This window comes from Camellia sinensis, chromosome 4 (assembly GCF_055761805.1).
Source record: "Camellia sinensis isolate YWXY chromosome 4, ASM5576180v1, whole genome shotgun sequence".
In the NCBI taxonomy this organism is placed as follows: Eukaryota; Viridiplantae; Streptophyta; class Magnoliopsida; order Ericales; family Theaceae; genus Camellia; species Camellia sinensis.
In genome coordinates, this window is record NC_138964.1 from 155,613,258 (window position 1) to 155,685,346 (window position 72,089).

The 72,089-nt window shown below is 41.8% G+C and overlaps 3 protein-coding genes across 3 annotated transcripts; all 3 read left to right on the top strand.

The window, feature by feature from the left end:
- Positions 1-17,477: 17,477 nt before the first annotated feature.
- LOC145824147 (uncharacterized) lies at positions 17,478-17,957 on the top strand. Its single transcript, XM_082923755.1, has one exon. It carries the CDS (start codon positions 17,478-17,480, stop codon positions 17,955-17,957), a length of 480 nt encoding a protein of 159 aa, XP_082779881.1.
- A 21,954-nt stretch (positions 17,958-39,911) lies between these two features.
- On the top strand, positions 39,912-40,496 carry LOC145824148 (uncharacterized). Its single transcript, XM_082923756.1, has one exon. The coding sequence runs from the start codon at positions 39,912-39,914 to the stop codon at positions 40,494-40,496; it is 585 nt and encodes a 194-aa protein (XP_082779882.1).
- A 7,159-nt stretch (positions 40,497-47,655) lies between these two features.
- Positions 47,656-53,929, top strand: LOC145824149 (uncharacterized). Its single transcript, XM_082923757.1, has 2 exons — positions 47,656-47,778; positions 53,618-53,929. The coding sequence occupies exons 1-2, from the start codon at positions 47,656-47,658 to the stop codon at positions 53,927-53,929; spliced, it is 435 nt and encodes a 144-aa protein (XP_082779883.1).
- Positions 53,930-72,089: the final 18,160 nt, after the last annotated feature.

A 72,089-nucleotide genomic window follows, 5' to 3' on the forward strand; every position in this document is an offset into this window, starting at 1 on the left:
TCACATAGTAATGTTAGATTGATAACTGAAATAAGAACACATAATGTTTATAAAAGATCATATCATGATTAGTAGAGGCCGATCTTTGATCGGGCGAGTGAGGGTGCTCATTTGAGGACCTTCCCCTGTCATACCTAAGTCCCGAGCCGAGGCAACTGTGGTGATGACAGACACGTGGCCTTTGGCACGAGTCAGGGTTTCCTAAATTTCTCCTAAAACAAAATATTTAGGTGGCGACTTTGTATCTGGCAAAACAGTCTAATTTTGGCATTATTTGATTTAAAATCAATTTTTCAAAAAGATTTGCCGGATTTGGACTCTTTAGTGTTTATCAGTTTCACATTGCACTTGTGAGACTAGATTCAGAACCGCGGGAGTCTGAACTGTGAGGCCTTCTTTTCAAACCTTTGTTGAAAGGTGAGGCGCGGAAAAATACGAGTCCACAGTCGCTAGAGCTGGGAAAGCCTTTGGTTTTGTATCTATCAGTCATAGACACCACAATGGGATGTATGCTTGCTCAAGAATCTGAGGATAGGGTGGGGAAAGCCATCTACTATTTGAGGAAGAAAATGCTAGATTATGAAACCCGCTACACTCCGCTGGAGAAAGCTTGCCTAGCCTTGGTATGGGCCACCAGGAAGTTGAGGCACTACTTGTTAGCTCACTCTGTAATTCTGGTTTCGAGATTAGATCCTATCAAATATCTCCTTGGGAAACCAGCACTCACAGGTAGGCTAGCCCATTGGTTGCTTCTTCTCTCCGAATTTGATCTTAAGTATGTTATCCGCAAATCGGTCAAGAAGAGAGTTGTAGCGGAATTCTTGGTCGATCACCCAGTAGAAGGGGATGAAGCGGTAGAATACCTATTCCCAGATGAAGCCATTCTGCAAGTAGAGGAGGAGACTTGGACAATGTACTTTACCGGAGCATCCAATCAATATGGTTATGGGATAGGTGTGTTGCTGATAGCACCTGACAATTTCCATATACCTTTAGCCTTCAAACTACGGTTCAAGGTGTCCAATAATGAAGCAGAATATGAAGCGTGTATCGTTGGTTTGGAAGCCGCCCTGGAACTAGGGGCAAAATGGTTGGATGTTATCGGGGACTCAAACTTAGTTATTTCTCAAGCAAATGGAGACTGGAAAGTCAAAGAAGAAAAGATGAAGATTTATCACCAGACCCTGGATGTTCTGATTCCTAGGTTTGAAAAGCTGCCTTTCATGCATCTATTGAGAGAGAACAATAGGTTTGCTGATGCTTTATTAACTCTATCTTCTATGATAGACATCCTGCTGGGAGTTCGAATGTGTCTGACCATCATTGAGAAGAGATACACGCCAGCCTATGAAACTATCACCGTAATAGATGAAGCGCAAGATCAAAACCCTTGGTACTATGATATTTGGAACTTCTTGGAAAATGAGGTTTATCCACCAGAGACAAATGCTAAGGACAAAAGGGCAATACGACAAATAGCTGCTCAATTTATCATCTTTTAAGGTAAATTGTACAAGAGAGGTCATCTGGGGATGCACAAGTTGTGTGTCAAAGAAGAGGAATCAAAGTGCCTGATGGAGGCCATCCATGGAGGAGAGTGTGGAGCGTACATGAATGGAGTAATGTTAGTCCGGAAGATTCTCAAGAAGAATTACTACTGGTCTACCATGGAGGAGGATTGTATTGGTTTTGTTCGACGATGCCACAAATGCCAAATTCATGCTAATCACATGAATATCCCGCCGTCGAAGCTGTACAACATGACTTCACAATGGCATTTCTGAGTCTGGGGAATCGACGTCATCGGTGCAGTCACACCAAAAGGGTCGAATGTGCATGAATATATTCTGGTGACAATTGATTATTTCACGAAGTGGGTAGAAGCTTAGTCCTATGTAGTTATGAAAAGCAGTGCATGTGGCTAAGTTCATAAAAAACAGCATCATTTGCGGATACGGAGTCCCAAATGAGATCATTTCAGATAATGGCTCATTTATTCAAAAAGGAAGTGATAGACTTGTTGGAGAAATACAACGTGGCTTTTCATAAGTCATCTACATACCAGCCACAAACCAACGGAGCTGTTGAGGTTGCCAACAAGAACATCAAGAATATTCTGCAGAAGATGATTGAGACCTACAGGGACTGGCCAAATAAGTTGCCATTCGAACTCTAGGGCTACAGAACTTCAATCCGGACGTCTATAGGGGCAACTCCTTGTTCTCTTGTCTATGAGATAGAAGCTGTTCTGCCAATTAAAATAGAAGTTCCGTCATTGCGAGTTATGGTTGAGTGTCAGATAGCAGAGGCGGACTGGCAGCAGAGCAGGTTTAAGGAGTTGATGTTGTTTGATGAGAGAAGGAGAAGGCTGAAAGCATTGTATCATGTTTAGGGATACCAACGCAGGATTGCTAGGGCTTTTAACAAGAAGGTTAAGTCTTGGAATCTCAAAGAGGGGGATTTGGTGCTGAAAGAAAACCAAACTTCCATCCATGACCCTAAGGGCTAGTTCAGGCCTAATTGGACTGGTCTTTACATCATCAAAACTATTTGGTCGGGTGGAGCTGTTATTTTCATGGACTTGGATGGCCTGGAATTTTCCCAACCAATCAACATGGACAAGTTGAAGAAATACTATCCCTGAGAGGCTCGCTAGGCCGAAAACTCGGAAGGGCGACATAGGCAAAAGTTAGAGCATTAAAAAATTAGAAATAAAGAAAAACTGAGCTCACAAGGTTCAAAACCCTAAAGGGCGGCCTTGGAAAAATTTAGAGCGCAAAAGGAGAGTGTTAATACTCGAGCCAACCCGAACCGAACTACGTAAGGCCTAATTCCCATTTTTAGGATACGTAGGGAACTTTATCTTGAAGTTCGGTCGTAAACATCTTGAAATCAATTGTCCTGTCCATGTGTTTGATCAGGTCATCTTTGTCTGTTTTTTACCTGAGGGTTCGGTTGTGATCCCTACTTTGAGAGAAGAGCTGGTTATAATGCAGAATAGTGGTGTTCAATCAAGGGGCAATTTGTGATCTTTTGATTCAGGTTTGTACATCTTGAGAATTGATTCCATGCGTGTCAAGTGGTGATCCTTTTCGAAAATGGTTTTGGAAAGTTTTGATAAAAGTTGATTTTATTCAAATTTTACCTTTTACAACTTAGACTATTTTTGGACCAAAAGGAAAATTCTCAGTGCTCTCAACTTTAATTTCATTGATTTCAACATAAAAGTTCTCTAACTCTCTGATACAAATCAAAGTTGATTTTATTACATTCGAAAAACTTGAAAAGAAAGGTCAAAGCAATAAACAAGGACATAAATGAGTCAGATGTTCCTGCGTTCCCTACTCATGTTTATGGAAGCTTCTGTAGCCAAAGAAGGCTCGGTTTGTACCTTATCCTCGAGCCAAGCCAAGCTAAGCCAAGCACTCACCAGAAAGGGCACAATTGAAACTAGGGGCAGGGGCCATAAGCTCTCTCATCCTCCAAGCAGTGAGGTACCTAGCCAAGTGTGAACATCGGATAGAGAATGAAACCGGGTACTCTGCCCCCTCCTTCGAGTAGATCTGATCATGCCCAAACTGACATCTGAACCGAAAAGGGAAGTAAAAAACACAGTGTGTCAGACCAATTAGCCAAATGCCAGGTTGTCGAGCCATGTTGTAACTCATCTCGGTCATATTAAGCTAGGGGCAATGCCAAGCAATTTCAGCAGCAGATCTGTTGCACATCCAGTGGCACCACCATCCCTCATTCGAGAAATCTACTAGTCAGTGGCAGAAGGAATAGCCTTGAGCTGAGTACTCAAGGAAAGAGTCCACTAGCCTTGAGTTGAGTACTTGGGAAGGGATGAAAGAAAAGAGAGATTAAATAATAGAGAGATGTATGTTGAGAGAAAAGTGAGAAAACGATTTTGAAAGAAAAATAGAGCATGAGTGCCGAGCGATGTGAGAAACACATATGAGAAAGGGTGGGAAACATTACTTGCAGAAGTAGTGGACTTCCCGTAAATTTGGTAGTTTCTCGTCGATGAAAGGCATCTAAGCCCATCAAAGTCTTGACCAGCACCAAGCCAATGCAACTCTTGCCTTTTTTCAAACCTTGGGCCACTTTGACCAACCGAATGTTAGACCCGCTGAAACTAGGGACAAGAAGGAAATGAACAAGCATACAAAAGCAGAGGGTGTATTGCCGAAAACCCCGCCAGAAAATGTCGCCTCGGTCATCGACATTAGAAAATCGATGAATTAGGCTCAGAATATCCAACTCTCCGTTGTGAACCAAAGATTGAGCCTTATGTAGAGTGAGCCCACACATCTGCCCCAAAGCTTGGATGTGGTCAACATAGGGCTGAGGCATGATTTCCTTATCGCGACAGGATTCTATTAGTGCATGAAATTCTTCAATTGTCGGGCACATTTCTTGTCCCCCGAAGCTAAATACATGTGTGACTGGGTTTCAACATCAAACTCTGGCATGGAGGAATGGAAAGCAAAGAGAAGTGCAACTCAAAGGAAAAATAATGTTTAGGCTGAAATCACAGAAATTTACTTTTTCTGAGCCATCCAAAGTGGCTATCCAGTCTCGAAGCCTATTGACAAATAACATCTCCATCTTGAGAGCAAAATATCAAAGACTTGTGAGTTTGCCAGAAAAACAGCATGGGAGCACTATTTATAGAGTTTGAGAAGAAACTATGCATGATAGCTGGACAACACTGACCGACATCACACTGATGGCCAACCGTGCATCAGTGAAGCCTGGCCGGGTCTTGGTGCTGGTCCAGTGCAGCTCAGTTGCAGCAAAAGCTAGCCTTTGTTCGGTTGGACCGCGACTATTATTTTGAGTCTTGTTTTGTTTTTACCAAGTTTGTTTTTAGTATTTTTGAGTTGTTTTCGTCTCATTTGTTTATTATCGAGTTGTATTTTAAATTTTGTCCGATTGTGGGTTTTTATCTGATTCAAGAATGAATTTAAGAATCGATAGTTGTCGTTTGAAGTCTTATGTAAAGTTACTGTGCAAGGGTACACCATTTATCACATGCAAATGCTGTTCATCATATTGTGCAAAGAGATCATTTAACAAAACTTGACTTTTCTTAACTAATGGGACTAACCCCGGTCATTTGTTTTACACAGCAAAAAACAAAAGAAAAGTCTTCGAAAAATAAAGAGGTCTATTTGAAGCTAGTTTTTAACTATATAGCAAAGCGAAAGCAAAAAAGAAAAACAAACAAAATAGCAAATCATCATCATCATCAGTAGCCCATCCTAGCTCCATCCTAGATCTCTTCTTCCTCGGCTGTGAAGGAGGTGCATCACTGTCATCGTTAGGGCTGCTTAACTGTAAATCAATCTCCTCTCCCTCATCCTTGGGGGTCGTGGACTAGTCAAAAGACTCCTCAAAAGGAGAGCGCTGCCTCGTTCGGCCCCTCCCTCGGTCAGCTCCTCCATAGCATCTCACTGAGCCCCATCTCCTTCTCCTTCTAGTTTGAGGAGGTCTTGCAGGTGCAACTGGTACCGACTCAAGCTAAAAAGAGGACATATATTAGTATGAATAAACAAAGTGTATAGTATGGCAACAAGTACAGTATGACAACAACAGTAGACTACAAACAGAATGTATCTCGATCCTATGGGTGACTAAGGCAGCCTGTCTCCTTCGCACCATGAAGAGTAGTCGGTCGATCGTCCGAAAGAGCTTGTCACCAAATGTTCGGGGTTTTTGCGAAAAGAACAAGATATGAGAAAGGCAGACAAAAGTAATAGCAAACAATGAATAGAAACGACAGAAAACAAGTTACAGTGCAAAATGGATTAGCGTAAGAGAATGTGTACCTGTTCGACGCCAAGGGCAAACACGAGTCAACGATCCCTCTCCTTGATGTGCTCAAGTGGGATCTGTTCGATCACTCCGTCTGGACGCATGTATACGATCTTAGTGGGGATCACAATAAATCCGGGAATGAGAGTAACGGCAGGGGCACCTCTAGCAGGCACATCACCAGCCCCAACAATAGCAGCAGTAACAACAGCAACCTCTGGCATAGCTCGAGCCACACCTGGGGTAAGAGATGCCATCACTCGGGTGTGTAAGAAGGTAGTAAAGTCGCCAGGCTCATGATGATGATCGCCGTCCTCACCTATCATCAAGAGGTTGAGCTCAGGACTGTCTTGTAGATCATCCACTACCCTCATGCCAAGAAGAGGAGGATGTGGAATGTCAGGGTCAACAACGCCCCATGTCTGGCGGATGAACCTCTCTCCCAAGTAGTCAACTCGGCCAAAGGGGCCCTCGAACAAGATCCTCATTGTGGAGGCATGCCAGACAGCAGCGTAGATTGTCCTCGACACCTGGAGAATGCCCGCCCAAGGGTGCCATTCAACCTGTGAAATCAGTGCAGTGTCAAAAAATAAGTGTAGTGTTAGATCAGTGCAGTATTAGATCAATGCAGTGTCAGATGAGAATGGTGGTGCGATGTCAGAAGTTAGTGCAGTATGAGAAGGGCAATATGGTATATATGCAACAGTATAAGAGTGACCATGTAGTGTGGGATATGCAATGTGTAGACCCGAAGCTGTAAACAAAAGGCAAACAGAAGACATGAGAAAATAGATTAGATAAATAAGAAATGCAACAGTGAACAGAATGTAAAGCATATTAGAAAAGTGAGTGCAGGGTATACCTCTCAAACCCTCCAGTAACCGCCAAGTGAATCCGCCTTGCGGCGGAAGATGGAGCTCATGTAGTATTACAAGGTGGCTAGGCCAGCACTACCCCAGTCGTACTCCACCACTCGAGGAAGGTGTACCAGTGCCCCTAGAATGTATAATCCCATGGTATTTTCCCTGTTCGCAAACAGGGTAGTATCGAGAAGATATATGAGAAAACTGTGGGTGTACTGGGCAACCTCATCTGCAGTAGCTGGTTGAGTGCTGAAAAAATGCTCTAAGAACCAGCTGTGGCGCACCATCCCGTGGCTGGTGGTGTCTAGGATCGCCCCGAGAAGCTAGAGCTGTGCGGCTCTCCACTGGGTCATATCCGAATCAAAGGGGACTGGGCTGCCGACCTTGACCTGCAAATCGGTCAACATCGAGAAGTCGTATGGGGTCAGTGTCATCTCCCCGGTCAAAGAGAAGTGGAATGAGTCGGTGGTATCCCACCATCTCTCTACTAGGGCCCCATAAAGCCAAGACTCGGCCCTCATCTATAAGAGCCCAGAGCAGAAGGGACCGAAGCTAACAGTATCTACTAAAGTGCGGACCTCTGTGGGAAGCCGCTCGTACCAACACCGGGGGCCAAATATCGAGCCATAGCCGCCTATCCTCTTGGCTATCACCTATTGATAGAAAGTTTTATTAGTGTATGTACAGCAGAGACGCGTGGTTTGTTCATCAGTTTCAATATTTCAACATGTGTGCAAAGCAAAATAAGGAGAAAAGTTGTGTACCATAGAGGTGTCAACAGATACATGCTCCATAGGCTCTCACAGTAGAGTGCCCTCATCTAGCCCTAGAATGAAACCCTCAAATCTCAAGATGTTGCTTGGGGGTGGCACATGTGTACGTGGTTGGTATGTAGCCACATCAAAGGGCCTCTCGACAAGGGGAAATAATGTAGTAGCCTCGTTCACCTCCATGTATGCACCAAGGGTGGCGCCAATCCATGCGGCGGGGTCGGGAATAGGTACTTCGCCACTAGCCATAGAGAGGAGTTGAAAAGTGAAAAAAAGTGAGTGGTTGGGTGTTTTTGGAATGAAAATACAAAACTAAAACCCTTGGCGAGAGAAAGTAAATGGGAGGATGGAAAATCAAGGGGGGAACAAGACAAGTGTGGGCAAATGTGAAAAAAAGAAGAAGAGAAAACTCAAAATTTCACCAAACCAAAATCCAATCGATTCAAAAGGTGGAGGATCAAGAGGGTTTCAAGAGAAAATTTTGAAAAAGTTGTTGGGTAACTCAAGAGGAATGGAAATCTAGAGAGAGAGAGGAAGGTTAGAGAGAGAGGATGAGGTGTTTTCGGATGGGGAAATGTGAGGAAATGGGGGTTGGGTCGTGTTTAAACAGCCACGGGTGTCAGTTTTATCGATCTGCCCCTGTCCCGCTGTCGAAGGCCGGCCGGTTGTGTCGAAGCCCAACCGTGTATCGACGAGGCCCGGCAGGCCTTTGGTGAATTCAGTTCTATTTTTTTTGTTATTTTTTTGTTTGTTTGTGTATGTTGTTTGTTATTTTATTTTATTTTATTTTATTTCATTATTATTTTATTTTTGGTATTGTTTGGGTTTTAATTTTTTTTGGGTTTTAATTTGGGTGTAATAATGAGTTGTATAATAATAATAAGAGTGAAGAAAAAGAAGAAAATAACAATGAAGTGATGAAAAAAAAAACAATGAAAGAGAAAAATAAATAAAAAAGTAGTGAGCAAAAGAAAAAACAAGAAAAAGATGACATGAAAGAGAAAACAAAAGAAGAAAAAGTTGAGGAAAAATGAAAACAAACAAAAGAGGGAACGTATTTATTTGATTTTTTTGATCTGATTTGTTTAAGCTTGTCTGTTTTAATTATTTTGCTTGAATTGTAGTTCGTTCCGTTATGTTATAACCAAACGATATTGTATGTACGGTTCATTCAAAGGAGTTCCAGATAATTCATTTGTGTCTCGGTAGGAGAACTTGCATAGCTTAGTAGCCATGATCATTAGTGCATCTATTGCGCACATTCACTTGTTTACTTTGTGCATCTATCGCACATATTCACTTGTTTACTTTGTGTATCTATCGCCCACATTCACCTATTTACTTTGTGCATCTATCGCATGCCTCTCTCTTTTACCTCGGGACGTGTGAAACACGACCCTGAGCGATTTTTGTTTCTTAAGACGTGTGAAACGTGACCCTGGGTGGGTTTTACCTCGAGACATGTGAAACACGACCCCGAGCGGTTTTTGTTTCTCAGGACGTGTGAAACACGACCCTGGGCGGGATTTATCTCGAGACGTGTGAAACATGACCCCAAGCAGTTTTTGTTTATTAGGACGCGTGAAACGCGACCCTGGCCGGGTTTTACCTCGGGATGTGTGAAACACGACCCCGAGCAGTTTTTGCTTCTCAGGATGGATGAAACGCGACCCTGGGAGTGTTTTATCTCGGGACGTGTGAAACACGACCCCGATTGTTCTTTCTTCTATCTCAGGGCGCGTGCAACGTGACCTTAGGTGTGTTTTATCTCGGGATGCGTGAAACGCAATCCTAAGTGATTTTGCTTCTGTCTTAGGACACGTGAAGTGCGACCTTAAGTTGTTTTTATTTTATCTCGAGACGTGTGGAACACGACCCCGAGCGGTTTTTGTCTTCTTGTTTCTCAAGATGTGTTAAACGTAGCCCTGAGCAGTGTTTTCTTTTCTCATCCTGTGTTTTAGCATAGGTAGAGTGTGTTTTTGATCTCTTCACTTTAAGCTTGAAGCTTCTCATTCATGTGTTGTTATTTCGTTATCTTGCATATTGTATTTATTATTGCTTATTGCATCATCTTGCATGATCATAAGTTTTCAAAATAGCCAGCTTTGTATAGGGAGTGAGTCCAGCTTTCCAAGTTGCATTGCATATCATTTGCATCTTGCCCCAGAACTACGCTCGTTTAATTCCTTGCAAAGGGATACGTAGGCAGCCTGCGGGCGTAACCATTTATTTCTGTCTTGATTGTTTGTCCGAGTCTTACGGCCTTGTCAAAATGGGTCGTCTCTGAGCTTTGACATTCACTTACGTCATTGTATGACTTCAAGCTCTGTCAAAGAGGGGCAATTGTAGACACCCTATTTTTGACCGTCCACAAGACTTAGGCGTTTGGTTCGATACACTTGATGATGAAAGTTGAATTGTGTGCTTTGAGTTCATAGCGATTCAGATTCAGTCAGGGCTCTCGAAATAACCTCAAATCTTCAACATTTACCATGTTTGAACCCGTGAGTTTCATTTTTGGACCTTTTTCCACCCTGAGCTGAGTTTGAACCAAAAAAAACAGGGGAGGGCATCATAGCCCATCCGTGCATTAGTGATGGCTGGCCATGGCTATGAATGGCCAGCCGGCCCATGGTGGCGAAAAAACACTATTCTGAGCGGGAGCCCACCAGCTGTCCATTGTTGAAGATATTTATCACCTTTTGAGCTCAAATTCTATAAAAACGAAGCTGTGTTATTGTTTTGAGGGTTGAACAAAATTTAGAAAGCTTATATACACCTTGAGAGCTCCTCCCTCATCATTCTTCCATTGCAAGCAACCTTTGAGCTAACCTGGCTTCCTTGTGTCATCTTAATACACGATACACAACCTTGTCTCACCACCTTAGAGCCTTGGTTGATCTTGGAGAAGCATAATTCAAGCTTGAGAGTGGGTTGAGACTAAGTTTGGATCACAAACAAAAAGCTTACCTCTTGAGAGGTATAAGCTTGTTATCTCGTCTCTTGTCTTTATTTCTTTCATTTTCTACATAATTCTTATTGTTTTGTGTTGTTTTGAGTCTATTTGAGGTGTTTAAGATTGGGTTTGAAGTGCTACCAAAAGGGTAGAGAGAGTTTGCTCTTTCTACACCTTTACTTATAGCTCAAACCCTTCATTTTCTACTCTTTTTCTTTGATATCTACACTAATTTTCAGAGTTTTAGAAAGGCCAAAAATCATGTTTTAAGGGTTCAAAAGTGGAGGGGTTAGCCACCCCTCCTTCGTTTGTGCTTCCTAGCCTTGTTTCATCTTTTTGTTATTAGGCTTTTTAGGCTCTTTTCATGCATTTTTAACCTCTTTTTTTCATGTGTTAAGGGCTGTTTTAGGGCTATCCAAGCCTTTTAAATTGGTTCATGCTTTGTTTAGTTTAGCTATTGTCTTATAAGTTGGCATACATAACTTGTTGCATGTTGTTCTAAGCATTTCTTTACTTATTTCCATGTTTAAAAGTCTAATTTTAACAATCAATCCACCATCAATCTCTTTCATTCTTGAGAATAATTTCATCTGATTAAGGTTGTTCAAGACATGTAAGAGAGACTCTTACTTAATGGCTTAATCTTTTCGGAGATTCATTGCCAACGGTGTAGTGTCTCTCTCTCATACTTTAGAAGAACCTCTCGTTTGACATTACTTCTTGTTTAGAGGACTTTGACATCATCATAGATAAATGGACTAAAGAATGGCAAGGCTTCATAAAATTGGCTTAAAACTTGGATCAACCCATATAAAGAAAATGGCTTAAAATTGCACAAACTTGGTTGAACGTTATGCTAAGTCCCTTGCGTGAAGAGTCGTTAAATGCTAATTTATGGCACTTTGATGATTCTTGAAGTGATGCAACCTCCTTCTTTGAGTTCATACCATGACAAGAGGAAGGGGTGGTCTTATTCTTTGCATTTCATTGATTTTTGTCCCAAATTGCATCCAAGACTATCAAGCAATCAATTTGCTCAATGATGGCTTTGGAATCAATTTCAACCTTCTCTCGAGATTTTTCCATGACTAAGAAGGAAAAAAGGGACAAACAGAGCTTGAGGACACTCTGTCTGCACTGGTTCACCTCAGAACACAAAAATAGAGTTTTGCACCAAATTAATGCACGGCCGGCCAGTAATGCACGGCCGACCCTCAATGTGTGGCCAACAGTGCAGTTTTGCAAGAAAACAAAGGCAGTGGCTGAAGGTGAAACAGAGTTGGTCGGACAGACAGAGTAGCTCTCAAGCGCTGTGCATGCAACCTTCATCCATCTTCACTCACACATTTTGTCGACTGTAATTAATTATTTCATTCGTGTTATAATTATCATAGTTGTAAATCAATCTTGTTGAAATTAATTAGTTGTAGCTAGTTAAATGTGTAAAGTGTTGTAATTAATCAGTTGGTTAATTACTTATTCAATTTCATTTTGTAATTAGTTAGTTAGCTAGAATAGTTAGTTAATTTATATTCATTTGTAATAATTAATTAAATAGTTTAGCTAATTTCATTTGTTTGTTTGTAATAATTAGCTTAATTAACTTAGCTTTAATTAGTTAGTTAATTACTTAGTTTATTTGAACTCTCCTTCGTGAGAGCGCAATGTAATATTGTGTATGTCTTCTAACCCTACGTCTTTCTCCCTTTTATTTAACTGCTTATGATGGTTAGATTAAGGACATCATGTTTTGATTAGCATAAATCATGTTTGCATCCATTTGTATTGCATGCACTGAAGCTCGGTTCATCATTCTAACTGCATTGTTAGTTAGTTTCAATACTTCTTTGAATACGTGCTTAGACAGCTGTAGACACCCCATTTTTGACCATCCTCAAGACTTGGACGTCACCGTTTGAACACTTGGTGATCATCCATGTTTGTGTTCGTCTTGAGTTCCCAGAGGTCTCAGCTACGCACCCTGCCTCAGGATCTCTCGACTCGACTGTTTTGTGTTTGGTTTTGCACCAAACACTTGTGTTTTGCCTTTGAGGGGCAGGGAATGGCTTGTTGGCCATTCCCACACATCACCGGCCATGGCTTGAGGCCACCGGCTGGGTTTTGTTGCCATCAGCCAAATATTTGGTCGGTCGACACTCTAGATGGTCGGTCGGCCATCTATTTTGGTCAAATTACATTTTTGGCTGGCCGACCACTATGCATCTGCTTTTGGCAGATATTTTGTGCCAGCTGTGATAGCTAGCACCCACTTTGCTCCCCTCCATACACGTGTATGGAGGGATCTCCCTTTTGACTAGCTTACTTGAGAAGTTTTGCAAGAGTGAGCTCTATAAGAGGGAGCCTCTTCTCCCTCCATTAAGGTGACACAAAAAAAATACAGAGGGAGCTTTGAGTTAGGGTTAGCTCATAGTTGTAGCTATTCTATCTCTATATCTCTCTCTTTTTTGCCTTAAGGTGTTTTAGTCTTACTATTGCACACAAACACATAGAGTTACACCTTCTCTTGGTTTCTGAGGGGCCAGAGAGCTGTCCTTGGTGTTCTTGAGTGGATTCAAGCTTGAAGAACCAACTGGAACATTGTTTGTGAAAAGGGTCATCAAGGGTAAGAACTTCACCCTTTATTCTCCATTTTTGCATAGCTTTTTAACCAATCTTGCAACTGTTTTTAGACTTTGTATATAACTAATAAAAGTCTTGATTTTGAGTGCTTAACATAGTTGTTTAAGGTTTCTTTGTCGTTTGAGGGTGTTTGACCCCTCTTAGGCCTTGTTTGGCCCTATTTTTGTGCTATTTTGGTGAGCTCCGGGACCACTTTGTTTGGGCCTCCTCACCACTGAAATATTGAGGGATTTCAGTGGTGAGGATGGTGCCTTAAGGTCCTAAGAAGGAGAGGGCCACCCCCCTCCTTGTTGTCCTTGAAAAGGGCCCTTTTTGCCTCATGTGTGAGCATCTTGTTTAAGTGTATGATGGCCATGCCTTAGCTGTTTTTGTGCTTATATTGCCATGTATTACCTCTGTTTTTGCTTGGTTTAGACACACCATGCTTGCCTTGTATACATGTCTTGTAATGCCATATTTTTGCCTTAACATGCTTTAGGTTTTAACCCTTGTTCTAGCATGATTTCGGCCTAGCTTTGTGAAGCTTTTATGCTTGTTTTAGTATGCTAAGGGACTATTTTTGGTCATTTGAGTCATCCATGCTTTGCTTTGTATAGCTACCATGCAAACTCTCTTGTATGCCTTGAGCAGTGACCCCTCTAGCATGTCATCCTTGCATCATTTCAGTGGTTTGGCACTACTTATAGCATCATTTCAGTCCTCATGGTATGCTTGTATGCTTGCATTTGATGTCCCTTTAATGCTTTACAAGGTTGTCATCTTATGCTCCATGTGCGGCCTCTTTTGTATGCTTGCATGCTTAGACCACTTAGATGCCATCTAGGTGTGTCCTTAGCTTTGTTTAGGTCTGCCTTGGACCTGTTTTAAGTCCTTTTAGCCTTGTGAGGCTTGTTTGACTTAGCCATGGTTTAAGCCCTCTTAGGCTTTCCTTGAATCTTGGACCATTGTTACATGTTTAGCTTGTCTCGTTTACTTGGTTTGGCACCTTTATAACATGATTTTCAGAGCTTTCTATGCATGCTATGTGTCCATGTTTATCTTCTTTTAAGTGTGCTTAAAAGTTGTCTCTTTGATGCTTAAGTGTTGGTCCATTTGCATGCATGCTTGTATGTGCATTTGGCCCCATCCTCATAGCTTTTGGCCACTGTTTTGGGCCTAGTATAGAGCTGCCTAAATTAGTCTAAGTCCACTCTTTACATGTTGTTACATGTCTTACACTCCGCATGCTCTGATTGCATCATATCTTGCATGTCCATTAGCCTTGCATGTTGTGGCATACCTAGCCTATCACATGCTTGTTTGCATGCTCGAACATCCACATTACACCTTGCATACTTGTCATTAGCCTGATTGTCACATGCCTTGTATGCTTGTTTGCATTGCCATGTTGCACACTTAGTTCGCATGTCTAGGTTGCATTACATTGGCATGCATGCCTTGCCTTTCGATCAAGTGATAGAGGTTGGGGCCTCATTTGTTTGTTTATATGCATTGCATTTCATTTGATATCAAAATGCACACTTGGTTACTTGGGCCATCACGCATCAAAATGCGTGATTGGTGGTCCGAGAAACAAGGACCATACGTCTTTGAGTCATGAACATGATAAGGAATGTGTTGGTGCACACATTTGCTTGAAATGCATTGCCATGCCTTGTTTTGCCCTCTGCTGCTGTCAAAACAGGTTCCGCAGAAAGATTTGGCCGGTCGACTGGATGGAGTGCCGATCGACCAAATATATTTGGCTGAGAGCTCAACCAATGGTCGATGACCATCCGGACATGGTCGGTGGTGTTTCCACTTGGTCGGTGGTGATCCACAGTGTCCATGGAGCACACCTTGGAACTTGTGCAATTTTCAGAGGAGTAGAGCAGGGAAAACAGAGGCAGCTTGTGCATGGCGACGGATTTCCGAGCAAACTCGAGCACGCATACATCGGACCCTCTTCCCGAGGCTGTTTATTGCTTTCTACTAGTTAGGTGATCTGTAATAATTAATTAGTTTGTAGGTTAGTTAATTTGTATATTCTTTTGGTCCCTCCGAGTGAGGGTGAATTTGTAATAAGTGTGGGTGCGTGTGTGCATGTCTTCTAATCCCCACTTATTTCTCCCTTTTACTTACCTGCTTTTGATGGTTAGTATTAAGGCATATTTACTTTAGCATACCTTATGCTATGCATGCGTGCATCATTCATCAATATTGCATGCACCGGACTCGGCGCATCATGCTAATTGCATAAGTATTTCAAATCTAACTTGAATACATGCCATCTGTCGCATTTCACATGCCATCCATAGATTAGCCGAGCCTATTCTAGTGACATTCTGTATGCGATGCATTAGCCATTTTAACATGAACTAGGATCATGCATGATTACTAACTAGTTCATTGTGTTGGCACGAAGTACGATGTAAGTATTTATGCTTTAGCATCTCGCATGAGTGTGAATGTTAACATGACAGCATGCTTACCATGCGGCTATATGCTTACGTGATATTACTGCCTGAATGCCTATGGGTGAAGGTTGGATTGCTTGAGTTGGAACAACTCATTGAAATCCGTGTTTTAGCCTACTTGTGAGTAGCAAATTTCAAACCATTTTCCAAACAAACGGATATGCAATGCTCTGTTCCAAATTAGGCGATCTAGTCTATACTTGTTTTGCTGCGCGCATCACATAGTAATTCTAGGCTAATTAACCAGAATAAGAATGCATAACGTTTTCAAAATTAGATATCATGGTTAGTAGAGGCCGATCTTCGAATCGGGCGAGAGGGGGTGTTCATAGCTGACCTTCCTCGATCGTACCCAAGTTCCCGAGCTGAGGCAACTTTGGTGATGACGGACATGTGGCCTTAGGCAAACAAGTCAGGGTTTCCTAAATTTCCCCATAAAAAATATTTAGGTGGCGACTCTGTATCTGGCAAAGCAGTCCATGTTTGGCACTTCTTTACAAAAATCTATTTTCCAAATCGTTCTGCCAGATTTGGACTCTTTGGTGATTTATCAATCTCACATTGCACATTGTGAGATCAGATTAAGAACTGACACAAATCGAGTCCGAACTGTAGCATGAGGCCCAAGGGCGCGTCTACAACAGCATGCTATTTTTAATTGTTTCATATGCCATATTAGTAGTTGAGCCTATTTAGTTGCATATTGCATGTGTTGCATTAGTCATAATTGCATGGTTAAAATCATGCATTTTTCTAACTCATTTCTCTTTTGGCTTGGAGTACTAGGTGAGCTTTTATTAGCTGTAGCATGTTGCATGTGTATGGTTGTTGCCATGTTTCGCATGCTTACCATGGGGCTAATTGCTTAAATGCTAAACTGCTTGTATGCCTGTGGATAAAGGCTTATTGCTTGAATTGAAATAATTTGAATAATGTTTATATGCAATCACTTTTTCAAGTGGTACATATTTCGAAACAATTTTCAAAACAAACATGACTTGAGATGTTCCAATTCTTGTGATTTAGTCTATAATTGTTTGTGCGTATCACATAGTAAATGCTAGCCTAATAAACCGAAACAAGAGCATATAACGTTGATAAAATTCATATCATGATTAGTAGAGACTGATCTTTGATCGGGCGAGCGGGGGTGCTCAAATGTATTCTTGACCTTCCCCTCTCATACCTAAGTTCCCGAGTTGAGACCATCTTGGTGATGACGGACACGTGGTCTTTGGCATGAGTCATGGGTTTCCTAAATTTCTCAAAAATATTTAGGTGGCGACTCTGTATCTAGTAAAGCAGTCCATTTTTGGCAATTTGATTCAAAATTGATTTTCTAAAAGATTTGCTGGATTTGGACTCTTTGGTGTTTATCAATTTCACATTGCACTTGTGAGATTAGATTCAGAACCGCAGGAGTACGAACTGTAGAGCTTATTTCAAACTTTCGAAAGGGGGTGCAAAAAAGTCGAGCTACAATAGGGCGATCACTCAGGGGTACTGGTGGCCCTACATGCAAAAGGATGCTGAAACCTACGTTAGAAAGTGCGAAAAGTGTCAAAAGTTTACATCTTTGATACATCAACCAGCAGCTAATTTGAATCCCGTATCCAGCCCTTGGCCATTTGCCCAGTGGGACATGGATCTTGTTGGACAACTATCCCAAGCGACTGGGTAATGGAAGTTTCCATTGGTAGCAACTGACTACTTTACCAAGTGGGTAGAGGCTAAACCCCTTGCGATGATTCGAGATATTAATGTAAAGAACTTCATATGGAAGAACATCATCACCAGGTTTGGGATCCCAAGGGCAATAATAGCAGATAATGGTACACAGTTTGACAGTATGCTAATCAAAAGCTTCTGTGCAAAGTACAAAATCAAGAACTACTACTCCACTCCAAGTTTCCCTCAGAGCAATGGTCAGGCAGAAGCATCCAATAAGACTATCTTGGATGGGATCAAGAAGATGCTGGAAGCAGCAAAAGGGACATGGGTGGAAGAGTTGCGCAATGTGCTCTGGGCATATTGGACTACCCTGAGAAGATCAATTAGGGAGTCTCCTATTACCATGACTTACGGCACTGAGGCAGTTATCTTACTGGAAGTTGGCATCACTGGAATCAGAACCAAGGGAGTGGAAGATTGGGCCAATGGAGCATTCTTTGCCCGAGATCTGGATCTATTAGAAGAAATAAAAGAGAGAGCAGCAATTTGGCTGGGGATATACCAGCAGCAGTACCGTGCTAGGGCTTACAACAAAAAGTTCAATCCAATAGAGTTCAAAGTTAGGGATCTCATCCTGAGGAAAGTTGTCGGCAACAAAAAGAATCCTAGGGAGGCCAAGCTTGGCTCAAACTGGGAAGGGCATTGTAGAACCATCTCTGTTGCCGACAGTGGGGCATATCGGGTTAAAGAAACTGATGGCAAAGAGTTGCCAAGACCCTAGAATACTTGCAATTTGAAGTTTTTTTGTCATTAGTTTTTTGTTTTTCGAAGTTCATGTCATAATTTCATTAGCCAAAGTAATAATAAAATGCTAGTTTCATTTTTATAAATTTGAAATTTGTGCGATAGGACTAACCAGTCCTATGGCGATGTTTCTAAATGAAACATGACGAATGACTTAGACTTATTATATGGCAGAGTTGAATTATACTTGCATATAATAGAGTTGAACTAAGTTGGCGATGTTTCTGAATGAAAAATGATGAATAACTTAGACTTATTATATGGCACGGTTGAATTATACTTGTACATAGAGTTGAACTAAGTTGGCGATGTTTTTGAATGAAACATGACGAATAACTTAGACTTATTATTTGGCAGAATTGAATTATACTTGCATATAGAGTTGAACTAAGTTGGCAATGTTTTTGAATGAAACATGACAAATAACTTAGACTTATTATTTGGCAGAGTTGAATTATACTTGCATATAATAGAATTGAACTAAACTGGTGATGTTTCTGAATGAAACATGATGAATAAACTTACTTATTATATGGCATAGTTGAATTATACTTGCATATAATAGAGGTGAACTAAGTTGAATTAACCGAGGCTTGCCATGTTGGCAGAGTTAAACTCAGAATAGAACTAAATTTGCTTTAGTTAGATTAACAGAGAAACCAAGGTTGAACACCTCGGCTAGTCTTTGTTTGAATCTGACTTCGGCAAAAGACCATAAACGCATAATGTGAACTTAAGTGGAACTTAGGTTCACATTAGGGAGCAGGGAGCAGGAATGATAAATAAACTTGAGAGCTTGGGACTTGTTGAAATTTTTAGAAAAGTTTACAAGCTCTGCGCAATTAGCCGAGGTAATAGTGAAAGATATATCTGAGGTACATCCTACCCGAGATGACCAACCAAGTTGTCAAGCTTGGAAGGGTTGGAAGGGTGAAGTCTTGCTAGAAGACAACAAGTACAAATGAAGGAAGAACACTTGTAAAAATATTTGAATAAAATATTCTTAAGTGTGGTTTGACCGAGATCATGGTAAAACAAGAAGTCCGAGGTTATTTGGACCAAGGTGACCAATTAAGGGTGCACCAGAGAAGACTTGGGTCCGAGATGGTGCTTGGCCGGGGTATTCTAACCCGAGGTGATCACACAAGAAACTCGTACTTAGAAATATTCCAAGTATGGAAGCATACAAGGCATAAAAGAAAAGCAGTTTAAGCATACATGAAAAGAAGTATTCAACACTTAGTGAAAATGAGAACTTACACTCAACAAAAGGTTCCTTGTTCAGATACAAAAGGAGGCACATCGGCCAAAATAAAGACTGATTGTTCAAACTACTAAAGAGTTACAAATGTTCAAAGCAAAAAGTACAAAGTAAAGACATCTTATGTCACAATCCGCTCCCCGTACCCAAGGGTTAAGCATCATGATGGTCAGTAACTGAAGTTACCTTCGACCAATTCTTGAACAAATTAATAAATGCGAGCGGAAATAATATTTAAGTGAGGGTACCAAAATAATCATTGGAGCTTGTATTTTTATTACAAAATGTATTGACCAAAAAGGCCGATATTTACATATAAAAATATCATAAAGGTACTGTGTGTGTCTATTTCACAGTCCTACATCTAAGACTTTTCAAAAGCTATTTTTGAATTGCATTGTTTCCTGAAAATTGGTAAACAGCTATAAGCACATGGCAGTGTGAGAAATATTATGCCAAGAGTATAACGGACACAAAATAACCATGGATAGTTATGTAACTAAAATATTTAAGATAACTTAGTCTGAACAAATAATCATTTAAGTAGCAAAACTGAGATTATGTAAATAAATAATCATAACTACGGTACCAAACAGAACAGAACAGAGGTCACATGAGTGACAGTCAGAACAGAGGTACGAATTCAATAGGTGGCTCGTACGGATTATAGAGGTGGCTCCCACAATAGTGTAGCACTTATCTCTGCACAGCACTTTGCTCTGCACAGAACAGATGTCAATAGATCCATGACAATAGAGGGCCACGAGGTGACCAAACAGAGGCCAATGGTTATTTAAATCCCCCAAGGCGTGGGACTCCCGTGGTGGTACTTACAAAATATAATTGTTTATAAGGTCATAGTCAAATATTCTTTAAAATATAAACAAACATATCCATGGGTTTCATTTTAAGTAAACAAAGGTCAGAAAATAACTCACGTAATTGAAATATTAATATAATTTATAAAACATAGTTGTATAAAATAAATTATGATAAGTCAAAATATACGTAAAATATATTATGGTAACTCAAAGTATAATATAAGTCACCTTAATATTGACCCTTACTATTTTCTTCTTATTTTTACTACCTTCTCACGGTTGTTCCTTCACTCTCATTCCTTTTCCCTTTCTCTCTATCCTCTTTTCCTTCCTTTCTCTCTTTTTTTCCTTTTTTTTTTCTTCACCCAGTTGATCACCTCCTCCCTATAATAGGGAGGTAAGAACGTGGCCCGCGTATCCCTCTCCAGATTTGATAATAAATTAGATGGATTCATACTTATCTTTAATAAATATTTAAGATAATTACACTTTGGCCCAGTTTTCTAATATAACTATATAAATAAATTAATCCCTAATTAAATTACACTCTATCGTATATCAATAGAAAATTAATTATTTATTTTACTACCACACCCATTATTATTATTATTATTATTATTATTATTATTATTATTATTATTATTATTATTATTATTATTATTATTTATTTATTTATTTATTTACACTTACTTTTATATTTATTTATTTACTATCTTTAACTTTAATTTGGCCCAACTAGTATTATAATTTCATATTTCTGTTAATTTGACCCCAAATAATAATCCCTAATTAATATCATATTTGATAATCCAATGCCAAATTAGATTCTGTATTTATTATTATTTATTTAATAATATATTATCACATACAACCATAATACTAGTATAAAATTTAAGGGACAACTTAAATTTTCGAGTTGTTACATCTTAAGTACTAGAAACATCGGGAATTGCCTCGGATTGCTCAACCTCGGCTGTTGGTTGTAGGTTGGCCTCGATTGGCTGTAGGGCTTCCTTCTCCGCTGCGACCTCGGCGTCTATCTCGAGCAAGGTTAGGTCTAGGCTCTTCTCAGTGGCATAGACTTTGGCCTCAGAAGTTGTCTTCTTCGGGAAGGCACTCTTGGTAACCTCGTCCTCATCATCTTGAGTCAAGTCTAGGACTTGCTCATTCAGAGTTGGGGACTTGGCCCTAGTAGCTGCAACTTCTTCAGACTTGTCAGCTTTGACATCCTCCTCTGTCTCAGCCTCATCATCAGATTGGCTTGGAGTGGGAAGGAATGGTAAAACAAGTCAGCTTTTTTCTTGAAGAGGCGAGTTGTTGGGAACAACCAACTCCTTCAATGCAGCCATTCTTCCAAGGGTATAACCCTTCTTGTATGCCTGGTTGACTTGCTTCTTATAGGAGTCCCGGACATCAATTGCCCCTTCAGCATACGCCTTTTCATCAGCAGCTTTGAGCTCGAACTCTTTTGTGGTGAGCACCGTTCAAAGCTCGGTCTGAGCCTCGGCCTTCTTCTCCTTTACTTCTTTTACTTCGGCCAGTGCAACCTCGGCAACATTTTTAGTTGCTTCGGCTTTCTCCTCGACCTTGCTTTGGGCAGCCAAGGCAACCTTGGTCTGGTCTAGCAAGCTTCGGATACGAGCCTCGGCCTAGTTTAGCGAAGAAAGGAGCTTGGATGCCTCCTTTATTTTGTCGGCTAACTTCTTCTTGAATGCCTCGGTCTTTACCACAAAGGAGTGACCTTGCTGGATGGCTTGCAAGAAGAAATTAGAAATTTTGGTTAAGTGTAAGCAAAAACTCAGAATTGAAATTGAGTGACAAGAAACAAAGTACATAAAGCTTACCAAAACACAGTGCTGCATCATTAGAGCATAGTTTTCATACTCTGTTAACTCGGCCATTCGATTGATGTCGACCAACAAAAGAACGGTGGTGGAGATGGCGGCACCGACTTCTACGTCATCTATAGCACTGTCCCCGGCCAGCAGAGGTCGGTCTCTGACCGTGAACGTCGGGGTCCAAGGTTCGTCGGCATGGAAAATGCCGGGTTCGGACCATGGGTTCTTGGATTGCGGTTCGTCAAATGGATCATGCCTTTTCTCAGTGGCAGATGATTGTTTCTTGATCTCGGCTAAGTTTGAGATTGGTACGGTATCTTCAAACTCAATTTTTGTAACAGTGGCCTTTGCCTTAGCCATTTTTACCCTTTTTACTCTAGGCTTTGGCTAGGACTGAGAAAGAGAAGAAGAGTGAACTGTTACCACGCCCGGGATATCGGCAAGAAGGTCGTTGGGAACAATTTTTGCATGACCCATTTCGTCGGCGGTAGTAGTGACGGTGACTTTTGTGCCAAAATGGATCGCTGACAGGGCAATGGGTGGGTATGCTAGATCGTGTGCCGAAGAGTCAGAGTCTCGACGCTTGCGAATGTGAGTTCTACTGGTGGGAGCGTTAGCAGGAGCTCGGCGTCAGTGTTGGTGCTGGGCTGGAGGGATTAACTGAGGGGCCGAGGTGGATGACTGATTTGTAAGATCAGATGAGGAGACTTAATCTGGCCTAGGAGATGAAGTAGTTGGAGGAGTCGAGGCGGAAGGTGAAGTTTTGCTGCGTTTAAGGACGTCAAGCAGAGGGCTCCTGTACGTAGGGATGAGCTGAGGAGGACTGGAGCCTTGTGCACTTCAATAGGCAAGCCAAGAAGACGCACCAGATCCTTGCTTGGCACGTAGTATTGGCGAAAATCCTTTTCGGGCTGAGGAAGGGCTGCAAAGACACAAAGAGAACATTAGAAATAGAAAGATGGTTAAGTAAGGTAACAGAGAAAGGGACTTTAGGAGGGGACTAGGTCCTTACCCTTGTCATCCCTAAAAACTTTGCGGCGTAGGGGGAAAAGGTGGAGTTTATCATGTGGGGCAAACTCCCAATTGCCTGAGACAATTAGGTAGTCGTCTGCTGTGCCTTTATTAGAATCTGGGATATCGGCTATCAACTTCTATTAAGTAGATCTCAGTTTGAGGTAGTAGGTGTAGCCTTTGGTGGTTTTTAAGCTACACATGGTGTAGCAATACTAGATATCAGAGAGGGTGATTCTGGCATTCTATCGACATGCCAGTTCGACAATGCCATTGATGATCCTAAAAGAGTTAACGGCCAACCATATGGGATTGAGTTTATAATAGTGGAGGACTTCCTTAAAGAGGATATCTATGGGAAACCTAACTCCTCCTTCAACAATAGAGACGATTGAGAATGGCATGTAATCCTAACCAGGCATAATTGAGTCGTCCTTCCCAGCCAACCTCAGGTGGACATCAGCCGGGATGGAGAACTCCTGCCTAAAGTATTCTAATTTGGTTGGGGTGTCTACCCTTCACCTAAACATACCCATGATGTCGGCTTATTAAAGTTGATACAAAATTTCAAAAAATATTGATTGATAGAGGTTTGAAAACCTCGGATAAACCCTAAACAGGCACTGGGAATAGGGTTTTTGAAGATCTAAGGGGAAATTTGTCTCAGTTTTTCCTAGGTGAATGAGTTCTAAACCAAAACCCTAGCCTAAAAATTATGTTGAAACAAGGCTCAAAAGTAACAGATCTGAAATAATCAAGAAAAATAGGAAAGAAAGCATGATTCAGAAATCAAGAATGGAGCAACAAACGACAAATACGATTTACACACATAGAGCAAACAGAGTTCATGAACATTGAATAAGTGTGTCCAGGGCAATGTGCAAGAACCACAAGCAATACAAGCACTCTAGACCTCAGGGACAGATTGTGACGCATAAAAAAGATTCAAGAAACAAGAAAATTGATTCATAATACAGTTGTGAATACAAGATTCATTGATAATGAATGCAGTGAAAAGAGTATAAGGCGAGTTTAGAGAAGCTGTACGTTAAGAGAACAATACAAGACTGAATAAACGAACGCCGGAGTCAGACGACTAAAGTATTCGGAACCAAATGGCTAAAAGCTCGCTGGAGGAGGTGATTCAAGCAGTCGCAGAGAGCTTGAAAAAACAACAATAAAGGTTGAGGAATTGTTAGAGAGAGAAAATCTTGAGCACAGAGGAAATGCAAGAATGCGGAGTGAGAAGACGAAGAGAGAGAGAGAGAGAGAGAGGGTTTTGTTAAAAATCTAAAAGGTGGCAAAACAAAATAAATTAGCCTTGGACAACGTGCCTGTCAGGCGGCGTGTGCAGAGGCAACACGACCTGATAGTGCGTGTTAGGTACGAACTAATAAGAAGGAGACGCGTGGAGGAAACGGTTGAAAAGACCATGCGTGACAGCTCATGCGTTGATAAAACTCATGGAGTTCTTGATTTAATGAAGCAAAAACCTCGACTAGAGGAACGATCTCGGTTAAGATACTCAAAGAACTTGGTTCTTGGTCCTTGATCCCTAATAAAAATGGACAGTTAAGTGTTGGGTACTTGAAGCCAACAAGTAATGATCTTGGTCGACGGGAAGGAATGAATTTTTAGCTGACATAGTATTTGAACAAACGATGTAGGTTCCATCACCTCAAGATGCTAAGGTAATAGAACCTATGGGGCAGTTGTGGGGACATATTTTGTGAATGACAGCACGTGGCTAAGGTGACACCGAAGTGCCAGCTGAGGTGCCACGTGGCCTGGTCCTAATGCCGGGGTGATCTCAGCTAGGCCAAGGTTATCTACAGAGATATTGGAATTCGAGATGAGCAGATAAGGGACAAGAGTCCTAGAATAGAGGAGAATTTTAGTCTGGATAAAAATAAAGCTCTTAGGGAGTTTATCCCTATCTAGCTGAGAGTCTAGGATGAGCATTGAGCCTAAATCTACTGAATTGAGGCTTCTACAGGGATCAGGTCAGTGCTAGCTACAAAAGTAGGGCACCTCCATGGGTCTTAGGTATGTGTGAAATACTGTGAGCACTAAGTTCTTTCTTGTGAGTTTAAACACAATTTGCTATCTTTGAGAGATATTGATTACTGACTTGATCGTCAGAGTGCTCCCGAGTGGAGGAACCGCCACTGGATTCTTATTTTTCTGTGACAGGTTGTTTGGGCTTAATATATTCTGCCGGTGCTCTCCTGTTGAGTTCACCGTTTGGTTGTGTGATCAAAAATCAACACCCACAAGTGGAGTATAATACTGTCAACTTCATTAAATAAATGAATCACTAATTGTACTCTCAAAAATCAAACCTTACTCAACTATATAAAAGGCCATCCCCTTTCCATGCCATCACCACCTAGTGGTGCTTTTTAGAGGTTGAGTCCTTTAATAACAAGAATTTTTTTTTATTTTTTGTTTTAAAAAGTAACCTAATAATTAAAGCACTTGTGTGACAAATAATTTTTATTTTTGATAGATTAAAATAATAAAATGAGCCCCACTTAAACCAAGCATTCGGATTCTCTAGGGTGAAGTTTGTTGTAGTGTGTTTTCTACAGTAAAATAGAATCATCATCCAGAGCTTAGATCTATTACTGTAGCAACTAACTCCGATCAAGGATGAAAACTATATAGAAAGAGTATTTAAGTTCAAAAATTAAATTTAGTGATGTGTTAGAAAAATAATTGATTAATAATTAAATATTTTTTAATTATTAATGTGGGAGCCGAATTATCTTGGATCAATGGACAAGTGGACCAGTCCGATGCAGAACATAACCTCTATTCGGCATTGACCCTATTCAATTGAAGAGCCGAATAAAATAGACGGCATTCCTATCAGTAGAACAAAGGCCGAGTATGAGTACATGTAAAGGATCAAGGATGGGCCAGGCCCTAAGGCCCAAAGAGAATACTATAAATACAAGATCCTCAGTTCGAGAAAGGTATGTGAGAACCATTATATTTAACTTAGAATACAAGTAATCTTGAGTGTTGAGACTGACTTGACCGTCAGAGTGCTAATTCCGGCACCCCCGACCGGAGTGTTTATTCCTTTTCAGGTGACTAGCAGAGGATCACGAGCGTCTCCCAGGATCAGAAGAGTATTTCCAAACCACTTCTCCACAATTGGCGCTGTCTGTGGGAATACTCAAACACATCCATGGCGGGCGTAACGGAAGACCCTCCGATAGTCACTGATAAAACCACGCAGAGAGACGACCTCACTCCAACAAACATGCTTGAACCGGAGACTATCCCCACAAGACGCGCTTTGAACTTCGCCTCCCCCTCGACTCCAGAGCATGAGGCAATGCAGGCGATCATGGAACAAGCAAAGCAAAACGAACAAAGATTGGAGAACATGATCGCTGAGAACGAACGTCTCCATTAGGATTTGGCCTGGAAGTGGCAAAGTCTAAACCAATGTTTTACAAACCGGACCGGTGAACGAACTGGAAAAGGCATCGGGTGGACGGGTCACCGGTTCAACTGTCGGGTTGAACCGGAATCGAACCGTGACGTAATAAATATATTAAAATTATATTTAAATAAAAATATAAGTAATAAAATTATAAATTAAAAATATTAAATTATCTTAAATATTTGTCCTAATATTTTTTTTACTGAAAAATATAATAATATATTTTAAAATATTATTAATTTTAATTTTGGAAGATGAAATCAAATATTTAATATTTCCTCCATATGATTTTAATTCAAATAATTTGATTGAAAAGAAAGCAAAAATTTTGGAGGGATATCAAAATTTCAATATTCCCTCCAATACATTTGATTGAATCCCACATGGATTTCTTGAGTTTTTTTGAAAGAGTTTTTTTCTTATAAATAGGTGAAGACTTTCACAATAATTTCATCAAGCTCTTAATGGGATTCCTCACAAGAGGAGACCCTTGAAAAAGAGTTTCAAATTAAAATTTTCTTATATTCTTACATTATATATATATATGTATATATATATATATATAAAATAAGAAAGAAAGGAAAAAAAAAGAAAGAAAGGAAAAAAAAAAATTTGAAACCGGTCCGGTTCGATCAACCCGTGACCGGGTCGACCGGTTCACCAGTTTAACCGGTGGGTTCACCGGTTTTCAATAAATAGGCCGGTTTTTACAACTGGTCGGTTTAAGGGGGCTGACCGGACTGGAACCCCATCCGGTCACCGGTTCAACCGGTTGAACCGGCCAGTCCGGTCCGGTTTTTAAAACCATGGTCCAAACAAGCTGTACACCAAGATTCGAAACGACCTGTGAGGGTAGGTGGTCGACGATCTCGAGTCCGACAACAAGACACTGATAGCGACTCCGACTCATTATCCCCGGAGCCCAAGAATAAGGAACGCTCTGAAACTTCCAGTTCTTCTGAAGAGAGTCCTCGTATAAGGCATAAGCGAAGAAGAAACAGTTCGGATGAAGATCAACACGATCCTTTTGTACGACGGATTGCAAAGGCAGTGCTACCCAAGAAATTCAAAGCATCGTCATTTACCTTGTACGACGGTAAATCAGACCCCACCGATCACATCCGCCATTACAAGCAAGCCATGACACTGCATACAGATGACGAGGCTTTGATGTGCAAAATATTTCCCAGTAATTTGGGACCACTAGCTGTCAGGTGATATTACAAACTGGAGCCGGCTTTGATTAAAAGCTCCCACCAACTCCAAAAACCCTTCAGGGCAAGGTTTATCACTAATGAGGTCCAGCCAAAGCAAGCTGATTCCCTCTAGGCAATGCAGATTTAACCGGGGGAAACCCTTCGTGCCTACTCGGCACGGTATTGGGAATGTTTCAATCTGGTAGACGACGCTTGCAATGACTCCATGGCTATCACCGCCTTCAAGATGGTGTTGCATCCCGACAGTGCCCTCCGCAGCTCTTTGACTAGATGGCCCCCCAAAACAGTTTGGTCGTTGATGAAGAAAGTCGAAGAATACTGTAAAGTGGAAGATGATGCCTTGCGGGTTAAAGCCAGAAATGTGACCAACAAGACGGCTCCTGCTGAAATTGCTCAGCCGTTAAACTCTGTAGCACCTCAGAGCCCTGAACCACGGCATCAGGCAAAACAAGATAAGAGACGGGATTCTTGCCGATCAAGTGACCAATGCTCCCACCGAGCGAATGAATAGCTGCAAGTCGACAGTAGGCGCACAAGGTGCACCGACAATAAATATACTGAGTTGTCAGAACCGATCAGCACGGTCATGTCCAAAATCCAACATCTTCCGTTCTTCAAGTGGCCATCAAAGATGGTGGGACCTCCCGACACTCGAAGACGGGATAGGCGGTGCGAGTATCACAAGGATCATGGCCATGAAATTGAGAGTTGTTATGCATTGAAGGATCACTTGGAGGACTTGGTACAGGATGGTCGGCTACAACTGTACGTCTGAAAGGGCAACTAAACCAAAGCAATAACCTTGAGACAGGATTCCCCTCCACTCGGCGTGATCCACATGATATACAGCCTGCCGATTTCATCCGCGGTGCATACGATTCAGTCGAATCTCAACCCTCAAAATCAACTTACTTCGGCTAAACGACCCCATGAAGCTACAAGCATTTCTTTTGATGATTCAGATCTGGCTGGAGTAACACTTCCTCACATTGATCCCTTGGTAATTGAGCTACGCGTAAACCGATTCACCGTTGAGCGCGTACTCATTGATCCCGGGAGCACATCAGAGGTTATGTATTACAAGACATTCACCAAACTCAGCTTCTCAAAATCAGATCTCTCTCCGGCTCCTTATCCATTATTCGGCTTCAACGCCAATTTAGAATACCCAATGGGGAAAATCACATTACCAGTCCGAGCCGGCTCCCGAACAGTGGATGTGGAATTCTTAGTCGTTAGGCTGCCATCGCCGTACAATCTCATCATGGGGCGATCCTGGTTGCATGTTATGCAGGTTGTACCAAGCACCTATCATCAGCTGCTACGCTTCTCGACAGAATGCGGCATTGAACAAATCCGTGGCTCTCAGAAATCGACACAAGCATGTTATCTCCTTGCTCCAAAGACGCCAAAGGAATTGCAAGTGAACTCTATCAAGGTAACAGATCGCGAGAGCCTCAACGACCTTGGGCGGCTCCCAAATGAAATGGCAACGGAAGACCTAGATCGAGTTGAAATCAACAGCAACCCAGATAGGTTCTTCATGGTCGACACCTCCCTCAATCAAGCCGACCAACAGGAGCTAATTTCCTTCCTGCTCGGCAACCTTGATATATTTACGTGGACTCCATATGAGATGCAGGGTGTAGATCCGTCTGTTTCACAACACCGTTTAAATGTTGACCCTAAATACAAGCCGATCATCCAGAAAAACCGGAGATCAGCCGCAGAGCACACTGCCGCAGTTGTTGAAGAGGTTGACCGATTGCTTGACACCGGGGCAATCAGGGAAGTGACCTACCCTACATGGCTCTCTAATACTATGGTTGTGAAGAAGAAGAATGGGACCTGGCGAGTCTGCGTGGATTTCACGGACCTAAACAAAGCCTGCCCCAAAGACTGTTTTCCTCTCCCAAGGATAGACCAACTAGTAGATGCTACAGCACGTCATCAACGCATGAGCTTCCTCGATGCCTGCAGAGGCTACCATCAAATTGCCTTGCATCCAGAGGACCAAGACAAGACTGCATTCCTCACTCCAAGAGGATCCTATTGCTACAAGGTTATGCCTTTTGGGCTAAAGAATGCAGGGGCAACTTACCAGAGACTAGTTACCACCATATTCAAAGAGCAACTTGGCCACACTATGGAAGTATACATTGACGACATGGTGGTCAAATCCAAGAAAGAGCAGAATCATATAGCCGATCTGGAGGAGACATTCGGCATTCTACGCAAATACAAAATGAAGCTGAATGCTTCCAAATGTGCGTTTGGGATCGGCTCTGGCAAGTTCTTGGGTTACATTGTCAACCACCGAGGAATTGAGGCCAACCCAAGGCAAATCACAGCAATCTTGGAACTCGACTCCCCTCGTTCGGTAAAAGAGGTCCAAAAATTGATGGGGATGGCCGCCGCACTCAACAGGTTCATCAATCGGTCTACAGATCGCTGCCAACAATTCTTTCATACATTACGACAGGGAAAGGCTTTTGAATGGTCCTCCGAATACGAAGCCGCTTTCAACGGCCTCAAGACCTACGTCCACTCAGTACCACTCTTGACAACACCTGCTGTTGGCGACCCGCTCATTTTGTATCTGGCAGTTTCCGATAGGGCTGTTAGCGCCGTACTAATAAAGGAAGAGCTGGGGGAGCAGTGGCCAGTGTATTATGTGAGCAAGGCCATGGTTGACGCCGAAACACGCTACCTTCTGCTGGAAAAACTCATCCTAGCCTCAGTCATAGCAGCAAGAAAACTGATACATTACTTCTAGGGACATAGCATTGGGGTGCTAACAAATTATCCCCTCCGATCAGTACTACGAAGTGCAGAAGCATTAGGACATGTTTCAAAGTGGGCTCTTGAACTCGACCAGTACGACATTCAGTTTCTACCTAGAACCTCCATCAAAGGGCAAGTGCTTGCCGATTTTGTTGCCAAATTCACCGGGGGTCTTGCCGATTTCAAGTCTGATGAGACTGGAGCTGAACTGGAGAATTTATGTTGGGGACATTTGGCAGTTGTACTGCGATGGATCATCTAATCAGCAGGGCAGCAGAGCTAGAGTTGTAATCATGACTCCCGACGGCGCAATAATTGAGCATGCCGTCAAGCTCGGTTTCGAAGCGTCAAATAACGAAGTCGAATGCGAAGCCTTTCTAGCCAGTTTACGGAATGCACATCTTCTGGGTGCTCGGTGTTTGCTGGTATTTTGCGATTCAAAACTGGTGATCAATCAGCTAAAAAGGGAGTACGTGGCAAGAAATGACCGTATGGCGGCTTACATGAAAATGGCCAACTCTTTGCTGGCAAAATTTGACCATCATGAATTGAACTAGATAACACGTGATCAGAACACACATGCAGATGCCCTTGCTTGCCTAGCCTCTGCCATTAATTCAGAGATTAAACAGACCATCGAAGTAGGTTTCATCCCGGAACCGAGCATTGGCCCTTCGTAAGAAAGTCCAGGTCAATGTTATAGAATCTAGACCGAGTTGGATGGATCCCATCGCCGCATTCCTGTCCTCCAAATAGCTCCCAGAGGACAAGAAAGAAGCGCACAAGTTGTGAAATAAAGCCCTGCGATACTACTTGGATCCGCAAGGAAAGCTATATAAAAAATCCCTTTCTGATCCATACCTAGAATGTGTACACCCGGACAAAGTTGAAGAGCTTCTGACTGAAATACATGAAGGCAGTTGTGGTGCCCATTCTGGCGGGCGCTCTTTGGCCCATCGAGCTATAACATAGGGGTGTTACTGGCCGACAATGAGAGCTGATGTCGAATGCTACGTGAAGAAATGTGAACAGTGCCAGAAGTTCTCCCCGTTAACCCATTTGCCTGCTGAAGAGTTAAGCTCCATTACCAGTCCCTGGCCGTTCGCCTAGTGGGGACTTGATATCGTAGGACCATTGCCGAGGGCCCCAAGGAACAAGCGATACTTGATCGTCGCGATAGATTACTTCACAAAATGGGTCGAAGCGGAGGCATTAATGTACATTCAAGATGCTGATGTTAAGCGCTTTGTATGGAGAAATATCACAACGCGATTCGGCATTCCAAGAGCTCTTATTTCAGACAACGGCACGCAGTTTGACTGTGGCGTCTACCGAGAACTATGCAGCAAGTATGGTATCCGGCCCTATTTTTCTACGCCGGCTTACCCACAAAGCAATGGTCAAGCTGAAGCCTCTAATAAATCCATCTTGGACGGTATCAAGAAGAGGCTAGAGAGAGCTAAAGGCAAATGGCTCGAAGAATTGCCGAGTGTTTTATGGGCTCATTGAACTACGCCGAGGCGATCTACTGGGGAAACGCCGTTTGCTCTATGCTTTGGAACCCAGGCGATCATACCCTTGGAGATCGGCCACCCAACCCTGAAATCTCAAGTTTTTGACATGGGCCGAAACGACATGATGCTGGCCTTGGATTTGATTCTGATTGAAGAACGAAGAGACCGTGCTCTTGTATCTATGGCGCGGTACCAGCAGCAGCTTGCCAAGTCATATAATCAACGTGTTCAGCTGCGCCCCTACATACCAGGGGAGTTGGTCTTGAAGAAGGTACTTCCAGCTGCCAAGAAACTGGTTGATGGAAAATTGGGTCCTAACTGGGACGACCCTTATCAGATTGATTCGATCGCAGGAGTAGGGGCATATCGGCTCAAAGACATGTCAGGAAGGAGTCTGCCTCGGCCTTGGAATTTCACACATTTACGCAAATTTTATCATTGACCTGACTTGTGGGGCATGATACTTGTTCTGAACGGTTCGCCATGTACGTCTCATTTTCTGTAATACAAAGATCGCTACTCTTACTTCAAAATCCAGTTCAAAGGTGTTCTGATAAAGCCTCCTGATTCGGAGCGCCCTTCGTGGATATCACGATTGGCCAAATAAGTCTCCGGATTCAGAGCCCCATCGGCGCATGACGTCTTTGGGCCGATTAAGCCTCTGGATTCGGAGCGCCTTTCGTGGATATCACGATTGGCCAAATAAGTCTCCGGATTCGGAGCCCCATCGGCGTATGACGTCTTTGGGCCGATTTAGCCTCCGGATTCGGAGCGCCCTTCATAGATATCATGATTGGCCAAATAAGCCTCCAGATTCGGAGCGCCCTTCGTAGATATCATGATTGGCCAAATAAGTCTTCGGATTCGGAGCCCCATCGGCGCATGACGTCTTTGGGCCGATTAAGCCTCCAGATTCGGAGCGCCCTTCGTGGATATCACGATTGGCCAAATAAACCTCCGAATTCGGAGTGCTCTTCGTGGATATCACGACTGGCCAAATAAGTCTCCAGATTCGGAGCCCTGTTGGCGCATGATGTCTTTGGGCCGATTAAGCCTCCGGATTCGAAACGCCCTTCGTGGATATCATGATTGGCCAAATAAGTCTCCGGAATCGGAGCCCCATCGGCGCATGACATCTTTGGGCCGATTTAGCCTCCGAATTCAGAACGCCCTTCGTGGATATCACGATTGGCCAAATAAGTCTTCGGATTCGGAGCCCCATCGGCGCATGACTTCTTTGGGCCGATTAAGCCTCCGGATTCGGAGCGCCCTTCGTGGATATCACGATTGGCCAAATAAGTCTCCGGATTTGGAGCCCCATTGGCGCATGACGTCTTTGGGCCGATTAAGCCTCCGGATTCAGAGCGCCGTTCGTGGATATTCGGGTCGGGCGTAACATAATTATGCCAATTAAATACTTAATGTAGAATGCTCTCATTTCAAGCTGCAAAACCCGTTTATACTTCAAAGCATATAAACATTCGAAATGATGTTTCTACAATGTAACACAACATGCAAACACGTGTGTGCTGAATGAAAATTATAACGAAATATTTCAAATAGAACATTTTATTCAAATCAGGCGATGATTACATAGTTTTGAACGCGATCTGCGTTTAAACATTACAATGAGTATTTTTATACGGCGTCGCCCTCATCCTCACTCTGCTCGACTTCAAAGGCGGAAAACGGAAAATGATTTCGTTGGTAGAATGACGATGCCGAATCATTGCCTGACGCTCGGAGAGCTTTCGCGGCTTGAGATGCCTTGATCCAACCATGCTTAAATCCACGATTTTCACATCGGCAAACCTCTTCGGCGAGTTTCTCCTTGGTCTTCTGAATTCCGACCTTTCGGTCGTCATGGAAACCTTTTCCATAGGCCGCGGCCCTCGCAGTCTCAATCGTGAACATGCTAGCCGTGTTACGATCGGCGATCGCATCACTAATCAACCTTTGAGTAACCCTCTCTTCGACAATCGGGTTAGGGTGGCTGGTTGATTGGGGCTCGGCAGACTTGATTTTCCTTAGCTCGTGCTCGGCCTTCTCAGCGCAACCTTCTAACTTCTGAATGCGTTCATCTCTTTGTTCTATGTCGCGGCGAGCGACATGGAGACGCATGTTGATCTCATAAGCCGTGTACAGTCCCCTCACCGCCCCGTGAACGCCTTCACGAAACACTTCGAAGTCCTGCCGACCTACCATCGACTGTTGAACTTTGGGTGGAAAAATCTATCAAGCAAACTCGACTGCCACATTTGGATCTCAAACGATTGAATCCGCCTCTGTCATTGGTCTATTACCCACGAAGACCGCAAAACTCAATGGACGAGGAGTCGTGTCGGATTCCCTGCCAGGACGGGGTTGAGGAGACTTATGCTGTAGCTGCTTGTCCCTCCTGGGCAACCTACTTCGACGACGAGGAGATTGGTGTCTCTCCCGATCCCTCGAAGTCCTACTTCCCGTGCGTGCAGGTTCACCGCTTCGACTCATGGCTCCTCCCAGCTCAGCTAGCGTCTTCGCTTCACCTCTGCTGTTGAAGAAAAGTCTATTTGACATTCACACTTGTTTAATCTTCCTCAAAGAGCTGGACTGAGTTGCTGACTGAGCACAGAAATACGACCCTCGTTCATGAAGTACGCGCCCATTTATTCCCTACGAGGGCAGCACCTCCGAGGCAATCTCATTAATATTGAAACGTCAACAACCCAGCCCCGACTGAGTCATATGCCCCAATCGCCCCATCAACCACTGATATTCGGCGTTCTACGATCATGAACTAGCTGGGGCAAGGGCAGATTCATCAATCAGATTTATCAATCTAGTCGGCTTGAGTGCCCCAGCCGCTCCACGAATAAATTCATAAGTAACGTGTTATTCGGCATTCTACGATCTTGAACCAGCTGGGCAAGGGCAGATTCATCAATCTAGTCGGCTTGAGTGCCCCATCCGTTCCATGAATCTATTCATTAGTACAAGATTCATAAGTAACGTGTTATTCGGTGTTCTACGATCATGAACCAGCTGGGGCAAGGGCAGATTCATCAATCTAGTCGGCTTGAATACCCCAGCCACTCGAATCGAATCATCATAAGTAACGTGTTTTTCGGCGTTCTACGATCTTGAACTAGTTAGGGCAAGGGAAGATTCATCAATCTAGTCGGCTTGAGTGCCCCAGCCGTTCCACGAATCGATTCATCAGTACAAGATTCATAAATAACGTGTTATTTGGAGTTCTACGATCATGAACCAGTTAGGGAAAGGGCAGATTCATCAATCTAGTCGGCTTGAGTGCCCAGCCGTTCCACGAATCTATTCATCAGTACAATATTCATGAATTCATTTTGTTTATGATTAAATCAAATCCCTAAATTTACTAGGCTTCTAAGTCTGCCGTCTCACGTAATCTTGACATTTTATTCTAACTGCTGATTCTTCTAATTATGTACGCATACAACAAACAATACGAGAAATAACTTGAGGGCATATAAAATTTTCATTCATAAATTGAGCACTAGTAGCGGACATTTTACATATGAAAATCCAAAAAAAAAATGAAAGTGAACTAACAAAAAACATACATTGAAATTGAGAAAAACCTAACAAAACTAGAATGTCACCCAAATCAAGTCTCAGGATCAGACTCAAGCGGCTCAACGTCCACTTGCTCGTATGGAATTGGTATGGCCAATGTAACTCCAGCGGCAGCGAAGCCTTTGACCCAGCTGTGTTTGAATCTCCAATTCTCAAATTTGGGGACTTCTTCTACGTAGTCATTAAAGGCGGCGCTCTTCCCAGCCTCGAACGCCACGGAAGCCTCAGAGTCGGCTTTTTCCTTGGCCTACTTCAACTCTTCTAACTCGGCATCCTGTTTTGCAAGTGCCTCATTGGCTAACTTGATCGATTCCTCGCTCGCGTTTGCCCTCTCCTCGGTGTTAGATTTGAGTTGATCAGTAGTCCTGGCCCTCTCATTCTTAGCCTCGGCCTGCACATTTTCCATTGCGGCTCTCATTGCCTCAAACTCTGCCCTGCTCCTTTGACCATCGACTTCCGATTGCAAACGGCCAATCCTTTCAACGGCTTCATGCTGGCGGTGGCCTAATTCAGTGATCCTTCTAACCATCTGCAAAACAAAGGATCGTCACATTCCAAAAAACATCGAATGCAAACCAAACCAACAAGGGAGTTAGTCACGTATCACAAGGGCCTACTGGGCAGCTAATGCTACTGTTACCAAATCCGACTTGGCACGAAAGGTCACCTTGTCAGCCGGCAAGGAGACCGAGTTAGCCAAGCTCAGTGCCACAGCTGGATCTTTCAAAACCGACGCTTCAGAGGAGATCGGCTTGTCTTTTATCTTTGACTCAATAACAAAAGGAGCAACCACAGCCGACTCCTCTAAGTGTGGTTGTTTATTAATGGGTCCCTCTTCAGAGCCGTCCTTGCCCTCGGCACTTCGTTTTTCACCCCGATTCTCTAAAATCGGCCGCTCTTCTGTAATTGGGCGCTCGACATCCTTTTCTGTCTCAACCACGACAATGTGAGCCGTTTCTTATACAGTAATAGGTTGAACAGATTCAGTCGGAACAAGTCCGAAATGGATGGCCTCGGCCTTTTGTCGGGCGGCCATGCGTTCGGCGTTTCTCTTTTGCGCCATTTGCATTAGATTTTTCCCAGCCATATCCTCAGAATAATCGTTGGGAAGGTCTCCCAAGTTTGTAAAAATATCTTCGAAGGCGTCCCCTCGGCCTGATGTAAACGGAGGGCCAGAAGAGTTCGATCCGGTTTCCTCAAAGGCCGAATTAATAGCTTCGTCAACTTCCGCGGCCAACCGGTCCGGGACCTCGGTGATCGGTTCGGCCACTTGTTCTTCCACGTGTTCAGAATCAGATGATTCCAAACCGATCTGTCTTAAGTTTTTGAAGCTGGGGAAGATGAGGGCTGTAAAATGATTGTCGCCTTGCGCGATCAGAATGTCGTCTGCCACCGAGAACGTTGTGTAAGTTGGCTCGTACCGAAGTAGATTATGGGTTGCCCTCTCTTGTTTTTGAAGGTTTCGACGGCCGACGAACTGTAGTGCAGTTTTAATTTTTGCGAACACAACGTTGTCGTCTGAAACCAACACTCTCTTCAAATCGCTGCCTGTATAACAAAACGATTAGATGAATATAGTGCCGAATAAATATATATGTAAATAACATAAAGTGATCTAATCGGCCACCTAGTTCGCCTTTTCGCCTTGGTACAGGGTCTAGGCGATCTTTACCTTCGCCGAATTCCCAATTGCCGCGGACAACGACCATCACGCCATCGACACGCTTGCTAGAGCTGGCAAGCATGGTCACTAAGTGATGATCAGTATCCTTGGCTCTAAGAAAGTAGCGTCCTAGCCGGCCGGTAGATTTGGCTAGGACATAACAGTGCCGAATGGCGGGAATACCTAAATTAATTCTAAGACGCCGATTTATCTCTACAATTCCCATTATGATGCGAAAGAAGTTCACATTGGGTTGAGAAGGGATGAGACCCCAGTACCGAAGAACGACCCTCAAAAGTGGGTGGAGAGAAAAGCAGACGCCGCCCTCAGCAATTGATAGGAGAGGAAAGACGATTGAGCTCTCATCTTCCCTCTCCATATCAGTGGTGCTGTCTGCCAAAAGTGACAGATGGACGTTGTCGGGGATAGAGAAATGGCATTAAAAGCCGAAGATTCGATCTGCAGAAAGGAGCTCCTTCAGATGTTTTGCCATTTCGACCAACCCAAGGATTATGGAAAACTAAAAGCAAACAAAGGATGAGGACAAAAGTGAAGGAGAAGAAAACTTACAGGAGACGAAGGAAAGAGCGAGAAACAAGGGGTTGCAGAAGCCACAAAATGTAGGAGTTACACTAGAAGGCGAGCTAGATGTCTTTGAGTACTTAGAACATACATTCGAAGAGATAATTTCAAATCGCATTAAATGGAGGCAGTGTACGAAGGGGCAGGAAAGCGTTACAATGACCAAAAAGCATGTACGCGTTCTGACACGCATCGGGAAGGGGATTAACTGCCGAGTTTTTGACTTCCCAGACTAAAAGCCAAACATGCCGACTGAAGTTGCTAGTGGGGTGTTTGGGGGACAATTGTGGGAGCTGAATTATCTTGGATCAACGGAAGAGTGGACCAGTCCGATGAAGAACATAACCTCTATTCGGCATTGACCCTATTCAATTTAAGAGCCGAATAAAATAGACGGCATTCCTATCAGTAGAACAAAGGCCGAGTATAAGTACATGTAAAGGGTCAGGGATGGGCCAGGCCCTAAGGCCCAAAGAGAATACTATAAATACAAGATCCTCAGTTCGAGAAACGTATGTGAGAACCATTACATTTAACTTAGAATACAAGTAATCTTGAGTGTTGAGATTGACTTGACCGTCGGAGTGCTAATTCTGGCACCCTCGACCGGAGTGTTTATTCCTTTTCAGGTGACTAGCAGAGGATCGCGAGCGTCCCCCAGGATCAGAAGAGTATTTCCAAACCACTTCTCCACAATTAATCAATTATTTTTTTTTACTGGATCTAAAAAATAAATTTATGTCATTTTTCATATGAAAATGCTCCAGCCCAAATCAATTAAAGCACTTTACTTGGTCGGTTGGTCGATCATGATAGACTTCTAACCCAACCCATGCTATGCGATGCCATGCCATGAAAATGCATCGTAATCTGAGCCCCTCTACTTCTTATCCGTTGTGTGGCACCCACAGTGAAACTACCTATGGGGACATATTTTGTGAATGACAGCACGTGACTAAGGTGACGCCGAAATGTCAGCCGAGGTGCCACGTGGTCTGGTCATGCTGCCGAGATAATCTCGGCCAGGTCGAGGTTATCTGTGGAGATACTAGAATCCGAGATAAGCGGATAAGGGACAAGAGTCCTAGAACAGGGGAGGGTTTCAGTTAGGATAAGGATAAGCCTCAAGAAGAGTTTATCTCTATCTGGATGAAGGTCCAGGATGAGCATTGAGCTTGAGTTCATTAAAGTGAGGCTTCTAATGGGGTCAGATCATTGCTGGTTATAAAAGTAAGGCACCCTCGTAGGTTTGAGATAAGTTCTTTCTTGTGAGATTAAGCACAATTTGCTATCTTTGAAAGATATTGATTATTGACTTGATTGTCTGAGTGCCCCCGGATGGACGAACCACCGCCGGATTCTCGTCTTCTTGATATAGGTTGTTGGGCTTAATCTATTTTGTTGGTGCTTTTTAGCTGAGTTCCCCGTTTGGTTGTGTGGTCAAAAATCAATATCCACAATTTGGTGCCGTTTGTGGGAACTTAAGAAGAATAAATGGCTAATAACGGGTAGGAAGAAAAGATTGGGGACGATGTTCTAGGTGGGAGTGGTAAACATGCTGATCCTAACATCGAGGAAGAAAACCATAATGATGGAGCGCGGGATTAGATTCCCGGGGAGAAGGACGTCGGCAAAGAAGGAGACGCCCCAAAGAAAGCAAGCCTTGATGAGTATTACAACGCAAGTGACGTCCAGGTATAGAAGAACTGATGCCTGAGGAGGGACGGCGAGATGAAGGGGATAGCAAACAAGTTGTTAGACCTATAATCAGTTGTCAACTTCATGATGCAGAACAACGTAATGCAACCACCGTACCCGTTACTGATGCCCAGAAAGGAGGGCAAAAACTGATCCCAGTAGTCCATCAGCATGACAAGGAGAAGGAACGTTCACATCAGCCTTCACGAGATGTCGGGCGAGTAGAGTCAGTGAGAGATGAGTCTCAGAGAACGCCTCATACCAAGGGAACTTATGTCAAAGAACATTGGCACGTCCAGGGGAAGGGACTTTGCTTTGATACAGTGAATGAAGAAAAATCTAAGAGGACGCACCACGACGCCGAAAGCAGCACCCCAAAAAGGATGAAATCTGTTGATAGTCGAGCTCCTAGAGGAACGAATGAGGATTTGAGGGACTACCTCCAGAGGAAGTGACAAAATGCCGAGGTTACATCCCCTGTCAAGCCAAGAATGCCATTCTCAGTAGAGTTGGATAAGGTTAAGGCCCTAAAGAGGTTCCATATGCCGAGGTTTCAGATTTATGATGGTAAGTTCGATCTAAACTTTTATGTCTGCTTATATTTGAACTCAATGGCTTTGTATATTGGGAACACGCAGTTTCTGTGCAAGGCATTCCCCTCATCCGTTGGGGAAATCATATCGGATTGGTTCCACAAGTTGCTGAAAGGAATTGTGAAGAGCGGAAAAGGCCTGGCCGAGATTTTTGTGGCCATGTTTGTTACGAACAAGTTGCAGCCATTAAGGGTGGACTTCCTGATGGCTTTGAAAATTGGCAAGGGAGAAAGCCTCAAGGCATATGCCAAAAGGTATTATGAGGTGTTCAACCGAATATCGGGATACAACCAGGAGCTGGCGGTCGTGTCTTTTAAGAACGGCTTGGAGGATGAATGCCCTCTCCAGAAGTCACTGGCAAAAACTCTACCAAAAAGTATAGAGGAGCTTATGGCTCGGATTGAAAAATATGCCAGAGCAGAAGATGATAAGCTAAGAAGAAAGGCTCCAAAACAAGAGAAGAGAAATGGTTCGTCGAAGTGAGGCCGAGATAACACTGGTTTTAACAGACAAGAGACAGGGTTGAAGGCTGCACAGGTAGTCACCACTGCGTTCCGGATCTCGATTTACAAAGTTCTAGAAGGAATCAAAAACTAGCCGTATTATAGAGCACCAGAGAGGGTCCCTGGGGAGTTTATGGGAATGAGCCTTGGGAAGCACTGTGCCTACCATAATGAGGATGGACACTTGACTCAGAGGTGCAGGGCTTTGAGCCGCACTTGGAGGATCTGGTCAGACAAGGTCATCTGTGAGACCTAGTAGATATGAGGCCAAAACAAGGGAAGAGTAGGCAAGACTGCCCTAGGCGCCGGTAGCTCCACCTCCGCCACCACCACCACAACAAGCAGATGGACCTCGGGTGATCAATGTTATTCAGTCAAAGGTTAATGAGAATAAGGTGCATGGGGAGACTCAGAGAGTGAGGCACCTACAGTAGGTGTATCAGGTCCAACAGAAGAAGCCTAGGACCAATGAGTACCAGGGACCAATGGTCTCTTTTACCGAGGTAGACTTGGATATAATGCAGCATCCACATAATAATGCCTTGGTGATAACGCTGAAGATTGGAGACTGCCAGGTAAGGCACATATTGGTCGATCAAGGCAGTTCTTGTGACATCATGTATGTTAGATGTTACAAGGAGCTTGGCCTTCACCCAAATGATCTGGAACAATCTAACAGCCCGATGATTGGATTCAACGGAACGCCAACTTGGCCTCTAGGAACCACGAATTTGGAAGTGCATGTAGGCATGAAGAAGGTAAGCACAGAGTTTACAGTAATTGACACCTCCTCCCTTTGCAATGTTATTTTGGGAAGACCGTGGTTGCACGCAATGAGGGTTATTTCTTCAACATTACACTAGTTGTTGCAGTTCCCAATGGAGCATGGAATTGAGGAAGCTAGAGGGGATCAGGTGCAGGAAAAAAATTGCTCCATAGTAGCAATGAAATTCGTCTGGAACTTGTGAGAGGCAGAAATAGTAAAAATTGAAGGCCAGGACATGGAGGTCTTGGATGACATTGGCAAAGAGCCAGCCGACAAGAGTGAGGAAGCCTTGAAAAAGATTCTGGTAAAAGAAGATGTTGTAGAGCACTTCTTCCTTCTTGGCTCAGGCTTAGCTGAGGAGAATGAGAAGGAGTTGGAGGCTTTCTTGCGAGCAAACGTAGAAGTGTTTGCCTGAACGCCATACGAGATGCCTGGCATTGACCCCGAGGTCACTTGCTATAGGCTCAATATAGACAGGTCGGCTAAACCTGTCACTCAGTGGGCAATGAGGCCGACATTGATTTATGTAGAGGCAGTAGAGGAGGAAGTGGATAAGCTGTTGGATGCCAAGGCTATTCAGGAGGTAAACTACCCAACTTGGTTGTCCAACACAGTAGTTGTGAAAAAGAAGAATGGGAAGTGGAGGGTTTGTGTGGACTTCACCAGCTTGAATAAGGCTTGTCCTAAAGACAGCTTCCCTCTACCTAAAATTGATCAGCTGGTAGATGCTACTTCAGGGCATGGGAAGATGAGCTTCCTGGATGCTTACAGGGGATACCACCAGATAACAATGTATCCCCCTGACGAGGAGAAGACAGCATTTATCACCCCAAAAGGGTTGTACTGCTACAGAGTGATGCCTTTCGGGTTGAAAAATGCAGGTGCAACCTACCAGAGGTTGGTAACCAAGATATTCAGACATCTAATTGACAAAATAGTATAAGTGTACTTTGATGACATAGTCGTGAAGACCAAAGAACTTAGGAATCATCTGGCCGACTTGAAGACACTTTTTGATATCCTGAGAACATATCGGCTTTGACTCAATGCTTCAAAATGCACATTTGGAGTCGGGTCTGGTAAGTTCCTGGGATACTTGGTTACCAGAAGGGGCATTGAAGCAAGCCCAGACCAAATCAAGTCCATTCTTGACTTAAAAAGCCCGACGTCAGCCAAGCAGGTCCAGCTTTGACCGGCAAGGCGGCAGCCCTAAACAAGTTTATCAGCTAAAGTTCTGATAAGTGTAAACCATTTTTTTAGTTTGTTAAATAAGGCCACAGATTTTTTGTGGACAGAAGAGTATGAAGTCGCCTTGGCCGACTTGAAAAAGCACCTGGGAACAGCTCCAGTTCTGTCAAATCCAATACTTGGAGAAGAATTGTTCCTATACTTGGCAGTTTCAGAACACGCAGTAAGTGCGGTAATAATTCAAGAGGAGGAAGGAGAACAAAAGGCGGTATACTATGTAAGTAAGACCCTACCAGGAGCAGAAACCAGATACCTGTTCTTGGAGAAACTAACACTAGCCCTGGTGATGGCTTCGAAAAAACTGAATCACTATTTCCAAGCCCACAAAATTATGGTGCTGGTTGAGTATCCGTTGAAGTCCTTGTTGCAGTAAGAAGATCTGACAAGCAGGGTAGCCAGATGGGCAGTAGTGCTGGGCCAATATGACTTGGAATTTAGGCCCAGAACGGAAATCAAAGGCTAGGTTCTGGCTGACTTTGTGGCCGAGTTCACCATTGGTGCCATCCCGCGTTAGACTCCGGTGAGCAGTGGCTTGGGATATCCAGAGGAACAGGAAGAAACCTAACTGGGGCCTAAGAACCCCGCTCTAGCAAAATAGGAGAAATAAGAGAAACCAAAGCCCTGCGACATCTATATCAGCGACTCCTTCCGCCTGTTTGTTGATGGAAGTTCGAACCATCAAGGAGCGGGAGCAGGAGTAGTGTTAGTATTGCCAGATGGGCGAATGTTAGAGCAGTGTATTTGCTTGGGGTTCAAGGCCTCAAACAATGAAGCAGAGTACGAGGCACTGATTCCAGGGTAAATTTAACAACAACAATAGAAGCCGATGAGGTGGTAATCTTCTGTGACTTCCAACTTATTGTGAATCAGGCAATAGGCGAATATGCAACCCGAGATGAAAGAATGATAGCCTATGTCAAAGAAGTTGTTAGACTGCTAGCATTGTTCCAGGATTGCCGGCTACACCAGGCTAGCCGAGATGATAGCAGTCATGCCGATGCCTTGGCTAACCTGGCTAGTGTAATGAAATCAGGGGAGGCAAGGACAATAATGGTCGATTATTTGTCAAGCCCAAGTGTAGAACCACTGATCACAGAGTACGAAACAATGTGTGTGGAGATGGGTCCAAGCTGGATGGATGCAATAGTGATGTTCCTTACGGATAGCAAGCAGCCAGATAACCGAAAAGAGGCGCACATGACAAGATTGAGGTCGGCCAAGTTTAGCCTAACAGCAGAAGGCCATCTCTACAGAAGGTCCTTTACTAGGCCCCTTTTGAGATGTGTGCATCCCTCCCAGATTGAGGACTTCTTGTATGAAATTCATGAAGGTGCATGTGGAAGCCATGTTGGGGGCAGTCACTAGCCCATAGAGTCATATCCTAGGGGTACTAGTGGTTATACATGCAGAAAGATGCTGAAGCTTATGTGAGAAAATGTGAGAAATGTCAAAGGTTTGCACCTTTGATACATCAGCGAGCAGCAGATCTGAACCCAGTGTCCAGTCTTTGGCAACTGGACAGAGAAAGTTCTTGTTAGTAGCCACAAACTACTTCACAAAGTGGGTAGAGGCAGAACCCTTGGCCAAGATCAGAGATGTGGATGCAAAGAATTTCATTTAGAAGAACATGATCACTAAGTTTGGGATTCTGAGAGCCATTGTGGCAGACATGGTACCCAATTTGAAGGTCTTTTGATTAAGAGTTTTGTGCTAAATACAAAATTAAGAACTACTACTCTACTCCTAGTTTTCCCTAGAGTAATGGTCAAGCAGAAGTATCCAACAAGACCATTTTAGATGGGATCAAGAGGAGACTGGAAATAGCCAAGGGCAAGTGGGTGGAAAAATTGCCTAATGTTTTGTGGGCATATCGGACTACGTCGAGAAGATCAACTGGGGAGTCTCCGTTTGCCATGGCTTATGACACTGAAGCAGTCATCTGACTAGAAATCGACATCCCTAGAATCAGAACCCAGGGAGTAGAGGATAGATCTAACGAGGCATTCTTGGCCCGAGATCTAGACCTGTTGAAAGAAAAAAAGGAGAGAGCAGCGATTCGGCTGGAGGCATACCAGCAGCAGCTTGCTAGGGTTTACAATAAGAAGGTCAACCCAAGAGAGTTCAAGATTGAGGACCTTGTCTTAAGGAAAGTTGTTGGCAACAAGAAGGATTCTAGGGAGGGCAAACATTATTAGTTTTTGTCTTCTTGAGATTTATGTCATGATTTTATTAGTTGAAGTTTTAATAAAATGCTAGTTTGATTTTGCTTTTATAAATTTGTGAGATATGACTGAAATAGTCTTATGGCGATGTTTCCGAATGAAACATGACGAATAACTTAGACTTATCATATGATAGAGTTATATTATACTTGCCATATGATAGAGTTGAACTAAGTTTGTGATGTTTTCGATTGAAACATGATGGGTAACTTGGACTTGCTACTTGGGCAAAGATGAACTAAGTTTGATCTAGTAAGATTGATAGAGAGACTGAGGTCACAAGACTCGGCTAAATTTTGTTTGAATTAGACCTCGGCAAGAACTAGAGTTGCTTACTTAATGTGAATATAAGTGGTAGTTAAATTCACATTAGGAGGGCAGGAAGCAGGAATAAGTTTGACAGTTGTTTAAAATTTTGAAAAAATTTACAAGTTAGAGTCAGCCAAGATATCGAGATGAGGGGACATTCGAGTTGTTCGTTACCTAAGATCACCAACTAGGTCGTCAAACCTGGAAATATGGGAAGGGTGTGAAGTCTTAATAAAAGACAATAAGTACAAGTGGAGGAAGAACACTTGTAAATATGTTTGAATCAAATATTTTTATAGTGTTGGCCGAGAAAAACAGCCAAGGTTTGTATCTGAGGTAATACTTGTCCAAGGTATTCTAACTCGAAGTGATTACATAGAATATACTTGGAAGAAGTAGAAAACTATTCTAAGTATGGAAGCATGCAAGGCATAGAAGAAAAACAGTAAAGCTTAAAACGAGCATACATTCAACACTTAGGAAAGAAGGAAGAAGGCATGCATTCATTCAAAAGAAAACTTGTTCATTTACAAGGGCACATCGGCCAAAAGAAAACTGAAATTGTTCAGATGACAAACTGTTACAATTATTCAAAAGTAAAAGGAAACAGTTTAAAGCAAGACAAATTCCAAAAGTAAACTATCATGCTTCGGCTGTAAAAGGTGTTTCAGCCTCGGTAGACAGCTGGGAGGACTTCTCAGCAATCTTCTCGGCCTTAATCTCGAGTAGAGTCTGGTCAAGACTCTTCTCAGTAGACTGGATCTCGGCCTTTTGGAGAGCGTTCTTTGAAGAAGAATGTTTGGAGACCTCATCATCTTCCTCATCCTGAGTCAAGTCTAGGATTTGCTCATTCAGAATAGGGAACTTGGCCACAATGGCAGCATCCAACCCTTTGTCAGTATCCTCAGCTTCAGCTTCCTCCTCTTCGACTTCGTTGTCAAACTCTTTGGGAGAGAGAAGGAATGGCACGCTGAGTTGATCAATATCTCAAAGAGGAGAGTCCGTAGAGATGGACAGTTTATTTAGGGCTGCAGTGCAGCTGAGGTAATAACCCCGGCGGCAGGCTTGGTTGACATGGGCTTTATAAGCATCACGGACGTTGGCTTGACCTTCGGCGTAGGCCTTTTCATCAACCGCCTTGATCTCAGCCTATGTGCTATCCAAGGCCTTCTTTAGTTTTTCCTCGGCTTGAACAGGTTCGGCCTCGGCGGTTTTAGCCTCGGCTTTGGTAGCTTCGGCAGCAGCTCCAACTTTCTTGATCTTGTTCTCGACCTCGGTTTGCGCAGCTCTTGTAGCCTTGGCCTTGTCCATCAGGTGACGATTGCTGGCCTCGGCTTGATTGAGAAAGGAGAGGAGATTGGTTGTTTCTTAAGTCTTTTTCACCAATTTCTTCATCGTCATCTCGGTCTTAACCGCATATGAATGCGCATGTTGGATGACCTGCAAGAAATGAAATAGATTAGTAAAAATTTGGCTAACTATTGGAAAAACTTTAACAGATAAAGTAAAGAGACTTACCAAGATGGAGTGTTGCATCATAAGACCGAAGTTCTCATATTCGTGAAGATCAGCCATATAATTCATGTCGACGGGAAGGAGCACGGCAGTCGACAGAGCGGCACCAACCTCCACGCTCTCGATTGCACTATTACTGGCTGTCAATGGACGATCTCTTACCATGACCTCAGTCGCCCAGATCTGATCGCGGGGGAAGCTGTTGCTACCCTCTGGGAGTTCAGACCTCGGCTTCTTCGGTGGAGGGACATCGGAAGTTGCGGCCTCAGCAGGCCTCTTCTCAGCAATAGAAACGCTTTTCTTGGCCTCAACTAATTTTGAGATTGGTAGGGTGTCATCAGTATCAATTTTGTTGACAGAGGCTTTTGAGGTAGCCCTCTTCACCCTTTTTGGTTTTGCCTTGGATTGGGTTTGAGATGGGGAAGAAGAATGAACAGTTACCATCCATGGTAAGTTAGCCAAAAGGTCTTCCACAACAGCTTTGCTGCGGCCCATGTCGTCGGCAGTGGAGGCAATAGTAACTCAGGTGCCAAAGTGAATGGTAAGTAAAACAGTTAGAGGATTAGCTGGATCGTACTCTGATGGCTCAGAATCTTGGCGTTTGCAACTATGAGTTCTGCCTGTAGGCGGGTTTGGTGGGGCTTGACGTCGGCGTCTGCGATGGTGCTGAGATGACGGGATAAGCTGGAGGGAAAATATGGATAGCTGTTTTACTGGGTCTGAAGAAGTAGCCTTGTCTGACCTTGGTGAGGAGCAACTGGTGGAGTTGATGTAGATGGGGGAGTCATGCTTCAGCCGGGAATGTCGAACAAACCAAACTTATAGGTAGGGATATAATTAAGCAGCAAAGGGGCCTTGTGCTTATTGATATCCAAACCTAGAAGCCTTTTCAGATCAGGACTGGGGAAGAAGGTTTGGCAAAAATCCTTCGCTGGCTGAGGTAGAGCTGCGAAGAACAAAAAGCACAAAACATTTAGTACAGATGAAAGAATTGGCAAGTATAAGTAGAAATAGGGTTATAAGATGACTCAGTTCTTACCATCACCATCTTTAAACACTGCTCGGCGCAGAGGAAATAGATGAAGATCATCATCGGGTGCAAACTCTCAGTTACCCGAGACAACCAAGTAATCATCTCCAGCACCTTTGTTGGAGTCTGGAAGGTCGGCTATGAGTTTGAAGGCAGTGGATCTGGGCTTGAGGTAATATATGTAGCCTTTTTCTGACTTAAGGCCACACATTGTGTAACAGAATTGGATGTCGGCCAGTGTAATCCTAGCCTTTTCTCGCCGTGCTAGGGCGATTATACCATTGATAACCCTATATGAATTGATGGCTAGCTGCATACGGTTGAGCTTGTAGTAATGAAGGATTTCCCTACAGAGGGTGTCTAGGGGAAACGAAGTCCACACTCAATGAATGCAACAACGTGGAATGGAATGGAGTCTCCATTAGGTATGATAGAGTCCTCTTCCCAGCTAACCTCAAGTGGACATCGGCTGGGATAGAGAACTCTTGCCTAAAGTGTCCAAGTTTTTATGGGGTGTCTACCCTCCACTTGAACATACCCATGATGTCGGCTTAGTGAAGTTGGAGCAAGATTTCGGGAGAGGGTGACTGGTATGAGATTAAAGACCTCGGCTAAATCCTAAACAAGCACTAGAGCTGGGGTTTTTGAAGATCTAAGGAGAGTTTGTTTCAGTTTTACCCAAGTGTTTGGTTTTTAGGCAAATCCCAAACCTAAAAACTAAGCACGAAAACAAAGTTGCAAGGGCGAGATCTGGAGATAAGCAAGAAAAACAAAAAGAAGAACATGATTCAGAATCAGGAAAACAACAGGGATTCAAGAACATGGAGTGGGTGTGTGCAATAATCAGGAGCAATGACAAATTGATAGAGATGGAAGCACAGATGTGGCATGAACAATGCCAAATATTCAAGAACACAAGTATGACCAGTGCAAGGGTGAGCACTCAAGAAGTAGGGAAACAAGAAACCGGATTTTCATGCGCAAAACAGTCGAACTCGTGAAACATTGTGTGCAAATGTACAATAACAACACTATTAAACAATCCAGAAATATAATTTAGAGCATGAAAAGAACAATATAAAGAACAGAGTACAACTGTGAATATAAATGCAAGTTCCGCAGCAACAGCTCAAGATGGAACACAAAGCTAAGAATAATGGAAGGCAAAAGGCAAAAAGAAGAAATTAAGGACTTACCGAATATGGCTGACAAAACGGACGTCGAAATAAGGCTTGCTGAAGACAGACGGTGGAAGTAGACGACGGAAAAGCTCGCCGAAGGAGGTGATTGCAGCAGTTATAGAGAACTCGAGAACATGACAATGGAGGTTTGGGAATGTTTAGAGAGAGAAAGTCTGAAGCAGAGAGAAGACGCGAGAATGAGAAGTGAAGAGACAAAGAGAGAGAGAAGGAGTTTTGTCAAAAACACGAAAAGGCGGCAAAAATGTTTTGATGGTGCCTTAGACGACGTGCCTGTCAAGTGGTGTGGACTAAATCGACGTGACTTCATGGCGCGTGTCAGGAACAACCTAATGAAAATGGAACATATGTATGGAACGGTTGGAAAATCCATGCATGACAGCTCATGCGCAATTAGAACTCTTAGAATTCTTGAAATAATGATACCGTAACCTCAGTTAGAGGAGGGATCTCGATTGAGATATTTAAAGAACTTGACTCTTCGTTCTTGATCCTTGATAAAGATAGACAGTTGAGTCCTGGGTACTTGAAACCGACGAGTAATGACCTTAATCGAAGGAAAAAATGAATTTTAGCCGGCATAATATATGAACAAGCAATGTAGGTTCCATCACCTCAAGTTGCTGAGGTAAGAGAACCTAGGGGCAGTTATGGGAACATATTTTGTGAATGACAGCACGTGGCTAAGATGACGCTGAAATGTCAGCCGAGGTGCCACGTGGCTTGGTCATGCTGCCAAGATGATCTTGGCTAGGCCGAGGTTATCTACGGAGATACCGGAATCCGAGATAAGCGGATAAGGGATAAGAGTCTTAGAACAAAGGAGGGTCTTAGTTAGGATAAGAATAAAGCTCAAGAAAAGTTGATCTCTATCTGGATGAAGGTCCATGATGAGCATTGAGCTTGAGTCCATTAAAGTGAGGCTTCTAATGGGGTCTACTCACTGTTGGCTATAAAAGTAAGGCACCCTCGTAGGTCTGAAGTAAGTTCTTTCTTGTAAGATTAAGCATAATTTGCTCTCTTTGAGAGATATTGATTATTGACTTGATCGTCGGAGTGTCCCCAAGTGGACGAACCACCGCTGAATTCTCGTCTTTTTGTTACAAGTTGTTGGGCTTAATCTATTCTGCCGGTGCTCTCCAACTGAGTTCCCTGTTTGGTTGTGTGGTCAAAAATCAACACCCACACTACCCTACATGCTGTAAGAGACTCTGATCCACCACACCAAATATGGCTTATGGATCAAGATTAATAATTTATGAAATTAATGTAAATTTCATTATTCAACTGAATTAGTAAAATAAATAATTTTCTCTTTTCTCATTTATTTTGCAATGAGTATGAAAATATGTATTTTAATTATATGTTTATTTTTTATTATTAGTTGTAAGATTAAAAAAGTCAATTTTGTTAGATCGAGTTCCTGTTTGGAAAGAGGGTTGGGCTAAAATAGTCCACTAACGCTGTGTTTGGTTAAGAAATTTGAAAAAAGAAAAGGAAAAAAATATATATAAAACTATGTGAAATGTAAATATATTTTATTCACATTTCATCTACCTTTTTTCTTTCAATTTCTAAATCCCTTCTCAGATCCCCCAACTAAATACAAAAGACAAAATAGGTTAAAATAACTAATAAGATAAAATGTCACATCTAATTAATAATCATTTCACTTTTTCTCTCACAAATTATATAAAAAAATCAACTATCTTCTCAAACATAATTATTTTAGTCAAGTAAAAATAGTCAAAAAGTCAACTAAAATAGTCAACTTGTGGTATAGTTACACATTTTGTGATAGGGTGCATATGGTATACACCCCTAAAAGGATACACGCCATAGCATATTCTTGGATTTTGATCATCTCCCTTCTATGTATGTAATGGAAGATTTCCATTACATATCTAATACTAATACTATAAAATAGGAATGTAAATTTGTAATTATTTTAAATTAAAAAAAAGATCATAGCATTTACCATTGAATGATGTAATGAAATTTCTCCATTACAAATATGCAATGGAGAATATCACAATCCCATTTGCCTATATATATATATATATATTGCATTAATTTCAAGGTCCTGGTGTTAATTTGAAGTTATAAAATCTCATGCAAACTTATTTACACAATTTATTCATAGTCTTGGTCATTTTTTTGAAAAATCAAATCTCCTTCTAGTGTCGTCATGCTTGTTATGCAAACTCAATTCACACCATTTAGTCTTGGTCTTGCTTTTGAAAATGTATTCCCTATCTAGGAAGTATATGGGTGGGCAACAATGAAATATTGAAGGCATTTAGTTTTTTTTTTTTTTTTTTTTTGCCAAAAAAGTATGCTGGTCAAATGCCCCTATTATCTAAAGTGATGTGGCTTGATCATATATTTCTGTATTTGGGTATGATATCACATTGCCTGTTTAATATGGCTATTAAGGTTAATAAGTATCATTAGTTCCTTTGTCTACTATTGGTTTGCTTTCTCTTTTTTTCTTTGCTTTTCTGTTTATATATATATATATATTTTTTAATTGGAGGTGCAGTATAATTATCAAGAATCTATGGTTTTAAAGGCTAACGCTACAACCAATTAGAGTTTCAAATATAAAAATTTAAAGATAAAATTATTTTTGAAGGACAAAATATCTTAGTTGTTAGAAGTGTTATTGTTGTAATTTTAGTGATGAAATTAGATATTTAATGATGAACTTTTATCTTTTGGAACTAAAATTTTCATCTTAAGAAGTAATTATTTTTATTTCGTAAAGTACATTTATTAGTGATACTTTTAAAATTTTGTTGTTAAAAATTATTTTTTTAAACTTTTCATAGCAACTTTTTAGTAACGACTCCTGTGACGATAGTAATTAGTATCATTATATTTTTTATAAAAAAACTTTTCACTTTTGAGGACAAAAATGTTTAGTCCTAAAACATTTATATGTTGTAGTGTGAGAAATTTAAAAGATAAGTAATTATTATGTCTTCCACGAATAATACCTTATTCATGTGTCATAGTTTGAAAAATAAAAATAATAATAGACAAGTCACAATATTGGTTAGATATATGACCATATAATATTCTGAAATTATATAATAATTTATGCTAAAAAGCCACTTTGTAATATTCGGTAGGAATTTTTTGTCATCACATATTCATATTGCGTTCATGTCTCCTTCTTTTGGAGATTGAGTTCGTCTTCACTCAATAAAATGTGGCATTTCTAAGCTTTAAATGAATGACTCTTGTGTACATGTTTTTGTTTGTGTAGTGAAACTTACAAAAATAAAAAAGAGAAAAAGTGTGATGACACTATATCCACAAATTAAATTACAATAATATTATATTTTTAAAATTTTTACTCAAAAAAAAATTTAATATGAGGTCCAGATTTATTTTAATACACTAATTAAATCGCAATTATACTTCATATATTTCTTAAAAAAATTTCTAACTGAGTAGAGTTTTCCATTAAATTAACAAGTGCTTTTTCAATTATTTTTTAAAACGACATGCACAAAGAACAAATAGCGATTGTATAAATAAAAAAAATTATATATATAGTTACCATCGATTTTAATAAATTCATATTATTTTTTATATTATGATAATCGAATCGTATGGTTTGCAGGGCAGATGCATATATATGTACTTGAAGCATTTTGTTTTGACGTCCCATACATCATAATCTTTGGTTTAATTATATACAGTTTTCAGTTGTAGATTAGTTTAGCGATTTTTGGTGAAATCCCCCTTTTGAGTTTTTTTATTAGGGTAAAGGATAATTCAATTAATTTTCTTTCAAAAAGCCCCTGAGTAGGAAATGCCTGCATTAATAAGGACATTTTATAATTTTTATTTTTTTATGACAATATTGCTCTTCTATATATATGTATCATATATTTGAAATCTGAGCTCATATATAGTATACGAATTTGCTACAATTTGCGAAATTAGGAACGAAATCAATGAAGACGATCTCCAAATCAGAAGATCTTGCAGCCAAAGATCTCTCCATTGGTCAACAATAGACGATCTCACCGCCAACGATCAATACTCTCAATTAAACGAGAGTTTCATTGAGATTTGTGAGTGTTGATAGAGTTTTAGAGGTTTTTTCTCAATTAGGCATGTTGATTTGTTGATTAATTTTTTTTTTTTTTTTGATTTATTTTTGTTGTGTTTGATTTGATTTCGTTTGACAGAATCAAAGTAAAATTTTACTCCAGTTCTATTGCTCTGTTTTTTGTTTGAGAGAATAAGAGTAAAATTCTACTCTGGTACGTGCTCTGTTTTTGTTTGAGAGAATGAGAGTAAAATTTTACTTTGATATGTGTTTTGTTTTTGTTTGATAGGTAAAATTTTACTCTGGTGTTAGAATGACAGTAAAATTTTACTCTGGTATTCTATACTTGTGTAAAATTGTGTTTTGGACTTGTAGTGACGGTAAAATATTACTTTGATAGTGACAAGTGGACTAATGCATATTTTAAAGGACAAAAATATAGTGAAATGCACTCGAATGTGACAGAGTCTTTAAATTCATGGATCCGTCAAGCTCGTCGTTTGTCCACTACGAAGATGATTGATTCAATTAGGTAGAAGATCATGGATTTGATGTCAAGAAGGAGAGAACAAGCTAAGAAATATAATACTTTTCTTTGTCCGGAGATGGATTCAACATTAGTAAATGCTTTTAAAAGTGGAAGAACTTGGTTGGTTAGTCGTTCAAGTGATCATGTTTTTGAGGTTCAATCCCGACCATCGGTTAGCGTTGACCTTTTGAATAGAACTTGCTCATGTTACCAATAGCAATTGAATGGATTTCTTTGTGCTCACGCGGCGACCGCTATCCAAAAGAGCGGAGGTGATTTGTATGCACATGTGGAACCATTTTATTACACTAGCAAGTTCAAAGCTTGCTATGCTGAGTCCGTTTATGCAATACCCACTGTTGAGAAACCCCTTGTAGCTATGGATGATCTTGTTGTCCTTCCTCCAATTTATAAGAAGCCACCTGGTAGGCTAAGGAAGAATAGGATTCCATTTAGGAGTGAGAAGATAGGACAAGTACAGTGTGGTAAATGCGAGAAGTACGGTCATAATAAGAAGATTTACAAGTAGACATTGCCATGAAAGACATTGCTGCTTTTGTAATAAAAGTATGAAAATAATGCAGTTCTTCTGCAATAAATAGTCCATAGCAATAATAGTATAGTCTTTTAGACTAGATTTGTAAGGAGGCATTGCAATAAAAGACATTTTTACTATGTTCTTGAATGGTTGTCTATTCAAGTTTCTGATTTGCTTTGTGGTTAAGTTTGACATTTTAATATTTTTTTTAATGTGGTTGAATAAGTTTCATGTAAATGAACTTATAATAGAGTTTGTTCATTAGGTGTGAAGGTTTGAAATGGCTGTGCTTAACCTGTGCTTTCAAAGTAAAATTTTTCGGTATTTCAGAGTAAATTTTTACTTTGTTGCTAAGTAAAATTTTACTTTTTCCGGAGTAAAGCATTAGCTTCATTCACATGAAAGTAAAACTTTACTGCCTTTCAAAGTACAAATTTACTATGTTGTTGAATGGTTGTCTATGGGTATGATGAACCTCTGGTTTCATAATATAATTTTACTTTATTTTAGAGTAAAATATTACTTTTAGAGTAAAGTTTTACCTTATTTTAGAGTAAAATTTTACTTTTATGCAGAGTAAAATTTTACTTTTAGATTCAGAGTGTAATATTTTACTCTTAGATTCAGAGTATAACATTTTACTCTTATTTTAGAGTAAAATTTTACTTTTATGCAGAGTAACATTTTACTTTATATTTAGAGTGTAACATTTTACTCTTATGTCAGAGTAAAGCAAAATTTTACTTTATTTCAGACAGTATGTTAGTCCCTTAGAAAAATATTTCCAACCTACACCAAAATTTACCACAATACACAAACTCCCTTGATGCTCATCATGCAATCTTTGTACAAAAATAATCTAACAACACAACTACATATATCATCAAAGATACACAAGTATAACCTGTACCATTGTATTTTATCCATAACAACATTCATTCCTAATCAAAACACACACATACACACACACACTCTCTCTACACATCTGTAATAATATTTCTATATTGATGTGTGTGTGTATATCTGATTCCCTGGTCCAAGCTATTGGTTTCTGTGTTCAAAAAGAGAGGAGAGAGAGAGAGTTGGTAAAATATCTGAGCATTTGGAGATCTGTTCTTGCAATTATTATGTGGCGTTTGGTTGGAGCGTTTGAAGATCTCAACTAGAGTACGTAAGTTTTATTTATTTATTTCTCTCTCTCTCTCTAGAAAGATCAGATCGAGCTCTAATGGAAAGCAAATAGAGAAAAGTGAAGCTCGCTCTAACATGCCTCTATGTCCCAAGCATAGTAAAGGACTCGCCACCATTGATTCAGTCCGCTAGGAGGTTCTCCAGCAGCAACGAGAGGCTCAGACTTTTCAATGCCTACGACGCCGATTTCTTCTTCTTTTGGTCTCTGGTTGCCCAAACATGGCTCCAAGTCATCTAAGGTTCTTCTTATCATCAAAATATAGCTTCAGAAATTATGCTTAGATTTACTTGCATATACATACATACATTCATATATATATAGATATAAGAGTATTATCCCAAGCAAGAGCCAGTTACTTATATGGAAGGGTATTTCAGTCTATTCATCATATTTTTTTAATTGAGGGGCTTTTGGGGCCATTGTTTTATTCCGTGGATTTCACACAAAAAAGGCCCAATGAGAGGGACTTTTCACAAAAAATTCCATTAGTTTAATGCAAATTATAGCTTCTTTTTTATTTTTATTTTAAATCTATATTTTTTTTTATAATATTTCTTTTAAAAGGTTTTAAGTACTTGTTTGGCTCTCTTTTGCTTGGCACTTTCATTTCAATTTACATGCCTCATCACAGTGGCCAAAAAAAAAAAAAAAAACAATAGAGCCGCATTTATTGTGAATATTCTAAGCATTTTTATGTGTTAAATTCAGTGTATTAGAACTGGTAATGTTTGATTCTTTTGTTGTTACTATCTGTAAGTTGGGAAACTATGTCTAAAAATTTTTATATATCAAAGTTTACACAATCAATCTCACAATTGCACTTTTTTTAAGACAGAATAATAATAGAATTTGAAAATAAAAACAAAATAAATTGTCTCTAGTTGGCTACCACCATGCTATTGGGTCTTGGAGGTCTTATCACAATGTCTAACTTAATGAATTAAATAGTTTATTTTATAATAATTATACTATATCTCTTAATATAACACTTTTATTTTGATCTCTAATAAGATGGAAGAGAGATAGATAGAGAAAGAAGTGTGAGTTCACCCTTCATATGGTCTATTCCATATCAGTAGAGGTGAATTGGGAGTGTCAAATTAATGCTCCAAAGCATTTTTCTTTTATACAATTCTTTGAGTAGATCATTCTTATAAGAAAATAAATTGACCTGTCAACTATAATCACATGATTATTTCAAATTTGTTATAAAATAATAATAATAAATATGATTTAAAAAATTGACCATCCATTAAATCATGTGTTTATGATTTTTTAATCAATTTTATTTTTTGCATAAATAATATGAAAAGACTTCATAAGATCAACTATTCTCATTATCAAAAGAGGAGTAATACAAATTTAGAAATTTTTATCCAGAATTTATTTAAAAATAACAATTAATGACTGCAATTCATTCACTCATAAACCTTCACACTTTAATAATTTTAATTTCTATCACACAAATCAATTCTACCAAATTCTAAGACGGTGAATCTAGTTTCCTAACTTTTTCCTTATCAAAATAATAGGATGGTCCAAGAGTCTATTTTAGGATGGTCCAATAGTCTATTTTGGTCTTCCTCCAATGAGGTTAGAGAGAGAATATGATATTCCATTCACAAATTAGAGTTAAGATTTTTTATTTTATTGTTTTTAAGTATTTTTTGGTTCTGTTCTACTATATAGATTGAAAAAGTTATTAAAAAAAATATAAAAACTCTGTTTGGTTTAGTTTTTGTAAAAAAAAAAAATAAATTTTGAATTGTATTTTAAAAGATAAGTGTTGAAAAAAGTTTTAAAATTAAAAATTTATTTGATTATGAGTTTCGAAAATAATTTTTGAATGATTTGTGTGGGGATATATTTTCTGAGTACCAACACGTGGCAAGGTGACGCCGATGTGTCAGCCGAGGTGCCACGTGTCCTGGTTGTGGCGCCGAGGTTATCTCGGCTAGGCCGAGGTTATCTCCGAAGATATCAGAATCCGAGATAAACGAATAAGGGACAAGAGTCCTACAATGAAGAGGGGACTTAGTCAAGATGAGGATAAATCACTTAGAGAGTTTTATCTTTATCTCTTGAGGAGTCCAAAGTAAGTACTGAGTTGGAGTCCATAGAAGTCAGGCTTCTGGTGGGATTAGGATTAAGTAAATTATAAAAGAGAGGCACTCCCGTGGGTCTAAGGTACGCAATTTTTTGCTTTGAGCAGTGAGTTTAGCACTTGATTATCTTTGAGAGATATACTGACTTGATCGTCGGAGTGCCCCCGGGTAGAAGAACCACAGCCGAAGCCTTTTCTTTCTGTTACAGGTTAGCTGAAGCCATCTATTCTTCCGGTGCTCTCTAGCTGATTACTAAACGGGCAGTGTGATCAGAAAATCACTCACACAATTTGGCACTGTCTGTGGGAACTTAGAATAATAGATGGCCAGTAACGGATAGAAGGAAAAGATTATGGACGACACTCCTGCTGGGAGTGGCAGGCCAATTGATCTTGACGTTAAAGGAGACAACCACAATGCAGAAACTCATGACCAGGGCCACGGAGAGAAAGACGTCGGCCAGGAGGGCGACACTTCGAAGAAGACAGACCAAAGCAAGTACTATAACGAAGATAACCTCCAGGTATGGAGGGATAGGTGCCTGTGGAGGGATGAAGAAATAAAAGAATTGATAAACAAGTTGGCAGATCTGCAGTCGGTCGTCAACTTCATGATGCAAAACAATGTCATGCAGCCGCTGTACCCGCTGCACGACACGCCGATTCCAGCAACTAATACCTAGAAGGGAGGAAGGAAAACAATTCCCGAAGCTCCTCAGCACACCAGAAGTGGAAAGCACTCTCACCGACCATCCAGGGAAGTCGGACGAGAGGAGCCGAGACAAGAGGAGTCCCGAAGGACGTATCACACGAAGGACCCAGAGCCCAAAAAACATCGGCATGTTCAAGGGCAGGCACTCTATTTTGACACAACCCATGGAGAAAGATCAAAACGGGCTCACCACGAGGCTGAAAGTAGTGTACCGAAAAGATTGAAGTCCAAAGATAGCCGAGCTCCAGGGAGGAGTAAAGAAGACTTGAGAGATTACCTCAAGAGGAAACAACAGAATGCTGAAGCCGAGGTAACTTCCCCGGTTAAGCCGAGGACACCATTCTTAGTGGAATTGGACAAATTTGAAGCACCAAAGAGATTCAGTATGCTGAGGTTCCAAATATATGATGGTAAATCAGATCCCAACTTTCACGTTGGACTATACCTGAATTCAATGGCACTATATAGTGGGAACGAGCCGTTGCTCTGCAAAGTATTCCCCTCATCCTTTGGGGAGATTGCATCAGATTGGTTCCATAAACTACCGAAGGGAAACGTAAAGACTTGGGAAGGCCTGGCCAAGATGTTTGTGGCCAGGTTTGTGACAAATAAACTACAGCCCCTAAGGGTCGACGCACTGATGGCTTTAAAAATCACCAAGGATGAAGGCCTTAGGGCCTATGCAAAAAGGTACTACGAGGTGTTCAATCGAATACCTTAATGCAACCAAGAGGTGGCAGTCGTGTCTTTCAAGAATGGCCTGAAAGATGACTGCCCACTACGGAAGTCTTTGGCAAAGACATTGCCAAAAAGCATGGAAGGACTCATGGCAAGAATTGAGAAGTACGCCAGAGCCGAGGAGGATACATCGGGAAACAAAGAGACAAAGTAGGAGAAAGGAAACGGCTCGCCGAAGCGAAGCTGAGGTAACAATGGACCGATCAAACAAGAAACAGAATTGAGGGCTAAACAAGCAGTGACGACTATATTCTGAGTCCCGATCCACAAAGTCCTGGATCAAATACGAAACCAACCCTATTTCAGAGGACCGACAAGAACACCAGGAGAATTTATGGGAAGAAACGTCGGTAGGCATTGTGCTTACCACAATGAAAAAGGGCACCCAACTCAGGGTTGCAGAGCCCTAAAAGCACACTTAGAAGACTTGGTGAGGCAAGGCCATCTGAGGAACCTTGTCGATGAGGCCAGGACAAGGGAAAAACAAGCAAGATTGCCTCAAGCACCAGCAGCTCCGCCTCCCCCAGCACAGCAACCACAGGCAGGAGGACCACGGGTGGTTAATGTAATTCACTCAAAAGTGAACGAAAATGACATACGAGGGGAGACCCAGAAGGTAAAATACCTACAGCACGTGAACCAAGTCGGACATAAAAGACTTCGGCCTGAAGAATGCCAGGGACCGATGATAGCCTTTACTGAAGCCGACCTAGAGATGGTCCAGCATCCACATAATGATACCTTGGTAGTATCCCTCCAGGTTGGGGAGTGCCAAGTGAAACGCATCCTGATTGATCAAGGCAGCTCTTGCGACATCATGTATGTTAGATGTTACAAAGAGCTGGGCCTTCATCCTCATGACTTGGAGCAATCTAATGGCTCGATGGTCGGCTTCAATGGAACATCAATGTGGCCACTGAGCGCAACAAGCTTGGAAGTACAAGCCGACACTAAGAAGATCAGGATAGAATTCATGGTGATTAACACACCTTCGCCATACAACATCATCTTAGGAAGGCCATGGTTGCATGCAATGGGGGCAGTTCCCTCAACGTTGCATCAACTACTACGGTTCCCAACAGAGCATGGGATTGAAGAAATCAGAGGAGATCAACTGTAGGCAAAGAATTGCTCCATGGCAGCAATGAAATCCACCTGCAACATTCGAGAGCCAGAAAAGGCAGAAATTAAAGATGAGGACGTGGAAGTCCTAGAAGACGTCGACAAAGAACCAGCCGAGAAGAGCGAAGAGGCGCTAAAGAAAATCCTCGTCCAAGATAGGGATGAAGAACGCTTCTTTCTTCTCGGCTCGGGCTTAGCCGAAGAAGAAGAAAAAGTGTTGGAGACTTTTTTAAGAGCAAATATTGAGGTGTTCGCTTGGACACCTTACGAAATGCCTGGCATTGACTCCGAGGTCACTTGCCACAAATTGAATGTTGATAGATCGGCCAAACCTGTAATTCAGCGAGCCAGAAGACCGACGTTGATACACGTCGAAGTAGTAGAAGAAGAAGTAGTTAGACTTCTAGAGGCCAGGGCCCTTAGAGAAGTACACTACCCAACGTGGCTATCCAATACAGTAGTGGTAAAGAAGAAGAACGGTAAATGGAGGGTCTGCGTAGACTTTACCAGCCTCAACAAAGCCTGTTCCAAAGACAGCTTTCCCCTGTCCAAAATTGACCAGCTAGTAGATGCCACTTCAGGGCATGGAAGAATAAGTTTTCTGGACGCCTACAGGGGGTACCATCAGATCACCATGTACCCCACAGACGAAGAAAAAATCGTATTCATCACCCCAAAAGGCCTGTACTATTATAGAGTAATGCCTTTCAGGTTGAAAAACGCAAGAGTAACTTACCAAAGACTGGTAACCAAAATGTTCAAACACCTGATTGGCCGAACAGTAGAAGTCTACATCGACGACATGGTCGTGAAGACCAAGGAACCTAAGGGTCATCTTGCCGACCTAAAAGAGGTCTTTGATATACTCAAAACATACCGACTCCGACTCAACGCATTGAAGTACGCGTTTAGAGTTGGATCAGGTAAGTTCCTGGGGTACCTGGTAATAAGAAAGGGCATTAAGGCCAGCCCAGATCAAATCAAGGCCATCCAAGAGTTGAAGAGTCCGACGTCGACAAAACAGGTGCAGATGCTAACTAGAAGGGCCGCAACCCTAAACAGATTCATCAGCAAGAGTTCAGACAAATGTAAACCTTTCTTCAACCTGGTGAAGAAGGCTAAGAACTTCCTATGGACTGAGGAATGTAAGGCCGCTTTGGCCGACCTAAAAAAGTATCTGACCACGGCCCTAGTCCTCTCAACACCTGAACCTGGAGAAAAACTGTTTTTGTATTTGGCAGTTTCAGAACACGCAGTAAGTGCAGTGCTAATCCGAGAGGAAAAGGGAGAGCAAAGGGCTGTTTATTATGTAAGCAGAACCTTGGCCGATGCAGAAACAAGGTACCTACCACTGGAGAGATTAATACTGGCCTTAGTAATAGCCTCAAAGAAGTTGAACCATTACTTTCAAGCGCACAAGATTATAGTGCTAACAGAGCACCCACTGAAGTCCTTGTTACAACAAGGAAACTTAACTAGAAGAATAACAAGATGGGCAGTGGCCTTGGGACAGTACGACCTGGAGTTCAGGCCGAGAACAACAATTAAGGGCCAAGTTTTGGCCGACTTCGTGGCTGAATTCACGCCAGAATCCATCAAACAACGGACTCCCTTGAGCCAAGATGAACGATGTCCAAGCAAACAAGGAGAAGCCCAGCCAAAGGCAAAAGAACAAGGAAAGGAAAAACTCAGACCCTACAGCATTTACATCGACGACTCCTTTCGCCTGTTTGTCGATGGGAGTTCAAACCGGCAAGGAGTGGGGGCAGGAGTAGTGTTAATATCTCATGATGGGGAGATATTGGAACAGTCTATTCGATTGGGGTTCAAGGCCTCAAACAATGAGGCAGAATACGAAGCACTGATTGCAGGACTAAAGCTAGCAGTGGCAACAGAAGCAGATGAGGTAATAATTTTTTGTGATTCACAACTTATAGTAAATCAAACAACAAGAGAGTTTGCAACCCGAGATGAGAGGATGTCAGCATATGCAAAGGAAGTCATCAGGCTGGCAGCCTTGTTTCGCAACTGTCGACTTCTTCAAGTCAGCCGAGATGATAACAACCACGCCAACGCGTTGGCCAACTTGGCAAATTCAATGCAAACTGGAAAAACAAGAACAATAATGATTGATTATCTGTCAAGCCCGAGCATAGAATAGCAGATCACAGAGCAAGAAGCAATGTGTGTGGACTTGGGACCAAGCTGGATAGATGCAATTGTTGCATTCTTGAAAGAGGGAAAGCTGCCAGAAGACCATAAGGAGGCACACAAGGTCCGATTGAAGTCGGCAAGATTCAATCTGATAGCGGACGGACATCTTTAGAGAAGGTCCTTCACTGGACCCCTTTTAAGGTGCGTACACCCTTTGCAGGTTGAAGATTTTCTATATGAAATTTATGAAGGGATTTGTGGAAGCCACGCTAGGGGCAGATCACTAGCTCACAGGGCCATTACCTAAGGGTATTGGTGGCCCTACATGCAAAAAGATGCAGAAGCCTACGTGAAAAAGTGTGAACAATGCCAAAGGTTCGCACCTTTGATACACCAGCCAGCTGCTGACCTGAACCCTGTATCCAGTCCATGGCCATTTGCCCAATGGGGCATGGATCTCATTGGGTAGTTGCCCCAAGCAACTGGGCAAAAGAAGTACTTGCTGGTAGTAACAGATTACTTCACGAAGTGGATAGAAGTAGAACCTCTTGCCAAAATCCGAGATGTGGACGTTAAGAATTTCATATGGAGAAACATCATCACCAGATTTGGCATTCCAAGAGCAATAGTTGCCACAACGGAACGCAGTTTGACAGCAAACTTATCAAGAACTTCTGTGCGAAATTTAAGATAAAGAATTACTTTTCAACACCAAGTTTTCCCCAAAGCAATGGACAAGCAGAAGCATCCAACAAAGTAATTCTGGATGGGATAAAGAAGAGACTACAGGCAGCAAAAGGAAAGTGAGTAGACGAGTTGCCCAATGTACTCTGGGCATATCGGACTACGCCGAGAAGATCAACAGGGGAAACCCCCTTTGCCATGGCCTACGGCACAGAAGCAGTCATTCCACTGGAGATCGGCATCCCAAGGATCAGAACCCAGGGAGTAGAGAATGGGACCAATGACGTACTTCTAGCTCGAGATCTGGATCTCTTAGAAGAAAGAAGGAAGAAAGCTGCAATTTAGCTCGCAGCGTACCAGCAGCAGCTTGCTAGAGCTTACAATAAGAAGGTCAATCCAAGGGATTTTCAGGTCGGCGACCTAATTCTAAGAAAAGTTGTTGGCAACAAGAAAGACCCCAGAGAGGGCAAGCTTGGCCCAAACTGGGAAGGACCCTACAGAATCACTTCGGTATTGGGCAATGAAGCATGCCAGCTTGAAGATAATAAGGGCAAAGCATTACCAAGACCCTGGAACACTTGTAATTTGAAATTTTTCTAACATTAGATGTTCCTTGTTATTTTTTACCGACATCATCAATAAAATTTTAACAGAGTTCTCCAAAGACTTGTGAATTGATAAAAGATGCATAATGATTGTTTCTGAATAATGAGAACCCAAGTGGAACTCAGGTTCACATTGGGGGCAGAGAGAAGATAATAATGCTTAACGCTTGTTGAAATTTGTAGCAATTTACAAGTTAAGCGGAGATAATTGTTTATCTTCACTTGTTGAAATTTGTAGTAATTTACAAGTTGAACTTAAGCCCAGATAATTGTTTATCTTCACTTGTTGAAATTTGTAGCAATTTACAAGTTGAAGTTAAGCCGAGATAATTGTTTATCTTCACTTGTTGAAATTTGTAGCAATTTACAAGTTGAAGTTAAACCGAAGTAATGCTTAACGCTTGTTGAAATTTGTAGCAATTTACAAGTTGAAGTTAAGCCGAGATAATTGTTTATCTTCACTTGTTAAAATTTGTAGCAATTTACAAGTTGAAGTTAAATCGAAGTAATGCTTAACGCTTGTTGAAATTTGTAGCAATTTACAAGTTGAAGTTAAGCCGAGATAATTATTTATCTTCACTTGTTGAAATTTGTAGTAATTTACAAGTTGAAGTTAAGCCGAGATAATTGTTTATCTTCACTTGTTGAAATTTGTAGCAATTTACAAATTAAAGTTAAACCAAAGTAATGCTTAACGCTTATTGAAATTTAAAGCAATTTACAAGTTGAAGTTAAGCCGAGATAATTGTTTATCTTCACTTGTTGAAATTTGTAGCAATTTACAAGTTGAAGTTAAACCGAAGTAATGCTTAACACTTGTTGAAATTTATAACAATTTACATGTTGAAATTAAGCCAATAGATATTGCTAAGCACTTATTATAAAAGTTTATAAATATTAAACCAGTATATGTTTATCTTTGTTAAAATTTATAAGCAATTTGAATGACAAGAACTTGCCGAGGTAGATGATCGGTTGGTATAACTGAGAAGGTTACACAAAGAAGGAAGAGTATACATATGCAGAATATTCTAAGTATAGAATCATGCAAAGACAAAAAAGAGAAGACATGAGTGCAAGCACTTAGAAAAGAAAATTTACATTCATTTACCAAGAAAATGGCATATCGGCCATACAAAAAGCATACATTGTTCCAAAAGATAAAGAAGCAACAAAATATAAGTAAGCAAAAGAAGAACATAAAGCTAAGACTCCTCTCCATCAGTTGGTTGAATTTGAAGGTCAGTTGCTTGTTGAGAAGACATCCCAGTAGCCTTATCCGCCGCTATCTCGGCATCAATTTCTTGCAAAGTTTCTTCAACACTCTTGTCCACAGAGCAGACGTCGGCAAGTGCATTCTCGGGAACAGCTTCTATGGGAACCTCATCACTTTCCTCATCCTGAGTCAAGTCTAGGACTTGCTCATTCTGATGAGGGGACTTGGCCCCATCAACATCCTTGGATTTTCTCACCAAGGCCTGATCCTCATCCTCATCATTTTCCTCGGATTCGGATTTGCCGACGTCTTGATTTGGAGGTTGAATTGGAGGAAATGGCAAAGGAATGGCATCAGATTTTTTTAATGACGAGTCCTCTAGGACGTTAGGTTTCTTCAGAAGGGACATCCAACCAAGGGTAAAACCCTTGTTGCATGCCTCCTTCACTTGCTGTTCGTAAGCATCAGTAACATCAGCCATGCCTTGGGCATATGCCTTTTCATCAGCATCTTTTATTTCAGCCTCTTTAGTGGCCAAGGCTTCTTGAAGCTCTTTTTCGGCTTGGGCCATCTTCTCTTCGGCCTCATTTCTTTGGGACTCAGCTACTTTCCTGATAGCCTCAGCCTTCTCTTCGGCATTATTCTGAGCTTTAACTGCAGCCTTGGCTTGATCCTCCAGCTTCTTCATTTTTGATTGAAGGCCCTTATTGATCTTTTAGAGAGAAGAGAACTCCTTCTGCATGTTGGCTAGCTTTTGCCGATTTTCAAAAAATTGCACAGAAAAGGAGTGGGCATGCTGGATTACCTGAAAGAACACAAGACAAAAATTAGCTCAAAATTTTCTAAATACAAAACAGAAAAAAGAAAATTACCAAGAAGAAAACACTTACTTGAACGGAGCGTTGAAGCATCAACGCATAATTCTGCGTACTCGCTCAACTCGGCGTTGCGATAAAGGTCGCCGGGAAGGAGCAGAGCTGTGATTAGGGCTACGCCGACATTGATGTCATCGGCACTGTCAGTAGCCAAGACTGGCTTGTCCTCCAGAGTAATTTTTGGCGACCAGGAGGCATCACTCTTCTTGGATCCCGAAGTCGTAGCGAAAGAAGACCACGGCTTTTTGGATTTTGGGGACTCTGATGGCTGGGTTTCCGAGCGCCTCTTCCCAGCAGAGGGTTAAGGTTTGTCACTCTCCGCCAACTTTGAGATAGGCAGGCTATCTTCGGACTCGACCTGAGTTACCTTAGGCTTTGGTTGAGCCTTTTTTATTCTCTTTGGCTTCGATGGAGGAAGGGTTTGGGTTGGCTGCTCATCAACAGATGATGGAATGCTGGCCAGAAGATCTTTGGCAGTAGGCTTAGGGCGACCCATTTCGGCAGTAAGGACAAGTCGTCGCTGACGTTTTCTTTCTGCAATTGGAATCAAGTATGGAGCTGAAGAAGATGGCTGATCAGCTGGATCAGATGTTGATTCTTGATCTGTTCGTGATGTAAATGCAATCAATGGGGTTGTAGCAGAGGGTAGAGAAAGGCTTTTTTTCTTCCTTTTGGAAACGTCGGGCAAAGTCGACTTGTATGATGGAATAAAATTGAGGAGCAGAGGCGCTTTTCTCTTATGGATTGGCAAGTCCAGAAGTTTCTTCAAATCCTTGCTGGGAACAAAAGATTGGCGAAAATTTTTCGGTGGCTGACGAACAGCTGCAAGAAGAACAAACGTCAGAAACAGACAAAGTATTTAAGACTTTGAAGAAACAGGCAAAGCTGAATACTGGGCTCTTACCCTTGCCCTTTAAAACTGATCGGGGAAGAGGGTAGAGATAGATGTCCTCTTCTGGAGCAAACTCCTAATTTCCCGAGGTAATGAGATAGTCATCTCCAGCCCCCTTGTTGGAGTCTGGGAGGTCGGTTACGATTTTGAATTCTGTAGACCTCGGCTTAAGGTAATAAATATAGCCTTTTTCTTTCAAATTAAGGGCACACATGGTATAACAATACTGGATATCGGCTAGGGTGATCCTAACGTTTTTCTGTCTAGCTAAGGCAATTATATCAAAGATCACTCGATAGGAATTGATTGCCAGTTGCATAGGGTTCAACTTATAAAAGTGAAGAATCTCGTGAAAAAGGATGTTGAGTGGGAGCCGGAGTCCACACTCAATAAAAGCTACAATGGGAAAGGGCATGGAGTTTTCTGTAGGCATGATGATGGAGTCATCATCCCCAGCCAGCCTTAGATGGACATCGGCAGGGATGGAGAACTCTTGCCTCAAGTACTCAAGTTTGGTCGGGGTATATACCCTATGTCGCCACATACCCATGATATCGGCCTAAATTATAAGGGTTGAAATTTAGAAAAAAGATGTTTCTTATTGATGGGACCTCGGCAAAAACCTAGGTTTGGGCTGGTACAGAAATTTGTAAGAAATGTTTCAGTTTTGCCCTAAATCGTGGGTTCTACAAACAAATCCTAAACCTAAAACTATGGAGATGAAGATCAAAGGCACAGATCTAGAAAAGACACAAAAATCAGAAAGCAAGAATGGAATTTCAGAATCAAGAACAGAGGTGGTTTATCAAGAGCATAAAAAATACAAGAAATATAGGGCCAAGATTAGTCACAAAGATACAGGGAAGTAGTGAAACAATGCGTGTGTTCAAAATATGGGCAAAGGCAAAATCATGAGAATGACACATTCAGGTGTATGAATCGCAAAATCAAAAGTTTCAACAGATGCAGTAAAGGCCACAAGTAATGAAGAATATTAACAGAATTGAAAACAAAAGAAACAGTTGCTTACCAGAAAATATGAAGCCAGTATGAAGATTGCCGAAGTCAGACGACAGTTACAAATGTAACGAGGACGACGAAAGCTTCACAGGAAAGGAGAACGGAAGACAATTGCAGAGCTTGAATACTGGAACAATGGCGTATCCAGGAGCTAGAGAGAGAAAAAGCGAAGAGAAATCGAATGCAAAGTTGAAAAATGAAGAAAGGGGGAAAAGTTTTTGTCAAAAATGAAAACGGCGGCAAAAAGTAATCAATACGCCTAGAAGAACGTATGCGTCAGACGGCGCACGTGAGGGAGAGACGGCTTGCAAGCGCGTCATGAACATGGTCCAATGAGGTAAAGACGCGTGAATGAAACGGTTGAGTAAATGATGCGTGACAGCTCATACACGTGAAAGAGTTCACTGGAATTCTTGTTCTCTGAAGAGAACATGTCAACCTGAAATGAATGATCTCGGCTGAGGAGTTCTTAAGCCGATATACAAGAGGAAGTATCGATGTAGGTTCCATCACCTCAGAATGCCGGGGTAATAGAACCTAGGGGGCAGTTGTGGGGATATATTTTCTGAGTACCAACACGTGGCAAGGTGACGCCGATGTGTCAGCCGAGGTGCCACGTGTCTTGGTCGTGGCGCCGAGGTTATCTCGGCTAGGCCGAGGTTTTCTCCGAAGATATCGGAATCCGAGATAAACGGATAAGGGACAAGAGTCCTAGAATGAAGAGGGGACTTAGTCAAGATGAGGATAAATCTCTTAGGGAGTTTTATCTTTATCTCTTGAGGAGCCCAAAGTAAATACTGAGTTGGAGTCCATAGAAGTCAGGTTTCTGGTGGGATTAGGATTAAGTAAATTATAAAAGAGAGGCACCCCCGTGGATCTAAGGTACGCAATTATATGCTTTGAGTAGTGAGTTTAGCACTTGATTATCTTTGAGAGATATACTGACTTGATCGTCGGAGTACTCCCGGGTGGTAGAACCACCGCCGGAGCCTTTTCTTTCTGTTACAGGTTAGCTGAAGCCATATATTCTGCCGGTGCTCTCTAGCTGATTACTAAATGGGCAATGTGATCAGAAAATCACTCACACAATTTGTAATTTTTTTTATTTTTTTTTATTGAATAGATGGATGTAAAAGAAAATTTAATTGATTGATGTGTAGAATGTGAGAAAATAAGAGACAAGAGATGAGAGAAAAAAAAGTGATTGATTGATTTATTAAAAAAAAAGAGAGAGAGGGAAGGAGAGAGAAAAAAATAATTTTGAAAAGAGTTTTGATAATTTGTTAACCAAACTTTTTTTTTCCATCTAAATATTAATTTAAAAACTAAACCAAACATTACCTAATTTTTAAAAATATATATATATATAATTTAATTTACATTTTTTTCTCCTTTTTAAATGGGTAAATTACAAATACATCCCCCGATGTTTGTTTAAAATGCAAATTACCCCCTGTAATTTGAAAAATTACAAATACCTCCTTATTACAACTTTTTATTTAACAGAATTAATTAAAAAATGAAATTCATAATTGCTCTTCTATACAATAATAAAATTACCTAAATTATTAATTGAAACATATTTTTAACATCATTAAAAACTGTTAATTGACTTAATGATTTATTAATAGGGCCTGGCTTTGGTCCAGTCCACCATCGGACTGGACCGTGCTGTTGGGCTCGCGGGGGGCCCACCACGGGTCCCGTTTTGAAAATTTGAACCGTTGAATATGTAGAACTCGTCAAGTACTATATGCTTGTGAAAAATCACATTGATCGGATATCGATAGCTATGTGATCAAAACAGTTTTTTATCAACCGTTAATTTATTCACCGTCCATTTTTTTTTTATATAAAACTGATTTGATCACATAGCTATCGATATCCGATCAATGTGATTTTTCTCAGCCATATAGTACTCGACGAGTTCTACACATTGAACGGTTCAAATTTTCAAAACGGAACCTGTGGTGGGCCCCCACGGGCCCAACAGCACGGTCCAGTCCGATGGCGGACTGGACCAAAGCCAACCCTATTAATAAAATAGACGATTTGTTATGAAATTAGAAATCTCAGGAGTGGAATGTAATTTTCAAACTACATGAGGGATTTATATTTTAATCAAATCTCAGGAGTGTATTTGTAATTTATCCTTTTTAAATTCATCAACATAAGATGGACCTAAAAAATATAAATTTTTTACAAAGATAAAAAAAATTAGAAATTAATTTTTTAATATGTCAAACTCACCCTAAAAATATAAAATGGAACACTGATGTCTCATACATTTGTGTCCCATTCTATATTTTATATCTATGCACTTAACAATGTTGTTATTTTAGCCCTACAAAAATGTTTTGTGACAAATTCATCAAGTTTTGATGTAATTTTTGTAGAGTTTCTCATAAGTTCTTCTTTAATTTCTTTGAAGTTTCCATTTACCATTTGAGAGGGTAATTTTTGGGAAAATTGGGCCGAGCTGCGAGTTGGGCATTGAGGCCCAAAACACGAAGGACTAGGTAAAAAGGCCATAATGGATACTCCGGCCCAGGAGAGCAATGTTACTCCGACCTTGGGGAGACAAAGTTACTTCGGCTCACAAATGATGAAGTTACTTCGGCTAAAGGAATGGCAAAGCTACTCCGGTCCGGAGGCAACTCAGAGTTAGGCCGGTCTAAAAGTTAGTCCGGTCACAGTATGTTCTGGGAAGGCCGGTTTCGGAATTAGTCCGGTCGTGACTTACAATGGTTAGGTCGGTCAGAACTTGTTACTTGGAAGTTTGATCTAAGCACATCAAGGTTGAACAGGGCAGCCGAAGTAAGGAGTTAGAGGAGAAGACCGAGCTAAGGATAGTTCGGCCCTCTGTGGCTCGGTATAGCCAATTTTACTTCGGTCAAATGGAAGTTCGGCCATAAAGAAAACCATCCCACTTGGTTTAAGCAGTGGGGGAGGGTATAAAAGGATAAGCATTATCCTTAGGAGAATGAATCCTAGGAGGACTCTGCATGGAGAAGTACAAGCCCTACTAGGATTGCGCCACGGGAAACTTATAAAAGCTCACAAGCATCACCTTGGAGGAGGTAATTGAACATAATTCTTTCTGAAAACATTGAGCTTTGTCTATTTGTCAAGTTTTCTGACTTAGGCATCGGAGAGGTTTCCGGCACACACCCGCCGGCTAGCTCACATTTGTATTTTCAGGTGACAAAGCGACGTCGTACGGAGGAGCGTGGACTTGGTCAACAGGATTATACGAGGAGAATTATTTCCTCCCCGTACAATTGGCGCCGTCTGTGGGAAGAACAGACAAGAACAAAAACCTATTGACTAAGCTTCTCCTGTTCTCATTCAATGGCACACATTGAAGACTTGCCGCAGTCCGCCGTCGACGGACTAACTCCAGAAGGGGGCGCAAGGCGTGAAGGATTACCTTCTGTCCCTCCCATGGCGGATTTAGAGCCCCAACAACATAATTCCAGGAGGAGTGGCAGGGAAAGGCGGAATAGCAGCCCTCGACATTCTCAGAGTCCTGACAGGCAAAGGAGGAGGATTGATCCTCAAGCCCTGGAAGACCGCGTGAAGGAACAAGATGAACTAATTCGAAAGATGGCGGCGGACATGGAGGCTTTGAAACGCCAGATGAAGACTAAAGATGTGGCGACAGGAGAGGGGCGCAAGCACAAGACGCCCGCTCGCCACTCAGAGAATCGTAGTAGGAATACTGCACCCTCCCAGGGAGAGAGCAGAAGCCTCAGGACAGGCAACACTCACTCCTTATCTTCAAGGACTCGTCACTCCAGGTCTGAGAGGACGAGATCCGAAAGATCATACACTGAAGGAAGCACGTATTGGCCTTCACATTCACACCAAACCAGATCCAGACAAATAGAGCTACCCAGGTCATCCGACTTACGAACCGTGCTAGAAGAAAAAGCACGATACGAGGATGCCAGGACAAGGGATCCACACCGAGTTTCGGCCTTACAACGGTTGGCTCCTCGGACGCATGGAAGCGTCGAGGTTGGAATGCCAAAACCGCGACCGGCCTACGAACCAACGGACAAGGCATTGGCAAGACTACAGACTTCGCCGTTTGTCCCAGCGATCGAAAACACGCCCCTGCCATCAGGCTTCCTTCAGCCGAAATTCAATACATATGAAGGGAAGACGGACCCATATACACACCTGAGCCACTTTCGCCAAGTCATGGTTGTGTACAGGCGAAACGAGGCCTTAATGTGCATACTCTTCCCGTCAAGTCTGGGCGACCTAGGCTTGACTTGGTTCGAAAAGCTCCCAGAGGGCAGCATAGCCTCCTGGGCCCAATTGGCAGAAGCGTTCGTAACAAGGTTTCGGACAAATACTAAGACACCGGTGGAGATAGACCAGTTACTCTCCATCGACATGGGTGAAAAAGAGACCCTCAGATCTTACAACAGTCGCTACTGGGAGACATTCAACCAGATTAGAGACTGCCCCACCAATCTAGCCATTGCGCAATATAAAAGAGGCCTACCAGTAGGGAACTGACTAAGGGATTCAATTACCATAACGCCACCCCTCACCATGGAGGCCCTGATGGAGAGAGTGCATCAGCACATCAGGGTAGAAGAGGATGGCGCACGTGCAAAAGCGAAATCTAGTGCAACCATAGTACCAGAAAAGAAGACCTCAGCAAAGGTCAATACAGTAGATCGGCAGAATAAAAACGGGCGTGGCAGACGAGATAACGGAGAAGACCCAGACAAAAGATGGTTGAGAATCCGCACTGCCATAACAACAGTGTTCAAAAAACCAATATATCGGATTCTGAGTGAAATAAAAGACAAGCCTTTTG

What these genes read in the sequence shown, in the direction of transcription:
- LOC145824149 (XM_082923757.1), top strand. Translation starts at nt 47,656, where the DNA reads ATGAAGATCATCATCGGGTGCAAACTCTCAGTTACCCGAGACAACCAA. An exon ending in GCAGTGGATCTGGGCTTGAG is followed by an intron (nt 47,779 to 53,617) that starts GTAATATATGTA and finishes TGTTACCAATAG; the next exon opens with CAATTGAATGGATTTCTTTG.
- LOC145824148 (XM_082923756.1), top strand. Translation starts at nt 39,912, where the DNA reads ATGCCATTCTCAGTAGAGTTGGATAAGGTTAAGGCCCTAAAGAGGTTC.
- LOC145824147 (XM_082923755.1), top strand. Translation starts at nt 17,478, where the DNA reads ATGCTGGAAGCAGCAAAAGGGACATGGGTGGAAGAGTTGCGCAATGTG.